General features: G+C 47.5%; 6 protein-coding genes across 6 annotated transcripts in view; 4 read left to right on the forward strand and 2 right to left on the reverse strand.

Annotated features, from left to right (window-relative positions):
* The first annotated feature begins 25,269 nt into the window (after window positions 1-25,269).
* LOC122365507 (advillin-like) lies at window positions 25,270-28,690 on the forward strand. The gene has a single exon (XM_043336772.1). The coding sequence runs from the start codon at window positions 25,674-25,676 to the stop codon at window positions 28,185-28,187; it is 2,514 nt and encodes an 837-aa protein (XP_043192707.1). The 5' UTR covers window positions 25,270-25,673; the 3' UTR covers window positions 28,188-28,690.
* A 7,372-nt stretch (window positions 28,691-36,062) lies between these two features.
* Window positions 36,063-37,798, reverse strand: LOC122365508 (ATP-dependent RNA helicase glh-2-like). Its single transcript, XM_043336773.1, has 2 exons — window positions 37,781-37,798; window positions 36,063-36,380 (listed from the first exon to the last, which is right to left on the reverse strand). Exons 1-2 carry the CDS (start codon window positions 37,796-37,798, stop codon window positions 36,063-36,065), a joined length of 336 nt encoding a protein of 111 aa, XP_043192708.1.
* Window positions 37,799-40,726: 2,928 nt separating this feature from the next.
* On the forward strand, window positions 40,727-44,227 carry LOC122365509 (acanthoscurrin-1-like). The gene is made up of 3 exons (XM_043336774.1): window positions 40,727-40,744; window positions 40,942-41,274; window positions 44,210-44,227. The coding sequence occupies exons 1-3, from the start codon at window positions 40,727-40,729 to the stop codon at window positions 44,225-44,227; spliced, it is 369 nt and encodes a 122-aa protein (XP_043192709.1).
* Window positions 44,228-51,019: 6,792 nt separating this feature from the next.
* Window positions 51,020-51,546, forward strand: LOC122365510 (ATP-dependent RNA helicase glh-2-like). Its single transcript, XM_043336776.1, has 2 exons — window positions 51,020-51,037; window positions 51,229-51,546. The coding sequence occupies exons 1-2, from the start codon at window positions 51,020-51,022 to the stop codon at window positions 51,544-51,546; spliced, it is 336 nt and encodes a 111-aa protein (XP_043192711.1).
* Window positions 51,547-53,856: 2,310 nt separating this feature from the next.
* On the reverse strand, window positions 53,857-54,364 carry LOC122365511 (abscisic acid and environmental stress-inducible protein-like). The gene is made up of 2 exons (XM_043336777.1): window positions 54,347-54,364; window positions 53,857-54,192 (listed from the first exon to the last, which is right to left on the reverse strand). Exons 1-2 carry the CDS (start codon window positions 54,362-54,364, stop codon window positions 53,857-53,859), a joined length of 354 nt encoding a protein of 117 aa, XP_043192712.1.
* A 16,139-nt stretch (window positions 54,365-70,503) lies between these two features.
* The window catches only part of LOC122365516 (abscisic acid and environmental stress-inducible protein-like), a 1,607-nt gene continuing 21 nt past the window's right edge, over window positions 70,504-72,089 (forward strand). The window contains exons 1-2 of the mRNA XM_043336783.1: window positions 70,504-70,888; window positions 71,447-72,089. The exon at window positions 71,447-72,089 is cut by the window's right edge and continues 21 nt beyond it. Coding sequence (XP_043192718.1) covers window positions 70,871-70,888; window positions 71,447-71,782 — 354 coding nt within the window. The 5' untranslated portion in view covers window positions 70,504-70,870 and the 3' untranslated portion in view covers window positions 71,783-72,089. The remainder of the gene's footprint in view (window positions 70,889-71,446) is intronic.

The following is a 72,089-nucleotide window of genomic DNA, read 5'->3' on the forward strand; positions in this document are numbered from 1 at the left end:
ACCTCCAGCTCTGCATCAGTGAGAGCGTGGCCAACATGTTTGACCGAGCGGCTACACCGCAGTAAACACTGCGCTGCCCACACATATCACAGAACGGAGCGACGTCCTACATGCTCCACGTATCATTTTAGATATTTTAGAACCCTCCAATGATTTATACTGCTATTTAAAGTGGCTTACATTGAAATCCGGACGCGGCGTTGTCTGCTTGTATTGTTTCCGACAGCTGATTTATAGGAGAGCAGTGTGTCGCCCCAAGGTCACCCCCTCTCCCCTGGTTCTCCCCCTCAGCTCGGCGAGGGTCTGCCTCTGACAGCGGCTGCCGCTGGTCCGCGCTGACCACCAGTCGGCGATAAAAAAGCAAACAAGCCTGTAAAACTCTACGTCCGCTGGGGGTCGTCGGAGAGGACAGCACGCCAGGAGCGGCGAGACGTCGGTGGTTCCAGAAGGACGACGAGAGGGAGAGGGCGGGGCGCGACCTCTCCTCAGGCCACACCCACTCTCACCCAAGAGGGGCGGTGGTGTTGAGCCTCACTGTTGTCACTGACACCGACAGCCCTGGACCGCCTTTGATGTAACGGCCCCACTTGGACTGGGCCAGGGTCTGTGGGCTGGAAAAAGTCCTTCTGTGGACTGTGGACTGGGAAGGGGCCTTTGGACTGGAGTGACCTGTCTAAGACAGTCAGCTGTGGACTAGAAGACAGTGTCCTGCTGTCGGTTAGCTGTGAGCTAGGGTGGACTTGGGACAGGATTTGTGTCAGCTGGGGACCATGGGCGGCCAGCTTTATATGTGGACTAGCCGACTAGGACAGGATTTGGCTGTATGCACCGTACCCCCATCCCAACTTTACAGCTGCGTCCTGGCTGATCCAGATGGTAACGAGATTATATAGTTGCCTGCTGCGTACTCTTGTTGCATAAACAATAAATATTAAATATGAGCAAATGACTCAACCGCATGAGCATATGGACTGTCGGACAGACCGACTTCCACGGTGATTTTAAAGCAATTCAAAACAACGGAAGTCCGTCTGTCTACTGACCGGTAGACAGACAGACACACAGATACACAGACAGACGGACAGACGGACAGACGGAAAGACCGACCAGCATCGTCTGTTCCATCCAGGCCCTTGCCCTGTTCCTCTCTCCGTTGTATGTGGGTGGGGGTGGGGGGGGGGGAGCACTACATCCTGTGATGACCCCCGGTTGGACCGACTTACCTACTTTGAGGGCCCAGCACTGAGTCATGACGGGGTATGTGGTAGTGTGCTGCGCAGAGAGTGATGCGCCCTGCGCAGTGCGCATGGCATCACTCCTCTCCTCCCCCTGACCCGTCCCCCCCCCCCCCACTCCCAGCTTAGCCACTCGCTATACGTCAGCTGGCGTTTATGGTCTGAATCATGCCGTAGGTATCGAAAAGATGATAAGTTCAGGCTTCTTCACCTATTTATATTAGATGCACCAAGAAACGACCAAAGTTTTTCACTACAAAAAAAACAATGCTCGTTATATTTCATTTACTTTTGCCGCGCATGCTACAGGACATTATCATAACCCGTGCTTTCATGGCGCTGAAGCCATAAAGGACCACTTGGTGTGACGATTAGGCGCGGCGTTAGGATAAGGAAGTCTGTTTTTAACGGGGCCATTACGGCCGGTTATGGCCGGTTAATCCTTCTCTGGGCCATTGACTGCTGGACCACGGCATTGCCGATGATAGACGCTCACATTATGCGCAGCCGGACCAGTTTTTATCGCAATCAATCGCCTCATGTTGGCTACAGGCGCAGATTTTTGCTGTGCCTTTACAAATAGATACTTTGGAACCAGATCGGGCTGGTAGAAACTAATTCATGTCTCATGAGCGAGAACGATGTACATACGTACGCGTATAAAGGTTTCGTTCGGCTAACGCAATGGGTGATACACAAGAGCAGTAATTAGCCGTAAATAGAGCTGTATTGGTTGCGAATGTTGAACCATTCCAGGGTGATTTTAAAGCAATTCAACAATGGAATGATGAAGAATATCCCATAAATTCGTTTTGCTTTTCTTTTAAGTAAAGCTGAAAAGGAATGGTTTCAATCAATGACAGAATATCAATAATAGTATGGAATAATAACCTTATGCTCATTCTTTGAAGGTTTTTTGGTTGATAATGAATTAGTTTAATCATTCATTATCAACCAAAAACCTTCAAAGAATGAGCATAAGGTTATTATTCCATACTATTTTGCTAACAATAATGCTCAAACATGCCATTGCTCGCCTTCAACAGAATATCATGGTAGAACTTTTGGGAAAAGACACAATGCTTCTTAGATGAGGGAGAGCCTTTTTAGAATATTAAAACATTAGTAAATATATATTCAATTCAATTGATAATCTTTTGCTAATTTCTCCTTGTTGGTATAGGCTTGTAAGACCTGAAGAAGATCTTTTGGTCGCATAAATGTAAAATATAAATACCGAACAAAAACGGAAGACGAAAACAACCGATATAAACTTAGGATGTCACAAATCTTATCTCAAATAGCCAGTTCGCCAAGGTCAGGACAAAAAAAAACATCTGAAGTTGGGTGATAGGTCCTTATCTCTAACCAACTCCGTAGAAAGAGTTGGTAAGTATACAAAAACATGCCAGTGATTTATACGCGACATAAAAACGCGGGAAACTGTTATCGCACGGACGAAAGCAAAACAGAGTAGTTGGATGGACAGCCAGCTTCACAGCGTGGTCAGTGACAAACAACTCCAAATGACTTCATTTCCAGCGACAAAGGCCACCGTCAGAAGCCGGAACGGGTCTGGGCCGGCCCCGCCCCGACTGCACCTTGTAAAAAGTCGCCAATCACATAATGGGCTCTAATCAGGAGCCGGATGATGACTAGTGACACCGGTCAGCTCGGTGAGCCGTGTCAGTGTAGACAGGGACGATGGAGAGAGACAGCCCTGACTTGTGACACTGCCGAGAAATGCACCATATGTGTGATGACAGCGGCTGAATTGGAGGACGAACGTTAAGTGTTAGCGAGTGGTATTCAATAGCCGTAATTGTGGGTGTGACATTTCAGGCGTTACGCAATAGTCGTCTTATCTAAATGCGGCCCAGACGTACGTACCTGATGTTCATGCTCTCACTGAACGAACTTGAACCTGCTGAATACTGACAGCCGTTTCGAAAGCGGCTTTTATCCCCGTGTGTGGCAATTGGGCCAATGGAAGCTCATTTCCTCCGAGAAGGACGGTAAAAATAAAACCGAAACACCGCTCATTATATTGTATTTGACAATTTGATTCGGGCCGTTTGGCCCAGTGGTGTTTGACTGGCCCTCGTGAAGGCCAGGCGGAGCGTTTTTACGTCGAAAAGTGCAAATTACCGCCTGCCATCTGGACTATCTCAATAGTTTTTAGGTCTGGCCGCTTTTACGCGCCGGGCAGTGAGCCAACTGGCGGCCTCGATCACAAATGAACGGTTGCCCGCTCTTTTAACGGCCTCGTTTTATGTCTTGGAATGGTGGACAATTGCCAATTAGAGTAGCTGACGTTATGGTAGGTACTAGGTAGCACGTTGGGCGCCCTTGTCGAGCAGCTTCAGTCCGCCGACGGACCCCAGACAGCAGGTCACCGGGGAACCCCAGCGCCTCTAGCGGCAGATCTGCCCTGCCACCTGGCGGAATCTATAAGCACCTATGGTTTCAGATCGCCTGGAGGTGTCGAGCAAACATAGTCACCGTGGAGCAAACTGCCGTATAAGGTGCGCGGAGAAACTGAAAACAAAACACCTATATGATTCTTTACGAAAGGCGAGATCATTGTTCTGGTCTCTTTTGCTGAATTCGTATCAGTGAATCTAAAACTGATTACAGAAAAGGAAATAAATGGCGTGCCGTCAACAGTCCACGGAGGACTTGTAGCAAGGTGCTTACTACTTATATCAAGGTTATTTTACTTCGAGCTACCAATGAACTTTTGTCTCCTGATATTCGATTGGAAAATTCGACAAAATCCTTTACATATGTTTTTAACGCTCTGCCATCAAAACCAAATATTATCAATGCAATAGAGGATTCTTTATGGCTCCGAGTGGAAGATAGGGATATCTTTTCCAAGCGGGTTACTGAGAAACCGAGCGACGAAGGAGCGATGTTTTTCTGGAACACGCGAGGAAAAGATATCCGATCTTCCACGAGTGAGCCATGAGGAATCTATATCTTTCTACGTTGAGGTTTATTCTTCATTAATCAAACATTATATTTAACCCTCGCCGGACCTATTGGTTTTCTTCATACGCGCCGGCCGAGGGGGTACGACCCCCCCCCCTTCACCGTTTCGCCCCTGGTGGAGCTAACGCGTCGCGGAAAAAAGGAGCGTGTGCGCCGTTACGAGACGCAGAGGATGGTACCCGATTTTAAGGTCCTAAGTCAACCGGTAACCTCTGAGGTCAGGTCAAGTGCCCCAAGGTACGGTTCAGTTTTTGGTGAATAACTTCGCAAAAAACGGTCGCACAGCCGCGATTTTGGCAGCATCGTGTTCGCCTTGCTTAGGCGCGTCGAATGATATACAATATGTTTGGGTCAGGTCAACCAGGTCAACTAAGGGTGTTGACCTCAGGTCACGGTCAGGTCAGCGCCCCCAGGTCACGAACTTGGTCGAAAGAGGTCATGTCGCATATCATTCGATTTGGCAGGTCTTCCTGAGTCCATTGGTGGCTTTCATGACTCGCTAGCTTAATTTGACCGGGAGTTATTGACGAAAAACTAATATGACCTTGATGACGTCATAAATGACGTCACGCAAGGTCAACATTGCAAAAGTAACGCATCTTACCTTGCAAGGAGTGCATCAAATCACGATTCTTTGTGCTTGAGATAGTTGGAGATCGTTCCCGGCGCGAGAATAGCAGTTTTCATTTTCCCCATTGACTTATAATGGTGAGGTCACGAAAATGACCTGACCTCATATGATCTTTAGGAAAAATCCGAGATATACAAGTTGTGAGACTCGTAATGGATGCTAGATCCTGCAAGTTTCATTTCCCTGTGAAAGCTCCTCTGGCAGTGAGGACGTTGCGAAGTTGCGACATCTGAAGACCGTGCAGAGGTTCACTTATGACGTCATAGGTCAGTGACCTGACCTGACTCGAACATGCGGTTGGTGTCAAAAGATTCGGCTGGAATCAAAGGTCAGGTATGCCAAGTGTCAGCTCTCTATCGCCAGCGTGTTCGGAGCTATCGCGAAAAAACCTATTGGGGGCGGCACCCGCCCCCCCCCCCCCCTCGGCCGGCGAGGGTTAAATGTCCTCATCTATGGAAAAATAGATTTAGAGTACTTTGTTTTAATATTTCATAAGTTTCATACACAAACAACCATTAAAAATGGTTCGATTATTGACCCATCATCACTTGAACTCTTGATTTTTAGCTATGAACCCTCGAGATCTTATCTTTGCATCTCAAAGGTGTGCGAGATAGAAATATCACTGCACTGTAGACTCAATGGCAAATAAGCCTCAACTAGAAAGATATACCACTTCAGTTAAATTGACTTGACATAAATATAACTTCATTCATTGTGTCATATGAGCACAGCTAAAAGAACGGACTGTGCCTTACCCATTGTCAATGTTGACCATAAGCAAACACTTCTCAGAAACGCAGACACAACGCTTTGACAACGTCATGTGTCTCGGGCCACCCGGCCTATTTGACAATATCAAAACACAGTCTCCTACTGCGCTACGCGCCCCAAGTTCAGAGTGCCACCGACCTCCCCCCCCCCCTCCGTGGGTGGTCCGGGAACCCAGTCAGTCCAACAAAGTCAGTCGGATCTGGATCAGTCCCAGCTCTCCCCTCACATTGCCCCCAACAGACGGTAAATAACTTTTGAAAATACCAATTTCCAATTTTAGTGTTTTCTGGACCAAAATTTTGCGAAGAATCCGATGGTGTGGTCCCCGAAATCTGAAAAATTTCCATTTTGGAGATAGTACCTATTTTTGGAAAAATAAATATTCGTCAGGCTTAATAGTCAAATAAATTGGAAATATAATGAGTTAATTTTTGTAACAACACTAGAATGTGTCGAACATGAATTAGAGATATATTTTAGCTGAGATGATACTATATCTGCGCATACATGTACATGAACTAGTACATTAACCCTCGCCGGCCGAGAAAGGGTGGTGCGGGTGCCGCCTAATAGGGCTTTTCGCGATAGCTTAAAACTCGCTTAGGGTAGACAGCTGAAACTTGGCATACCTAATCTTTTATTCAAGCTGGATCTTTTGACCTCAACTGCGTTTTCAGGTGAGGTCAGGTCACTGACCTATGACGTCATAAATGAGCCTCTGCGAGGTCCTCAGATGTTGCAACTTTGCAGCGCCCTCAGTGCCAGAGGAACTTTCACAGGAAGATAAAACTTTCAGGACGTAGTATCCTTCAGAGGTCTCACAACTTGTATATCTCGGATTTAACCTAAATGTCACATGAGGTCAGGTCGGTCACGTGACCTCACCATTATAAGTCAATGGGGGGGCATTCCACGTCAAATCAAACACCGAAATCCGTCATCCCCTTCGATTTTTCTGAAAATTTGTAGGCAGACTGGGCATGGTTCAAAACTGAGTTACGTATAATATTTTCGAAATTTGATAAAGTATCGCTGAGATATAGGTCATCGAATATAGGCAAAAATGCCACACATCAATTTTTTAAATGTCTATAACTCTGGTTTCTTTTCTGGTATCAAAATGATATTAACAGGGTCTTGTAGGCAATTGATAAGGCTTTGATTTTTAATTATGAAATTAAATTGAAGTGACCTTGAAATGCATTTGACCTTGAATTAAAACAGAAAAATTTAAATAGCAAAAAACACGTCACCTTCGATTCGGGTAATTTTTACATATTATGTCCGTCACAATGTTCCTAACCATCTGTGAAAAAAATTGGAGTGGGCCATTCATAACTCTCGCGGCAAACGCCGTTTTCATGCATCAACATCACGCAACCGCGCGTGACCTTGAAAGACAGAGTCAAGACATGCTTGCTTGTGTACACTTTCTGAAATGAATGATTGCTGATTAGTGATATCCAAAACTCTGCGAGAATGGAAATACATAGTCATCGTAGTCAAGCATTCAAGTTCGATAGTAAAAGTGTCTCAGGCAAACGGGTATTTTGCGGTGAATTTTGAGCCGTGTGGAAATGCATCATGAAGCCAAAAATTCAACGAAAACATTATCACGCAACGATATCTTCACGTCTTTTTATCTTCACTATACGAAAGAATATACATTTTTGAGTATGTATGGGGAATTTCTAGTTAATCCAATAATAAATATGGCAGTTAGAGACCTGCTAAGAGTAACATGTCGCCGGCTGAGGCGGGATCGGCCGACGCGAGAAACGCAGCAATCACAATTTTGTGTTTACACGTTCATATTTCAATTGTTTACCAACCGATTTTCAAAATTCTTACACCATAAGATTGCCTGTTCATTTCTTAGTCTTCTCACAAAATTTGACGCGAATCGAACGTAATCAGCGGTAAGGAGCGCGATGTAAAACGGAAACGTTCCGTTCCGTCCCGGCACAGTCTACAATTCAGGCGGCGGCTAGCGGTCGGCGCCGGCTGCCGAGTCGCCGCGTCGCCGCGGCGACAGGATGTTCACTTTACACCGCTATTACTAGACCAGTTGTGAACCGATTTTCTTCTTGCTTGCATGATGAGATGTGCAATTCAATTTTGGACAGGTAGCTATAATTAATTTCGCATTAATACTATGAGATATTGGCGAAAAACAGGAGGGGTGGGGCGAAATTCACTCTTCCCCCTCCACTGCGCGTGCTAACATACGTTTGCATATGTGCAATTTTCTTCAAAACTTATGAGTGGCCCACTCTAATTTTTTCACAGGTTGTTAAGAATATGGTAGGCAATAAAATATATGAAAATTAGCCAAATCGAAGGTGACGTGTTTTTTGCTATTTCAATTTTTGTGCTTAAGAACAGAGTTAAGCAAATTTCAAGGTCATATATTTAAGTAGGTGCAATTCTTAACAAATGCTTAAGAAATTACCTAAACAGTAAGGTTTATTTCATTCAAATCAAACAAGTACAACCAAAGTTATGGTCGTTCAAAAATATAAAGATGCAACATTTTGTAAAAATTCGATGCCCTATATTTGAAAGACCTGTGGTCAGAATGTGCAAAAAACATCAATGTAATGTTCGGGGCGACACAGGAACTCGCTTACAAATTTATAATGAAATCGCTGATGGTAAGGTGCAAAACAGCCGATTTTTGTTCGATTTGACGTGGAATGCCCCTGGGGGAAATACGAAAACTGTTATTTTGGCGCCGGAAATGATCTAAAACTGTCCCAAGCACATGAAATCGTGGTTTCATGTACTCTTTGTAAGGTCCGATCATGAAACCACGATTTCCTGTGCTTGGGATAGTTTTAGATCATTACGGCGCCAAAATAACAGTTTTCGTATTTCCCCCATTGACTTATAATGGTGAGGTCACGTGACCGACCTGACCTCATGTGACATTTAGGTTAAATCCGAGATATACATACAAGTTGTGAGACCTCTGAAGGATACTACGTCCTGAAAGTTTCATCTTCGTTCCTCTGGCACTGAGGGCGTTGCAAAGTTGCAACATCTGAGGACCTCGCAGAGGCTCATTTATGACGTCATAGGTCAGTGACCTGACCTGACCTGAAAACGCAGTTGAGGTCAAAAGATCCATCTTGAATAAAAGATTAGGTATGCCAAGTTTCAGCTCTCTACCCTAAGCGAGTTTTAAGCTATCACGAAAAGCCCTATTAGGCGGCACCCGCCCCACCCCTTCTGGGCCGACGAGGGTTAATGTACTAGTTCATGTACATGTATGCGCAGATATAGTATCATCTCAGCTAAAATATATCTCTGATTCATGTTCGACACATTCTAGTGTTGTTACAAAAATTAACTCATTATATTTCCAATTTATTTTACTATTAAGCCTGACGAATATTTATTTTTCAAAAAATAGGTGCTATCTCCAAAATGGAAATTTTTCAGATTTCGGGGACCACACCATCGGATTCCTCGCAAAATTTTGGTCCAGAAAACACTAAAATTGGAAATTGGTATTTTCAAAAGTTATTTACCGTCTGTTGGGGCAATGTGCCCTTCCAGCGACGTCGCCCTACCCTATACCACCGGACGTCCGCCACAGGATGGCCCTAGCTTTACAACAATAGCGCCGACGCCGCCGCCACCGCGTGTCGCGTGTCGCGCTCCGCCGCCGTCGCCGTCGACGGGCGTCGGCAGCGACGGGAGACCCTCGTGACGGTCCCGTTACCCGATGAGCGATCGGTCGCTGTCAGCGGCGCCCCTGCAGCTCTGCGGAATGTGATATCTGACGGTGGTGGTGGGGAGACGCGGGGAGAACGCCGGGCGAACACGGGACACTGAAAACAAGTTGAAAGAACGTAATGCAAAAGCATCTTAAAATATTCCACACTTAGATTTTTTGGGTATTAGGGTAAACTGGCTTAGAGGCGAAGCAGAACGTCTGGTTCATAAAGAACGCACACAGTGTTTCACATAGACCGAAGACACATGCTGCTTCTTCGCGTGCAGTCTTAGCGGCCCCAGGGGACTTCAACTCGACCAACACCGGTTCTTCTTCGTTCTCCCTAGCCACGTGATATTACGTCACACAAAGCGCGCGAAAGATAAACCCTTTGAAGGTTTTGCACGAACTAGCATCGGGTTTAAGAAGAAGGGGTTGTGGTTTGATCATGGTAATGGCTTTCATTAAGACCACGCCCGCGGTACCACGTTCTAGCGTCCACCGGAAGAGATCGCCATTTTTCGATCGCGTTGGATCACGCTTTGTGCAGTGACGAGCGGCTGGTGCAAGATTGGGTGGGTGAATGGCAAGTAATCGAATATTGAAGAACTGAAATAAGGTAAATTTTTGGCTTGTCAAGTGTTGTGTATTATCTATATTACTTGTGATTGACAATGATAAGCAATATCACAACGCTCTTCAAATGCATGGATGAATGCATTGGATGAAGAAAATTCATATGCAAGACCAATCAATGCAGTAAGTATTTATATGTAGTATAAATGTTCCATAGCTTAAATTATGCATTTAGACAAATCTTCCAAATGAAGATAAATCAGGAATAGAATCAGCTTGCCATTTTGGGGTCAACTGATTTAGGTATAAATTTGGCTGATTTTAATAAACATATGTTCTTGCTGATTAGTGCAATATTTTATCTAGCTGCACTTTATATGTTAAGTGCATTATTTTATTTTTGGAGTAGGCTCATGGTCTCTGAAGTCAATCTAAGTTTCTTTCTCCCTGCCTGTTGAATAACGCATCCGCCCGACTCTTCATTCTAGGGGACGAGGCCACCTCCGCTCTGATTGAGGCCCTGGAGTCTGAGGAGAGCGTCCTGGCGCGCGGAGACGTCGACATCGTCGAAAACGCTGGCTTGAAGGTGGTGGTGGAAGGAGAAACTGTATGTGATTTGGGAGAATGCGATATCGCCACCCTGCTGCCATGACATGGGCGATAGCGCATACTTTGTTTGGGAAAACATCCACTTGCTAAAGCTAAAAATTTGTTCATATTTGTACAGAAAGCAACCCTGAGCGTGAAGGAATCAACCTGAATATTTAAACATGCCCGAAAGGCTCTGGAGTTCTTTGGCTTGGATGTGTAAGGCAAGTGACACGGCCGAGTGGAAAGCGTTCCTGCAGGCTGATTGCGGGCTGATCGCAGGCTGAATGCGGGCTGGTTGCGGGCTGATCGCATGGGCTGGTTGCGGGCTGGTTGTTCCTGACTGGAGACTTGCAGGCTGATTGCTCAGAGTAAAGAGGAAGGTAATACATTTTAAGGTGTATCAAATACTGTGTTTGCGCAGCAGATGTGACGTCGCAGGTCGATAGCCATGCATGGGAGGTTCAATAGACGAATGAACGGGGATTTTGCGGTATTGCAATAGAACTGAAAGGGTTCTACAACCGATATTCAGAACACAGGGTGGTTTCCCTATAAACCTCTGGGACCTCTTCACAGACCCTTTGGGGTTCTTATCTAGGTGCTAAGAACGCACTTATTATAAACCCTAAACCTCATAAGAGTCTTTGGAAGAATCGTGTGGATTCTTTTGATGAGAATGCAAAGCCGTCTACGTGAAGAACCATGGGGGTTCTGAAAAACGGTGGCATAACATTTTACCCCACAGGGGTCTAAATACCCCTGTACGTTCTTAACGTTCTTCCAAAGTGTTTTCAGTGGACGAACGGAGGGCGAACTCGAGGCGAACGCGGGCTCTCGGCAGCTGTGCGTGGTGGTGTCGGTGGCTGGGACCGTCCATGGTACGCGCTAACTGTCAGGGTGGGTAGTGGGTACGACTGACACCGGGCCCTAACCGACCCTGAATGAATCCGAGCGACCCCGAGGGACTCCAAGCGGAGCCGAGCGGACCCGAACGACCCTGAACGACCCCGAACGACCCAAGCGGACCCAAGCGACCCCAAGCGGACCCAAACGACCCCGAGCGTCCCCACAAACGACCCGGAGTGGCTCTATCGGTCGGATCGGGATGCTGTGCACGTTCACACCGGGGGATCGGCGTCCGTTCACGGCCAGTCGCCAGCCAATCAGAGAGCGCCGTTGTTGTTCGAGCTCGCTGAGTGTTGTTTACGAGACGGATAAAACGGTTTGTCAGTGACAACAGAGGTAAGTGGCTGTGGCCAATAGCCTTGAGGGCTACCTCAGCTCAGCAAATGTCGAAACTAACTACGTAGACTGGCCCGAAGTATATTGGAAGATAAAGGTAAATAAATTTGGATGGAATGAATGAGATATTCCACAGTGATATGCACGGTGAAAATTCCTCTTTGGCTTCAACAAAAGCAGACATTACCATATCATGTCATGCATCATGTCACCTCAAATCAGTTGAATGAACAACAGGTGTAGCTTGTAAGGTAGCTTATTGTTTTTCAGCGCCATGCATATTACCTACTAGTCATCGGAGTCACTTTTCTATAGAAGTTTAGGATGTATGAGTGACTCTGGCTGCATCGCATTGACTTGGTTTGTACAAATTTACGTTGTTCTTATTCCAAACAATGGCAAAAACGCACGACAAATGTGAGCGCGAATCTCACATTGACCGTCACGAACGGAAAGCGTGAGGCAGCATCAGTAGCGGCGGAACACCTTCAATTAAGGGGGGGGGGGGCACTGCCGACTTTTGGTCCCATTCTTTTCATACAACGCCCATAGGGCTTATGTTAAAATGCCAAAATCAAAGGGGGGCACGGTGCCCCGGTGCCCTCCCCGTTCCGCCGCCTATGGGCAGCATATCATGATCAACCGATGCCTATATTAGGTTCGATATCAGTGCCGTGCCATTTCTCTCCTCTGCCTCCCATCCCCAGTAGCTCTCGTGAGATTGAGAACGCCCTTGACGGAGGCAGTTATAGGGTAGATGGTGCTTCAACTAAAGGCCGCCGTCCACTGCGACGGAATTCCGTCCGGAGTCCGTCCGGAATGTCGCCGCACGCCGGCCGCATCCGGTCCGGATGCGGTCCGGATGCGGAGAGCTAATAAGTGTTTCCTATCACTTATTACCAAATAAAATATTGCAAGTAACCAGCAGCGAATACTCTTGCCATTCTAAGGAAATAATTTTTACTTACTTCATGATGATCGAGCTCCAATTCTTCGTACAATTCACAATGTTTGCCTCCGATACGGCCCCAAACCACGTCTGTTCCGGACGTTCCGGATGCGTTTTCCGCAGAAAAGTTCAACGCGTCGGACATCACTCTTCCGTCTCCGTAGCAACCGCTTCCGAAACGCATGCGGAGAGCTGACGGAAAATCAACAGCTGATTGCCGTTCGGATGCGGTCCGGACGGAGCGCACACGATTTCCGTACGGACCGGATGCGCCCATAGGGTTCTGTGTTAAATTCCGTACGGACCGCACGCGTTCCGCACAGTGGACGGCGGCCTTTAACCCTCGCCGGCCGAGGGGGGGGGGGGGGCGGGTGCCGCCCCCCCCATAGGGTTTTTTCGCGATAGCTCCGAACACGCTGGCGATAGAGAGCTGAAACTTGGCATACCTGACCTTTGATCCAAGCCGGATCTTTTGACACCAACCGCATTTTCGGGTCAGGTCAGGTCACTGACCTATGACGTCATAAGTGAACCTCTGCACGGTCTTCAGATGTCGCAACTTCGCAACGCCCTCACTGCCAGAGGAGATGTCACAGGGAAATGAAACTTGCAGGATCTAGTATCCATTATGAGTCCCACAACTTGTATATCTCGGATTTTTCCTAAAGGTCATATGAGGTCAGGTCATTTTCGTGACCTCACCATTATAAGTCAACGGGGAAAAATGAAAACTGCTATTCTGGCACCGGGAACGATCTCCAACTATCTCAAGCACACAGAATCGTGATTTGATGCACTCCTTGCAAGGTTAGATGCGTCACTTTTGCAATGCTGACCTTTCGTGACGTCATTTATGACGTCATCAAGGTCATATTAGTTTTTCGTCAATAACTCTTGATCAAATTGAGCTAGCGAGTCGGGAAAGCCACCAATGGACTCAGAAAGGCCTGCCGAATCGAATGATATGCGACATGACCTCTTTCGACCAACTTCGTGACCTGGGGGTGCTGACCTGACCTTGACCTGAGGTCAACACCCCAAGTTGACCTGACCCGGACAAAAAGTATATCATTCGATGCGCCTGAGCGAGGCGAACACGATGCTGCCAAAATCGGCGCTCTGCGGCCGTTTTTTGCGAAGTTATTCACCAAAAACTGAACCGTACCTTGGGGCACTTGACCTGACCTCAGAGGTCACCGGTTGACCTAGGACCTTAAAATCGGGTACCAATCTCTGCGTCTCGTAACGGCGCACACGCTCGTTTTTTTCGCGACGCGCTAGCTCCACCAGGGGCGAAACGGCGAGGGGGGGTCGTACCCGCCCCCCCCCCCCTCGGCCGGCGCGTATGTAGAAAACCAATGGGTCCGGCGAGGGTTAACAGCCTTTCTTTAAGCCGTTGCTCAACCTTTGGTCAACTTTATCCTATGGCCTGTGGTCACGAGGCCCGGTTCGCGATTCGAGCTCATTGAAGAGAGTCTGCAGTTGCACTCAGAAGAAAAGGGAAGAGACCTTTGAGTAGACTCACCTGTATAGACGCGATAAATCGTCAATCAAAGCACGGTAAGGGGTATGAGATCCTTTGCCGACACACAATACAATACCTGAGTTTTATTTCCCTCCCCTTACTTAAGTCCACCGTCAAATGACCCGGATGCTATCCCCCCTGTCCCCAATTTCACTGACCTAAGCCGTGCTGGTATGCGGAACCGGAAACTACGTATAGCCGCTCAGCTAGGGGATAGGGTCGTGACTGAGCGCCTCATAACAGGATAAGGTGCAATGGCTTAACTCTGACTTAACTAGATGTGTCGATATTTACTTTGTTTTCCCTCGATTTCTTTTGGAACGTTGCAATTAAAACAAACCAAAAACTGTAACAAATATATTTGACAGTGGACACAGGTACGAGTTTTGAATGTGATCAAACAAAATCAATATATAGAGGTCAGAAACGGAAAAGGGTCCGAACAGGCAGCTTCACACTCGACCGGAGTTACCATGCAGTGGTGTGGTGATTTGGTGGGGTCCGTGGGGGGGAGGGGATCTGCTCGTTACCCGACAAGTGGAGCAGGCTCCATGACAGTGTGGCCATTGGGAAACACAGCATGTCAAGGGCATACTTTCAAGTGGCCGCCAATCGTATCATACAATTATATCATATTATATCATACCCAATTATATCAAACCCTACCCCCTACGGGTGGTAGGGTCCAAGATTCCTTTACTACTCAGGTTGGTTCACTAGGGAAATAAAGGCGCCGTGGTGACGTCATAAGAGGAAATCCTTCACGTTCAATTGGAGGGGTCATTTGAATTGCTGATTTTTGCGTGATATGTAGCCCTACTTTTTTAGTTTCAGCCCCATTTATCGTAATGAGGCGAATTCATTGTTACATTGGTACATCTTTTGATGACACATAAGCCTTGTTTTTTCTCCAGCTCGCCCGAAAGACGATGAAATTTGCATGCATGCCAATGGGTGAAGGGAGCTTTTACCGCCGTGGGGACGTCACGGTAAAGGGATTCTGGAGCTCGTGAACGGGGGCTGGTATGGGTCCGCCGATAGCCCTACGGGGCGCGGGTTAACCCTCGCACGACCAGGCCATTTCTCATAACACGAACGACCAGGGGGGGGGGGGTTGTTACGACCCCCCCCTGGCGTTTCGAAACGGAAGGTCGTAGAGCTTAGCGGAAAAAACCAACGGATTGCTCTCAACGAGATCTCGCGATTGGTGGTATATTTTTTGGTCCTAGGTCAACATTTGACCTACTTATGACCGGTCAAAGGTCAAATTTTCGGAAAAATCTAACTTTTTCAGATTTCCGCGCCGATTGCGGCAAAACGGTAAGAGATATCGACTTGAAACCTTCACTATCGTGATCCTTGATCAATTCTCTATCGTTTGGTGCGTATTTCGATGTCATAACTCTAAAAATGATGCGTTGGGAGCATCGGAAGTCTGCAAGGTCATTTGTGCATTGGGTCACGTCAGGCGTGTGACGTCACTGACCTGACCCTGACCCAAAATGAACTACAAGAAACAACCGACGATGCCTGAAATGGATAGCAAATTCGAATTCAGGGCATCAAAATACCCCGAAAAGGCATACAAGTGCAAGAAGTCATTACAGGTCAACCGAGGTCACTGACCTGACCTTGACCTTTAGTAACCTTGAAAAGGTCAACGGACATTGTGCCAATGTCAAATCAGCCAGTTATGGTTCTAAAACAATCCATCAGTGTGTCAGGTCAGTCGCCATTTATACCAATGTGAAGCAATCTCCAATTTAGCGTAAATCTGGCCGGAGGTTGTTCCCTTTATGACGTCATAACTCCGTGACCTGACATGACCCGATCAATTTTTTTCGGCAAAAGATGCGCAAAGGTTGCCCCAGAGGGTATGGAAAATTTCAGCCCGCTACGACAAGCCGTTTAGCGTGCACTTCGAAAAAACCTCAGGGGGGGGGGTTGATACAACCCCCCCCCCTAGGCGTTCTAGGGTTAAGTAATGCATAAAAACATACTTTTTTCATAAATCTCGTGCTTGTGCTCCGAAATCCAGCCTGACGAAACAACATGTCGTTGCTGTTTTTTTTTCTTACAAACAAAATAAACCACCACACTAAAGCCTGGCCCGTAACAGCTTCAAAATAACACCTAGCTAATTGGTCGTAAAAGCTCGACCAGACCATTTGTTTCATCTACAGACAGTCTCTCCTCCTCTAAATCCCTGTTATTAAAGGGACCGACGAGACTAGAAAATGTTATCAAAGGAGGCGTCCAGTCACGTACCTCTAACTTCACTATCTTCTCAGACCTGCCTCGGAGCCGATAGGTCGTTACTGGCCGGCTCCCCGCGTCAGCACGCCAAAGTTCAGCGTTTGATACGGTCAATACTGGCGTGTGATGTCTTCCATCAGAGTCACTGCCCCCTCCCCTCCCATATCACGGAGATGTCCCCGGTTTCGTGACCCTCCCGTCCTCTCCCCGCCCCGTCCTGCCCTGTCTGTCGGCAGAGCTGAGCGACGACCGACCATTGCCTTGGGACGGAGCCGTCCGTAAGTTGGGCACTGAGACCACAGTGCGCAGCGGTAGACGCCAAAGTTGCCTCCCTGGAGAGGTGTGGAGACCGTAACACAGAGGCTACCTGTCTGTCGTCTGGTCCACCGGATGTCTAGGGGCTCAGTCGACCCGCCACTGTCGCCCATGGGATGCAGCCAGACCAACTTTGGTACGGTAACGGCCGACCACGACAGCGTCGGAGTCTGAGACCAGACGATAGGGGGTCCACGGGGAAATATGGGATTGGTCGGTCGGTGCTACCCTCGACTTGAGTTTCAACAGGAGAAGAACGAAGAAAATACATGGCGGTATGATTAAAATATGAGGAAAAATTACTATAACTTAGATGACTAACCTATCTTACTATTATATCTCAATTACTATAACTTAGATGGAGATGGCAACTCAGTGGAATGTGCATGCCGAATTAGTTTTGATATAATATGGTAAGTCTGGTCAGGAAGACACAGAGAAGCTTTGGTTTCATGTGCTGCTGCCATAGATAGCTTACCGTTGGACAAGGTATCCAATTATTATTTGCACACAAAACCCTGCAACATTTCCTTGAGTAACTGTATAGCAACTTGCACAGTAGCCTCAGCATTCACAATCTATCCTTCTTAATTTTATACAGCTGAATTTTCCCGGATAATTGCACAACTATTCACTTACCTCAACTTCCGGAAATGACTAACTTGAGCCACGACTCGTGACCGCTACGACGCAAAAACACCGTAACACCTGAAAACATCGTCCTAGTGATTCTTGCAAACCGCATGGTACAGCATATAACTTCCATGCGTGGGAGGCGGTGAGCTACGGTGATCAGATTTCCGCATCAGATGGAGCTTGACGGAAAACAGAAGCCGGTACCCGCTCCCGGGGCCATGCCAGATAGCGTCGCACCATCCCCCTGCCCTCGGCTCGCGCCGTCAGCGAAGACGGATGACGGGATCCCGCGGGGAGCTGCGAGCCCTCCGGCGAGGGGACCCCTCTCGGACCCCTCGCTGTCACCTGATCCCTCCGATCAGGGGACAGTCGGGTCGCCAACGACCCATGACCGGTGAGTCAGTTCCCCGGGGACAGAGGTGAGGGTGAGGGAGGCACAGACATGATGTCACGGAGTAGTGACTTCAGCTATAGATATGGCCCGGAGAGCCTTTCCTGGTCGACCTAATGGGCCCCGTGACTGAAGCGACTGAGACGGTAGTCTACGTCACTCGTTTGACGTCAATAGCATGGCTGCAGTTGGTCAAACGAGTTGATAGTAAAGCTACATGTGTCGATTCATCAAAATTCAGACGGCTCGTTAACCATCGCCGGTGCTGCCGGCCATTTTGTGTCCATCGATGCCACAGAAAGGAAAAGAATCCCTAGAGTTTTGACTCCTAATTGAGATGGGGCTTTGCAAAGACGATCGAAATCAGAAGAGTGCGGGTAACAAGTAGCTACCTCGCTTCGCCGATAGAATAACAGGCTATGACATTGTAAAACACCTGAGCAATATTTTGCTCTCTTAAAACGGTTGCGAGTATCGATTCTGTGCAGTCAAAAGCGGTGTTTTCGTCGGAGCCACCTCAGTGAAACGCACTTTATCGACAGAGCTTAAACTTCAAACAATCGGCGGTGAGTGTCGCACACAAACGGTCTGCTTTGTTTGTTCCCGAGGCGACGATTTTGTTTGCCGCCCGGCACGTCTGAAGCTCCCACGAGAGCGTGCCGTTGAAAGAATTGCAGGGAGGCATCTGGAACAGTTTCCTGCTCTTTCTCACATACAGTAATGCAGTACACGTAAGTAATGCAGTACACGTAAGTATGCAGTAATGCAGTACAGTGTAATGCAGTACACAGGAGAGGATTATCAGGAGAGGAGAGGAGAGAGAGAGAGAGAGAGAGAGAGAGAGAGAGAGAGAGAGAGAGAGAGAGAGAAAGAAAGAGAGAGAGAGAGGGAGAGAGAGAGAGAGAAAAAGAGAAAGAGAAAGAGAAAGAGAAAGAGAAAGAGAAAGAGAAAGAGAAAGAGAAAAAGAAAGAAAGAAAGAAAGAAAGAAAGAAAGAAGGAAAGAAAGACGTTTGGTGGATTATAAACGGTGGCTAGGCGGCCTCAATGATTTCATGCCGCAGTATCACTGTGCACTCACCGCGGCGCTTTATTCAACTGCCTGTCGATAGCCTGCGGTCGCGGTCCCATGACTCTCACCGAAACTTCCCACGGCTCCAGAGTCCCAGACCGCTCCCCCGGGCCGCGGTTGGTCCATGAAGTATCCACTAGACTAAAAGACACGACTGTCGGGATAGGTCAAGGCTGACTGTCACAACTCACAGCCACAAAACTGCCACTGCTGCAACGTCAGGGAGCTCCGCACTCCGTAACATTCCAACACTAACCCTCGCCGGCACAGGCCATTTTGAGTCCTTCGACGGCACAAGGAACTTTGCCGTCGGTAAAGTCCCGTAAAGTTGCCGTCGGTAAAGTTGGTACGACCCCCCCCCCCCCCCTCGCGTTTGGCCCCTAATGGAGCTAGAGCTTCGCGGAAAAAAACGAGCGTGTTGCCCGTCACGAGAGGAAGCCAATGATACCCAATTTTAAGGTCCTAGGTCATCGGGTCATCGGTTGACCTTCCAGGTCAGGTCAATGACCCAAAAATCGGGAATATCGGGACCTGTTAGAAAGTCATAAAGCGTGGCTGCTATAGGGTTTTCCGGGGTGCTGATCACGAATATCGTGTTAGTTTTGATCACAGATGATGTCGTTAAGCGTTTAGACCAGGTCGGGTCAGGTCAGGTCAGGTCAGGTCAACCGGTAGGGGTCGTGACGGGTATTCGTAGTACCTGTCATCCGCCTCTGACAGCTTCGTAACAAGTTACGAAGGCACCAAAACTACTTCGTAAATGTTCAAATGGTTGCTAAATTCGAATTCAGCTCCAAAAACTAGCCTAGAAACATGTAGAACTCGAAAAAGTGAACGGAGGTCACCAAAGGTCAATGACCTGACCTGACCTTCAGGTGTCCTTGACACCCACCCTAATGCATGGGAGCAACATCAAATCACATGTTTGAACGTTTGAAACCACGGAAAGCTTGCATACTCGCGGTTAATGCGAGCCGACATACGCCGAATCACGATTTCGGCCAAACATGGTCACGGAAAAGAGGTCACAGGTCAAAGGTCATTGGGGTCAGGGTCATGAAATTTTCAGGGTAGGTGTAAAATTGATCAATGCGAGGGTACTGAAAGTTTCGTCGCGATCAGCCGCTTTTTACGCGAGTTATTTGCGAAAAACCTTAGGGGGGGGGGTTGCATCAACCCCCCTGTGCCGGCGAGGGCTGAGGGTGGCTCGGAGTAGTGGTTCGGCACTGGTGCTGGATCACCAGCTTTACTACACTACGAGTGACAGTTATTGTGGTGTTATGTGCCCTCCATGTATTGAAATATGCTTACCTTCCATAATATATCAGCAATCAGATTCAATCAAGCACTTGACATCAAAGAATAAAAAGTGATGGTTAGCTTGATCCATGGGACTCTTTCCAGACCTGTTTCAAATGAAATATACCTTATCCAGCTCCCTTCATTTACTACCGTGATTAAGCCGATTCAAGGCTCGGCCGTGCACCCTCCCCACATCTGATGACGTCACGATCATACCTCTGTAAGTACAGCACGTGGCTGACTGGCCGATAAGATAGGGTTCGTTCTACCCTCCCCTCCCCCCGTCACTGCCAGAAGATTGGTGACAAATGACAATGGACCGCAATGGGGAGGGGGTGTACTCAGTTTTCTGTTCGTATGCTTTGCACCGGCCTATAGGTCAATGATAGGTCACGGGAAGGGATGAGAGAGAGAGAGAGAGAGAGAGAGAGAGAGAGAGAGAGAGAGAGAGAGAGAGAGAGAGAGAGAGAGAGAGAGAGAAAGAGAGAGAGACAGAGAGAAAGAGACAGAGAGACAGAGAGACAGAGACAGAGACAGAGACAGAGACAGAGACAGAGACAGAGACAGAGACAGAGACAGAGACAGAGACAGAGACAGAGACAGAGACAGAGACAGAGACAGACAGACAGAGAGACAGAGAGACAGAGAGACAGAGAGACAGAGACAGAGACAGAGACAGAGACAGAGACGGACAGACAGACAGACAGACAGACAGACAGATTGGGAGGCTGGCTGCCTCGTTTAGATAGCTGTCACGTTAGGCAGTGATATCAAATGGATCGTCAGCTGATGCAAGGACATCATGTTCAAGGGTGCTTCATGCAAGCAAGGATTGGCCCGATATAAAGGGTTAGAGTTCACTTAGCTACTTTTGGCTCTTTAGGCACTTATACTATGCCTGTCCAGTGTCCACTCAATGTAAAACACACTTCATCGATTTTCAAGATAGGTGTAATGAATAGCTACAAGCTTGTTCTGCACTGCTTGAAATAACCACAAGTGAAACAAAATATCAAAACGAAAATGTGTTTCCTCTTTCGTTAATGTCAATCTGACTCGAGGAATGTCCACACACCTCTACGGCTCACCAATTAGCGGAGGGGTGTGTCCACTTTCGCCGAGACTGTCAAGTCACGACTGCACTCTCAGAAGCCGACTGCGGTGCGGGCTTCCACACAATGCTTGGCACGCGCGCTAATCCTATTTCAGAGATCGTTGTTCGGTGAAAGTCACCCTCGCATGGCTGCGATGTCTCCACTGTGACTCCCAGCCTGGTCAAACTAGCAGCGATCTACGCTATCCGTCAGTGCTGCCTAATTATATTGCCGGTATATATGTAGTTTGACGAACAATAGCAATACTTTTATGATAACTTTCCTACTACCAACGATGCAATATTTATTTTTCCGGTATCAGGTAGGGTAAAAACAGGTTTGAGGAAATCGAGCTTCCTTGGAATGCATAGGCAAATGGCGATGCTCTACTTATGATAGAAATATGATTTAGTTTACGTTACCTAAAAACTGAAAGGGTATGCACTGCAGTCAACGCCCATTACTGAATGCTCGTTCCGCTGCAGACAAGGCGACTGGATGACTGCAACGCACGACAATCGGCTACCACCAATAGCTCCCCGTTGAAAACGAGGCCAACTCACAGACCTGGCAGACGGATGGATCAAGACTCCGTGTGGATTGGTAAAGCCTATATCAGACGAAAACCTGAACTGGACCGGGTCAGAGCAGAAGCAACCTCGTGCTGGGCTGGGCAAGACCGGACGGAGTCCACCCCGGAAACGTCTCTGTCCTAACTTCCCTCTGTTGCCAGTGACCGTGACGGACCGCGTGCGCCTCTGCCCTCGTGCCATCACCCTCCCTCGGCGGCGGACGGCGGCATCCGCCCGTCCACCTGTCCGGAACACGAGGGCTCCTCCACCGGCGGAGCTTGTGGCTCGGCTGGGTCCACCTGTATGTATACCGTGTCCGGCCGCCCCGGAAATCACCACCTACCGGCGTCGTGACACGCCATGACGTGTCGCGGCGGCAGTCACGACAGCGTGACGTGTCACACGACCCGGCTCAGCAGGGGAATGGCGCGTCACTTTGGTGTCACGCCGGGCAGGAGAAACCCCGAGATACCTTCACAGAGGGACGGATGGGCGTGGTCGGTGGGCGGTAGAGGTCTGCACCGGCCGGCTGCAGCCGCGGCTGGCTGCAGCCCCACGGCTGTGGGCCGGGGCGGCTGCAAATATCTCCAAGAACACGGCTACGGCTGTGGCCACGGCTGTGAGATTTCAAGCTCAATCTTAAGTACTCAAATATAAAATTTTAAATCCTTAATCTTACATTCTGATAAGCAGTCTAGCCTGTAAAAATCATGCAAAGGATGCCCAGCAACATTGAAAGTGGTGAAGCCTTTGAAAACCTGTAATGGTTTTACCATTTGCTGCAGGGGAGTTTGACCTCTGGTACAGAATACTAATTATAGGTTAAGGTACCAATTGTTCCTTCATCATCAAGAGCTTGACAGTTTCAGAAAATGCAACATGTTGCATTGTCACATCCCTCTCAAATCAATCTCACCTGGTCATTAGGAGAGCACCTTACAGCTATTGAGGACGAGCGTTCAATAATTCTTTCAGGTAATAAAAAAAGAAATCACATCTAGGTAAAGGCAGGTAAAGGCTTCATAAAATATTATCTAAAATACCTCTTAGACGTATTTCTGGATTTTCGGCAAGTCCAATTACATAATATAAAACTGGCGCTTTATGTTCTAACTGGTGTGTGAGTGACCGCTAACAGAAAATGCTGATGAACGAAGCCAATGGAATTAGATTGTAAGGGAGCATGAACCTTACTTACGGTTAATTCACATGATGGTGAAAACCCTGAACACGTAATTCACATGACGGTGAAAACCCTGAACACAATATTTCTTACGCGAGCTGTTGACTTTACTAATAAAATGACGTCTTCTTCTGAAAATATAAGAATTTGATAACCAATCTTTGTTTGAGAGGAAGCTTTTAACTGTATAGCATTTTTATTTAATAATTCTAATTTTTATGGCTGTTTATAGTGACACAAAACAATTTTTTGCCACTTCTTTGGTATTTACGTCATTACAAACTCAAGTAAAATTTTTGATTGAAAGAGGCAATTGTGGCTCACACGTCCTTGGGGATTTGAGCGAAGATCATTATTTGGAAAAATCAAAATAGATGAATGTTTTTCTTTCTTGGATGCTCACTAGTGTTTTGACTTTTGATGCCTTGCACATCAAATTAGTTTGAGACTTGCTCAGAAGGCTGCTTCAAGCCTGGCATATCACACCCCAGAAAATATGCAAGGTAAGAAAGAAGCAAGAGTTTTGACTAGACAATCACTGTTTGACAGTCCATAAACTTCAGTTTCATTTTCCATACCTAACATTGATAATGAAAAGCATCAGGGTCTGTTGTTCTGTCCCACAACCATGCTTCAGGATTTGGCATTAGATGTCTACACTGCTAGTGCTTCTATTCTGGTTCGTTGTTTATGTTTTCTGTTGATGTAGGTACCTACCTAGGTACCCATCTTTCTTAACCCCTTGCAAGGGCTTGTGTAGGCATGCGATGCGCATCAGGCTTCAGGCCTTCGGCCTAAAGCCAGATACACAACCACTTAATCTATGATGCTTCATGAGCTTGAGAATCTATATCCCATTGCAATGTGCTTTTGGCTATATGTTTCAACTAAAAACAACTTATTATATACTATTTGGTTGCATTTCATTGAAAGTATCCACGGCCGGCTGACGGCTGGCTGCCCACAGTTTGCCACGGCTGTGGGCGGCTGTGGCTGTGGAGCCACGGCTGCGGGGCGGCTAGGCTGTGGAAAAGTGCAGCCGTGCAGAACTCTAGTGGGCGGTGCCGGCGTGGATGGGAAAATACAGCACCGTAACGGCGGCTCGGGGTCGAGGCCAGCGCGGTGGTGAGCGGCGGCCGGTGGTGCATTGGAGGTAACTCTTGTTCAGCTCTTGTCTATTCCATTCCAGCCCACTACTCAGCCAAGTGTGGAGCCCTTACACGCCCCTTGTCCCCTGATTTTGTTGAATCTCTTCTCCAAGGCCAGACCAGACCACTGTACTGCTCAGAAATTAGTCGCTGCCTTCAACCCACTGCCGCTCCCAGTTCAGTCCCTGTTCAGTTTTCCAGTCACCCCCTCCCCAGTGTTCAGTTTACACACCCCTCAGTTCCATGGTCCTCCGATCCTGCCCAGCCCACTCCACTCGCCCTGCTAACCACGTGTCTGGCCCCGCTCACCCCGCCGCCAGACCAATGCACCGTGATTTGTCCGACGCCCTTTGCAGACCCGGCACGATCCGCTGACGTGCGGTCATGGAGGGCGCCAGGGGCTCGGCACCATGCGGCGGTCGGGTCGGCACATCCTGAACGGGGCGTGCTGCTCGCGTCACGCGCTAGTGGCGCCATCTCTATCAGCTGACAATGACTGATCACGACTTATCTGATAGTTCCTGATAGTGCTTTAGTCTGTGGGTCGATGTGAGATCCCTAAAATTGGCGTTCGAAAAGTGTACCGTCATCACAAGCAAACAGCTAGCGCAAATTCAGAGTGATTTCATTGTCTGTTACGACTGACGCCTGGTCTATCTCTAGGGTGTGTATCGGTGACACTTATCTAAATATTGACTAGGAGACCCTCTACTGGCCTGACGTCTGTGTCGGTCGTATGAACATTGCTCCAGGGCAGGTCTGTGGGCTCGTAAATCACGCGCCGTGGTGAGGCCGACGGCGCGGCCCTCGGCGGCCGGTGCGGAGAGGTCCGAGCGGCGCCACCGAAAGGTCCATTAACCCTGGCCGCGGGAGTTTCTCGGTGGCAGTGGCGGCCGCCCACCGGCCGACCTTGGCCGGCCGTACGGCGTGCCGCCCTCCACAGCCGTGCATGCGTACCGCTGCCGTCAGCGCCCCCTGGGACCGCCTGCATGGCGGCGTCCAGGCACGGGTAACGGGCCGGGCCGGGCCGGCGGCACGTCCTGCACGCCCGGCCGGCCCCAGTCGAGTCCCGACACCGGCGCGGCGCTCACCGGCCGGCCGGTGGGTCTGTGAACGCCGGACGAGAGCCGCCGCAGTGAGAGGAGACGGCCGGCGAGCCGCTCCAGTGCCCCGCTGGTGCTGCGTCAGTGCCCCGCGTTCGGCGTCGTCGAGCGCGCTCAGTGTGATAGTCAGTGTCGGCCGCGGAGCGCCGGGCCGGCCGGGCAGAGAGTGACCCCGAGCGGCGCCGAGCTGCTATCTGCCGCCGTGTCGAGTATCTTTATCGGCGGGTCGGCCCATCGCTGCGGGCCGACGGGCGCCGCGCGCCACTCCGCCGCCGTCGAGCCGCCGGCCAGCGTGTGACCTGTGACCCGCCGCGCCGCCGCTCGCCGCCGCTCGTCAGCCAGCTGTCGCCGCCACCTGCTGCAGCCATGGCCTCCACCGACCCGGCATTCCGCACCATCCCGAAACGCTCCACGTGCTTCCTGATATGGCGTGTGGAAAAGATGGCTCTGGTGCCGCTGCCTCGCGACCAGTACGGCAAGTTTTACCGCGGCGACTCCTACGTCATCCTCAACGTGTCCGAGGGTCGCAAGCCGGGCGGCGTCGGCACCAAGGTGCACGAGACCTCCGGGCCGACCACGTCCAGCATTCACTTCTGGCTGGGCTCTCAGACCTCGCAGGATGAGGCGGGTGTGGCCGCCTACAAGACGGTGGAGCTGGACGACCTTCTGGGCGGCACGCCGGTCCAGTATCGTGAGGTGGAAGGTCATGAGAGCCAGCGGTTCCGCTCCTACTTCCCCTCCGGCATCCGTCACCTGGACGGAGGCGTGGCCACCGGTTTTACGCACGTCACGGACGAGTTCACGCCGACCCTGTTCCTGGTGAAGGGCCGCCGCCACCCGGTCATCCGACAGCTGCCCTCAGTCGAGTGGAAACACTTCAACGACGGTGATGTGTTCGTACTGGACGCGCGTGAGGCCGTCTACGTGTGGACCGGAAAGGAGGCTAACCACATGGAGAAGATCCAGGCTGCCAAGACGGCCCAGTCAATTAAGGACGACCACGGCGGAGCCGACATCATCGTCGTGGAAAGCGGCAAAGAGGCCGAAATGTCGAAGAACGAGAAGGCGCTCTTCAACAAGCTGTTGCCACTGTCGGACCGCTCGGTGCGCCCCGCCTCCGCTGCGCCGTCGGACGACAAGCAGGAGAGGCGTGTGGCGGAGGACATCCGTCTCTACCGCTGCAGCGACGAAGACGGCGCCCTCAAGGTCACGGAGGTCAAGGGCGGCCCGCTGCTGCAGTCTGACCTGGACAAGAATGACACGTTCATCATCGACAACGGCGAACAGGGCATCTGGGTGTGGGTGGGACGACGCGCTACCCACAAGGAGCGTGCAGAGGCCATGCGCAACGCTCAGGGATTCATCAAAAAGAAGAACTACAGCCAAGCGACACCGGTGACGCGCGTCATTGACGGCGGCGAGCCCACCGACTTCAAGAGCCTGTTCCAGTCGTGGCGTGATAAGGATGCCACCACCGGGCTGGGTAAGAAGGCCACTATTGGGCAGGTAGCCAAGACCATCCAGACAAGCTTTGACGCCTCCACACTGCACGAGCATCCCGACCTTGCGGCGCACACGCAGATGGTGGACGACGGCACCGGCAAGAAGGAGATCTGGCGCGTGGAGGACTTTGACCTGAAGCCTGTGCCCACCGACAAGTACGGCAAGTTCTTCTCAGGAGACTGCTATGTGATCCTGTACACCTATCATGCTCGCGGCCGAGAGGAGCAGATCATCTACTACTGGCTGGGTTCGCACTCGGCGCAGGACGAGCAGGGCACCGCAGCTCTGAAGACCGTGGAGCTGGACGACAGCCTCGGCGGCCGGCCGGTCCAGGTGCGCGTCGTCCAGGGCAAGGAGCCGCCGCACTTCCTGGCGATGTTCGGCGGTCGAATGGTGGTCTACTCGGGTGGCGTCTCGTCCGCCTTTGAAAGCGCCGAAGGCGTCAACGGCGGCCACAACGCCACTGTAGGCGACACCTACCTGCTGCAGGTGCGTGGCACCACCAACTACAACACGCACGCCGTCCAGGTGGACTGCCGCGCCGGCTCGCTCAACTCCAACGACTGCTTCGTGCTGCGCCACGGCGGCGAGGTGTTCGTCTGGTGCGGCAAGGGCGCCACCGGCGACGAGCGCGAGATGGCCAAGACCATCGCTGCTGAGATGCACAGCGAGCCGCAGATCATCTACGAGGGCCAGGAGCGCGACGACTTCTGGGCCAAGCTGGGCGGCCTGGAGCCGTACGCGAGCAGCCCGCGCCTGGCCGAGGCCGACCAGATGCAGCCGGCACGTCTCTTCCAGTGCTCCAACGCCTCCGGGCGGTTCCTGGTCGAGGAGATTCCCGACTTCATCCAGGATGACCTGGTGCCCTCGGACGTGATGCTGCTGGATGCCTGGAACACCATCTTCATCTGGATCGGCTCCGGCTCGAACAAGACAGAGCGGGAGCGTGCCGAGAAGACGGCGATCGAGTACCTGCGCACGGACCCGGCAGGACGCGGCGTCGGCACTCCCATCGTGCGGGTCAAGCAAGGCTGTGAGCCACCCACCTTCACTGGCTTCTTCGGCGTCTGGGACGACGGTCTCTGGGAGTCGCAGCCCGACTGGGAGGCGGTGCGCCGCGACGTCTCTGCCGGCAACAAGGGCATCAGCGAGGTGACGGTGGCCGCCGCCAAGGCCGTGGAGCTGCCCGTCTACGAGCTGGAGAAGCTGCGGCAGCACGACCCGGAGCTGCTGCCCGAGGACGTCGACCCGTCCATCAAGGAGCGCTACCTGGCGCCTGAGGTGTTCGAGGAGCTTTTCGGCATGAGCCACGACGCGTTCAGCGCTCTGCCCACGTGGAAGCAGCAGCAGCTGAAGAAGAAGGTGGACTTGTTCTAGGTGTTGATTCCGGTGCGTCGTGTTCAGCCAGTGAGAAAGTTGTCACGCCTGCGGGCTGAGATAATGTGTTCGTGTGTGCGCTCTTGTTAGTTAGTGGTGGAGATATGAACGAAAATGGGCGATAGCTGATCGATCACTGATAGCTGCCTATTTATCCAGTGAGGGCTGGCCGGGAAAACCAGATCCGATGCCGGCACGGGGTGCTTGTTGTTGGTATGCCACTTGACGAGCAGATGTCTCGATCAGAGTCCTATTCCGTGTTAAAGTTTATTGACATGTTATCTACACCAACGGGTGATGAGTGAAGAAAGCTGTTGAGTCCCCAATGCCTGCAGAGCTGTTGCCATGTATAAGCCAGATATGTCAGGAGCATAAGCTACGATTACCGAAATAATATATAGTGAGGTTTACAGTAAAAAGCGGCTCTCAATGCTGCTCATGTGCCCGACATTGAACCATGTTTGCTTTCTGTGTACGTCACGATATATATGATCCAGATGATAGTGAGGTTTGTTTGACAGCACGATATTGCTGGCAGATTTGGCTGGTTACAGTTGACCGATTAAATGCTTTGCAGTATCTTCCTCCTTCTGCACCTTCATATCTACATCCTCCGTGCATAAATCTGATAATCAGCTCGGAATTCGGATGTTCCATCTATAGGCTCTTTGCAGATGGCTCGCTGAAATCAGTTCTTCGAACAAACAGTACCATTTCGTCTACGTCTCAGGTACCGGGGGAATCGGAACCAGAACGGCGAACAATGCGGCCTCCCTCGTATTTCATACCCGGTCCCGGGAGCCGCCAGAGCTCGGCTGGGGAAAGCAGACCACGCCATAAACAAGCGCGTAAATCTCTCTCTTTCTGCCCAGCTTCCTCGGTCCAGTCGCGCTGCTATTGTGATGTGAATTTTTCCCAGGAATCGTTTTACCCATCTTCCGACTGAGCTGCGCCATTGCGAGAGCTGTGGTGCGCGACCGATGGAGACGGAGTGCGGCGCGAGCCTTGCTGATCGCCCGAGCTCCGAGTGTGTGACGAGTCACGTGCCGCTGGGTCACGCTACGGCGCGTCACAGCGCGTCACGGCGGGCGAGTCACACCAGCGGTGGCCGCCGTGACGGCGAGCCAGAAGCCGTGACGCGTCCATCACGGTGTGACGGTCGGACGTTACCTCGCGTCCTCCCGCTCCCCGGGTCCAGAGGGATGTGTCCGTCAGAATTTCGAGTCCCCGGCTAGCCAACACCTACATAGATGACGGAGCACGCACTTCACAAAGGAGCCGTAATTGGACAAGACGTATTCCACACCACATAGTTGACGCATGACATATCACGAAGGCCATCTCAGGATTGGAAATGCAAACAGGCACGAGGTCATTGTGTGTGGAGGCGAGTAGTTTTTGTACTTATGATAGCGATCTTCAAAGGTCGCCGTCTGCTGCTCTGACGTTCCGATTATGATAGCGCCAGGGACGCCGTTTACAAATCAGTAAAATGGCCTGCATAAGTATACTCGCATAATGAATGAACTGAGCTTATGCGAATGTTGTGCTACAGTCAACGCAAATGTGCAAGACTGTTGGTAATTGTACTTTTAATTCACTAAAGGTATAACGTGCTTATGGAGGCATATAGAGACCAGTAGCTTGATGAATTTATGGAAGCCTGTGTTTAACTCATAGTTACATGCAAATCCTTTGCCTGGAATTTCACCTGAAATTGTTGTGTCCACACATATTGTATATTGACATTGTCAATGGGACTCTCAAGAGCTGATAGGCATAGACATCCATATTGCATATGTCATGTTGATGCTTCATTGCAGTACACCAATAACCTGTTGTAATGCAGAACAAGAACAAACGGCATGCTGATGCAATATAGATTGTTTACCCCGATAGGCAATTCGAATGCTGAAAGGATGGCGTATCCTTAAAGTTATTGCTCTGATACCGTAATGCACGATGGATTAATAAGATGTTCCTATCGCATTAAGGCCGTATCATGCTGCCGTAAAACCGGTTGTTTTGTTTGATTTATAAACGACACTATCAGAATAGCGATATGTCCCATATCTGACACAGGTGTTATAACACAGGTGTTATATAGTTACAACTCGTTCTGTTTCTAGTTTAGGTAAGTTCTGCGATGCAATTTCAAAATATCATGTTTTGCGATTTGACATAGGTACTATACATAGCGCATCAACTAACCTTCGATTCGAATATGTGTAGACAAAAGATGGTTCAGCTTTTTACTGTTCCAATGCATTTATTGCAGTTGTCTCCTTCGTTTCAGCCGTCCAGTTCCGCCAGCGATGCGTGTTCGATTCACAAATTGTCCCGTACCCATGAATATTCCCGTTCCAGTCCAGCTTACGAAATGTTGTCCTACTACTGGAAATTTGACGTTACATCCTCTGTTTCAACCTATAGCATCAGACGGGAAGCCCATGGATTCCCCCGTCGCCTTTCTATTCGCTCGTAGTACAGACTTCCCTTACACGGACCTTCCCGGCCCCCAACACAACACTTTGCGGTTTAGACAGCCTGGAAATGGCTGGAACCGGTTCCCCAGCACCGGTCGGGGTGGGGGACGCGCTCGTCGACCTTCTGTAGCCTCCTGCCTAATTGTCAGGCGTTGTATAGTGCATGTAGCACTACTCAGGTGCCTTCCGCTGTGTAGTTCATGAACAAAACAAAGCTGGGAAGTGGGAACGAAACAAAGTGACAGTGGCTTGCCTACACTGCTAACAATAGGCACAGGCGTATGGGTAGGAATTTAATGCTCTAAGTACCTGATCATTTGACGATTTTATTCACCTGTTTGATAATTAATTGCTAAATCTTCAATGAGATGTACCAAAACAAGGAAGTCGAAAAAATGAAAAGGCCATTGGTAAAAGAAAAAGTGTTAATATTTTACACCTCTTAACCCTTGCTGGACCTATCGGTTTTTTGCATACCGTGGAGAGTAACCTCCTCGCCGTTTTACCCCTCCCCCCCGCTAGAGACTTGCGGCAAAAACGAGCGTTTGCACCGTTACAAGACGCAGTGACTGGTGTATCCAATTTTAAGGTCTCGGGTGATCCAGTGACCTCTGAAGTCAGGTCAAGTGCCCCAATGTGCGGGCTCGGTTTCTGGTAAACAACTTCGCCAAAAATGGCCGCATAGTCGTGGTTTCGCCACCATCGCATACTCAGGCGCGTCGATTGATGCAATTCTTGCTTGAATGAGGCCAACCTACGGTGTTCACCTCGGGTCAAGGTCAGGACAAGGCCACTCAGGTCATGAAGCTAGTCGAAGGAGGTCACATTGCATGGCAGGTAGGGGAGAGAGGTCATATTGCGCCACCTTAAGGATATCGGCCTATTGCGGCTAAAGTTGACCAGCTGTCATGTTTGATGATATCTCAAATTGTACCTTAGTTATTTTGGCATTAAATAACAACTCCCAATTTGTATCACACCCAGAAAAATTAACAAGAGAAAAGCTTTCCGGCACATCTGCAAAGGGCGCATTTACGGACTCCCCCATCAAAAAGCGCCCATGCCTCTCATGTAAAAGCGCCCTATTAAAAACAACGGTTTGCCACCTAACTAAGTAGCCTATTTGAACGTGTCAGCCCATTAACCATTTATGCTGTGAAGGCTAAGGTAATGGTAAGGTGAGCGCTCTAATAATCAAAGTGTTCAATGAAATGTGTCCCAACCACCAGATGCTGTTTCTCTGGGTTGAAGAATGGGGCGCAAATAGGGTGGGCGCAATTACGAATGGAACACATTTTTCATGAGCTTCAAATATGGCGACGACAGCGAAGCCACGGTGGTGATAAACTTTCAAAACTACCATTAAACGAGCAATTAACAATGATTATTAGTTGAATCACTATCTCTAAGATAAACCATGACACTAGCAAAGGTCGAAATAGACTGTTTCGCGTAAGAAAATAGAGGAAATCACAAAAAATGGTCTGCGAGAAAGCTGAGACACTTCACCTGCCCTCGTGGACCGGAATAAGAGCGAGTTATTGGTGGTGAAGTAAATGCACACATTCGAGTATTCGTTCGAATCGAATTTTGGGCAGGAGGAAGGTGTGGCGCATTTAAGAACATGGCGCAATATGGCCTCTCTCCCCTATCATTCGATTTGACAGTCTCCTGATTTCATCGGTGGCGTTCCCGAGACACTAGCTCAATTTGAATTGGAGTTATTGACGGAAAACTGTTGTGTCCTTTAGTGACTTCATAAGTGACGTCACGAAAAATCAACGATGCAAAAGTTTTGCATCGGACCATGCGCTCCTTGTGCATGGAATAACTGTTCCATGTGCTTGAGGCAGTTTTAGATCATACCCGACGACAAAATAACGGTACATACCTACCCATATTTCTCCCAACTTATACTGGTGAGGTCATGTAAGCGACCTGACCTCAGTGATCCTTAGAAGAAGAAAAATCCGTACAAGTTGTGAGACTTAGGAAGGTTACGTCCTGGAGGTTTCATCTCTCTCTCTCTCTCTCTCTCTCTCTCTCTCTCTCTCTCTCTCTCTCTCTCTCTCTCTCTCTCTCTCTCTCTCTCTCTCTCTCTCTCTCTCTCTCTCTCTCTCTCTCTCTTTCTCTAACAGCTCCTCTGGCACTGAGCGTGTAGCAAAATTTTCGACATTTCAGGACCGTGCAGATGTTCACATATGACACCATAGCTGGTCAGGAATCTGATCTGACCTGGGAAATACGATTAGCATCACACAATTTGGTTTCATTCAAAGGTCAGGTGTACCAACTTTCAGCCCTCTATGTCCAGCACGTTTTAAGCGTTCACGAAAAAAAAAGAACACTCAGGGCCTTTCCCCTCGTCTGGCGAGGTTAGCATCTCATTTGCAGGACATCTATCTTTTATTCCAGTACCAATACTGACTGACCAAATGAAGTTACGTCGTACGTGTAAAATGAAGCTGCTCTACGGCGTTTTACCTCCGTGCCGCACCCGTCTCCGCCACGCCCAAATACGGTCAGCGCGCGTATGTGTCAGTCGAAGACGAGCTGACGTCCGCCAGTGACGTGACGGTCGTCCTGACAGCGTCCTACGTAGGCGTGGTATAAACAAACAGCTCTGCACGGCCAACGGCCGGCCACTTCAAACAGCGTGGGGTACCTCCGACCGGTCAGAGACAGACCGAGTGAGTATGGGGTGGAGAGGTGTAGTGTATTGCACTCACACATACATCACTCGCACTCAAGACTGAACAGTGAACATTCAACTCGACTAATGTGCCCCGCGCCCTTGCCGACGGCTCGCCGGCGGGCACCCGACTCCGTCTCCCGGCCGGCCCGGGCGCGGCGCCGCGGCGCGGCCGTCCCGGTTACCTGACCCGGCCGGCTAAAGGTCGGACCGGCTCCGGCCGCCACTGCCAGCGCGCGGCGGGCCCGGGGAGGGGTACTACACTACAAGAGGAGTGACTGATTTGTTACTTACGGGTTCTGCGGTAGTGTATCAGTCACAGAGTCTGTGGTGAACTCAGTCACAGGAGACGTGTCAGTCACAGGGTCTGTGTTGATTTCAGTCACATGTCTGTGATGACGTGATAGTCACAGGATCTGTGGTGAAATCAGTCACCTACTGGTTGCAAACGACCAAAGAAGTTTTCTCTGACATTGTGCCTCACTATGTAGTTTGTCGATATGGAACGGAAAGTTTGAGGTGGTCCGAGCTTTGTTTGTGCACTGCGCCCGCTGGCCTCGATGGAAATATCGATATCGATGAGGAACGGCGTAATACCAGCACTCAATTTTTGAACAGTGGCACCAAACCAAACTTCATCATGACTAACTGTACAGTATATTTTTGTCGTTTGTGCATTGTGATTCGCATTTTTCACTGTTGAAGCGGCGGTAGACGGTGAGCTATTTTCCTGCTAAACAACCCCGTCGGCTGAGCGCAGGCTTTTTCGTGGCTAATCATGCGCCCTGGCGGTGTTCGGTCGTGGTTTAATCAGCGTCCTTGTGAATCAGCACTGATAGGGCGCTATTTGGTGAAGCGATGATATGCCATGGCACGTGGCCCTACTGGACTTTTAAACAGGTTGAACTCAACAATCAATATATGATGACGAGACTTACCTCGTGAATTCACTCTGATAAGGCTTAGCTTATTTATTTAATCAAGTCAGCTAGGACATTCATTTTATTTGAATCAGTCGAAATCATTTGGAGATCGGTCATGACGGAGCTGGAAAGTTGGAAACTCAGGGTCAGCTCTAATCTGCTGAGGCAGGTCTGCCAAGGTCAGAACTATATAATTCATCGAATTCAACTACGCGGAGAGCAGGTCAATAGGTATTAGGTTCACTGATGGAAGGTCAAGTACGTCAATATCAGGTCAGATCGGTGGAGGTCATATCTGCCCATAACCAGTCAGGTCAGGTCGAACGAGGCTAGTCCTGCATCTGTCAGGTCGTGTCAGGTCAGTTGATATCAGATCCACTCGTCAGGTCGAATCAGTGTAGGGGTCAGGTCCGCCATGTCAGGTCAGCTTAGGTCAGGTTAGTCTCTAGGTCCACTATTAAGTCAGGTCACTCTGACTAAATCATGACCATTTAGTTCAATTACAATTACATATTTGTATATTAGGCTAAGTCTACCAAGGTCAGGTCACGTTCTTCGAGGTCAGGTCAACCAGAGTCAGGTCATGTCTGTGTGCTGACGCCAGGTTGTTCGAGGTTAGTTCCGCCAAAGCCAGGTCTGATCCGATCATCCCTCATCCTGCCACCTGTACCGGTCTGGTCGATGGTGCTGTACTGATAAACCTCTATCTGCGACCGGCCTGAGTACACTGTCGGCCCACTATCTGTGTCGGCTGACCTGGGACCGCGGCCGGCGGCGCGGGTGTCGCTGATAGACGCGACATATCGGACGAGGTGGGGTAGGGAGGCGGGTCGCGCAGGCCATAGTCGACATCGGTTCAGTGCTCAGGTATCAGTATAGGTACTTCAGTCATTATCAGCGGTCAGTTACGGATGGGAGAAATCAGCTGATGAGCTGACTCTCAGCGGCCCATGCCACGTCAGTTGACTCTCAAAGACTCAAGACAGGTGGGTAAGTGGGCGTCAGATGACTCTCAAAAGTCAAGATATTGGCACGAAGCAAAGATCACATGAAAATGATTCAACGCTGAAGTCACTGATAAACACACCTACTTATAGGTATCTGAAATGTGTGGATGACAATATCTAATGTGGATGAAAACTTAGTGTCATTGCGATGGAGACTGGAGAGTCAATCTCAACAATACAGCGCCACCTCGAGCTATCCCGTCTGAAGCGCGCGCCACCTGGCGTAGATTGCCTCTGGCTTGATGTCGTGGAGAAATTATCCCCTCGTAGTTGGTAGTTTGTAGGTAAGTACTAGGTGTAGGTACTAAGTACATACCTTGCCTTCTTCTTTCACGCTAATTCCCGAGTTGATTATAAGCGCTGACAATTAACAATAAATAAATAAAAAAACGTAAAGGGACATTATTACGTTTACTTAGAAGATGTATTGGTTGATTCGTTGTTTTTAAATGGCATATGAATACAGCATATAGGGGTATGATACGATACCTATACACTAAAACAGAGTCGGTGCGACTTTTACATATGCTGCTGACGTACTTGCATTTAACATTTACAGACGCACCTGAATGACATCGACGATTCAGGTCGATTACATAGTTCGGGTTGATAATAAATAAGGTACACGATCTCATGTAAGTAATTGGTTTGTTGCAATTGACATAAACAATATGAATAAAGAAGACGCTCTTGGTCAATAAGTGAGTCACCCGATGCCTAGCAGAGCCTCAGACGGATCAAAGTGTCTTCACAGCCTCCGTCCCCGTCTAGAAGTAGCCGCCGCCACTGCGGAACCGGTTGAAGGAGCCGCCGCCAAAGCCAGAGCCGTGCAGACGACCTCCGCCGTAGCCAGAGTTGAAGCCAGAGTTGAAGCCAGAGTTGAACTTGTTGAAGCCGCTGTTGAACCGCTGTCCGCCGCCGATGAACCTGTTGCCACCCTTGCCGTAGCCGCTACCGAAGCCGCTGTTGAAGCGTCCGAAGTTGTTGAAGCGTCCGCCCTTGTTGAACTGTCGGCCTCTGAACTGGCTGCCCCTGAACCCGCCGTCAGCTGAGGCGATGGCCACGATGGCGGCGACGAGGACAACCTGAAGCAGAAAGTTACATGGTGAGACAGGTGGGAAGGGTGAATATTTCCCATTGAATTTCACAAGCGTCTGTATAGGAATGGTATCCAAGAATCGTATAGTCGTCAAAGTCTCTGCGTTACGGAATGGTATAGTCACGTATTATTGTTAAGAACAATTTGTTTAACCCGCGCCCCAGTGGCGGTCTCAGCCAACTTCGCCCTAGTGGGGGGGGGGGGGGGGGCATATGTTACCACCCACATCTAACTCAAAAACTAAGAGGGCTAGAAAGACGCGGTAAAAAGTAGTCAATAGCTCTCAATGCGTACGTTTGAAAGTATTTCGGTCATTTTTCATCTTGGAGCAATATTGGGGTCACTGGAGGTCATCAAAGGTCAAAATTTGCCAAATGTCATTATATTTTTCAGAAAACATGCTTTTATCTCAGGAACTATGATAGCTAGAAAAACGCATGGAAAAGCCATCGATAGCTTTTGAACTCTTCTTTCGATAAGAACATCATCAAAATTGACCTCAGGTCAACGGTTTAGCCTCCAGAGAGCAAAATCTCCAAAAATAGCTGTTTTTTCGAAAAGTGTTTTTCGACAATAACTTTTGACTAGAAAAAGCCACGACATTTCTATTGCCAGAATCGTGTTCCTCTCGACAAGACGCGTCGGATGAACTATAATTTGACCTTGAAAGGTCAACTTGAAAATTTGACCTCAGGTCAAGGTCATGACCTGACCGGAAAAGGTCATGTTGCATATCATTCGATGCGTCTCAACAAGACAAACACAATGAAGCCATCCCCAGCGTCCTATCTCTTTCCAATCGAGAGTTATTGGCAAAAATCTGTTTGTAGCCTCAAATGACCTCGGATGACCTTTCTAGAGGCTATCAGCAAAAAAGACGCCTTGGTCGTCACGGGTGGTCCAAATCATTGTGATTCTGAAATATTTGGACTGTTCCTATGCGTACACACGGATCTAGAGGCATTTTCATTTTTCTCCATTGACTTATAATGGTAAGGTCACGCCACTGACCTGACCTCAGGTCACGGATATAAAAAAAATCCGAGATATACAAATTGTAGGCGTCTATAACATCATGCAATCCACCAAGTTTTGAACCTTTCTGACAAACACTGCAGGCTGGACATGATTGCAAACTTTTTTTAGGCCTGGTCAGTTAACTTGACCTGGTGACCTGACCTGACATGACCTTGGGTCAAAAATTTCACACCTTGTCCAAAATTGATGTACAAAAAGCTATGCCAAACGGCGCGGCGCTACGCGCCGCGGTTTTTTATTTATACGCAAAAAACGCGACAGGGTGGTAACATATGCCCCCCCCCCCACTGGGGTGAAGGTTAATAAAAATGCCCCATGAGAGTTTTTTCATATTTTTGTAGCACTTACCACAAATCTGAAGTTCATGTTGAGCTGAGGTAGTTGCTCCTTCAACCAAGCTGGAATGCCGACTGACTGACTTCTGCCACCCGATGTGTGTCTTTATACTTCAAGGCCCAGGTTTGCAGGCCATTTCACGGTGTCGTAACTGATCCCGACTGAGACAAGTGCGTGGAGGTGTAGGTCATACTGGCCGCTGGCAACGGACAATGGAAACATCATCTGACCCTTTTGGCTAATGCAGATTGAGTTATATAAGATATTACGAGGTACCCAATAAAATGTGAAGTACACAATTTTGTGAAAAGCAAAACCTCCCGTTTTTCATTTAGTTGCATTTTTGTTGTCCATAGGTATTATTCATACGTAGATGTGAATACCAATAACGATAAGAGGCATTTTCTTGTTTCCCTCTAGGTGCATAGTTTGGCTCCTTTTCCAAGATAAAATGAATAACAAAAGACGCTCTATTTTGACTATCGAAGATAGCAATGAATGTGAGATGGTCAGTTTAACAGTGATAATGTTTTAACACATGCAAACGAAAGTCAAACTTTCGATCAGACATGTGACCTTCCAAAAAATCTAAAATTCTTATACCCAGGCTCATCAAGCCTCAAGGTCAGATGACCGGGTCACGTCAATTGACCTTACAAAGGTCAGATCACTTCCAGCGATTGAAAAGGATGACATGATTTACGAAACATACATCTCGAAATCTCCATATCTGAGACCTAAGGTCAAACCAAGTTCACGGCCTATATGTATATTCCAATTCAATGTGAGAAGTTCATCGCCTTTTTAAAAGAAACGTAGGTTAATAATCTAATGCGGGTTAAAGTTAAATATATCATAAGTTGAATCGCTAAATTGCACCAAGGAACCCACGTTATACCCAGGATGTCATCTTACTCATAAAAGATAACCAGCCTTTTTACCAGCGCAATTCCATTTGATAGGTATGCTAAAGGCGATGAAAATACGTTATACATATGTTAGCTCGTGGAAACGTATCGATTTAACCCGCGCCCCGTAGGGCTACCGGCGGACCCTACCACCCGTAGGGGGGGGGGGGCCGTTTCGGCCCCCCCCCCTAAGATCTCGGAAAGTTACCGGCCGATTTTCAAAATTCAAACGGCGTTCGATAGCCCCACCCAGGAACTACTTTGTGACCAAATTTCATTGACCTAGGTCAAACCGATGACGTCACAGGTCAGGTCAAAGGTCAGATTTTCACCGTTCACAGGCAATTCAAGAAATGTGCTGTGAAAGCGAGTAAATTGGTAATTTATTGAAAACCATCGATGGTACATTGTTCGTCAAACACATACTTTGCTATCTGAGGTCACTGATACCAGATCAGGTCACAGCGAGGTCAGGTCACCGGGGGTCACAATATGAATGTGTCGTGTGATACATGTTTTATGGTCCATTTTACATGACAAATGCGATTATGTGGGTTAGGCAGCCTTTGGGGCCAGCCTAGGTCACGTTTTGGTGAAGGTCAGGTCAAGGTCAGGTCAAATTAGGTCAAATTTCAAAATTGATATTTTTGCATAAAATGGGCATCGATTCGATGCAGCTCGTCACGGGGAGTCTAATGGTGGTCTTCGTTTTGCTCTACGAGTTCTAGAATTGCCAAAAATTGAGTTTAAAAATTTGACGTCATCATTTTTGAACAGTTTTTTCGCTATAACTTGGCCAAAAAACGAGGTATCGATCTGAAATTTGGTATGTAGATAGAAGACGGTAGGCACTATCACATATATTCCGGTTTTTTCGAAACTCAAAAAACTTTTTGGATTTTTTTGGCGAATATATCCAAAAAAATGCTTTTTTGATTTTTGGGGCCAAAACTCAAAAATTTCAAAAATTCGAGATGGCAGTTTTGTAGCCCTGTCAATTTTACACCTTTTATATCTTGATCATTTTTCTGTATCTTCAAAGCTGTAGTCCTGACAGGTCTTCTCGCGAAGGTCTTTTTTCGGTCGAAAATGACAGAACATGACGTCACTCTGACGTCATTTGTGGCCAACCTATCATAGCCTCTGGAAAAATTTTTAGTCATAATGTGTAAAATTGATGCCCAGAGGGGTCCTGAAAGTTTGGTGGCGATATCTCCAGCCGTTTAGGAGATATCGACCGAAAAGGACAGGGGGGGGCCGTTTCGGCCCCCCCTACGGGGCGCGGGTTAAGTGAAGCATGAACTTTTACGGACCCGTTATAACCTAGCTAAAATAAATCAGATGAAGACTAGACGTTCACTTTACAAAGGCAAGTCAAATTATAGAATTTGTATAGGTACAGCCCTCTGCAAACTGCGTGGTAGGTATTCTTTTTTCGACAAAAACGAGAATAACGCGAATACTATGCTATCGGTCACTCCGAAATCGTAACAACAAGACGCGTGAGATTCCGCACCTTAGGTTGGCATCATCACCGTATTCATTTTCCATCTAGTTCGGCAACAAAACCCAAAAGTTTATATTTGCCCCCAAAACAAACTTTTGCATTTTGTTGCCACACAAGGCATATAGTTTGTTTAGTGATAGACCTAATCGAAGGAGTGGAGCATGGCGCATCTATTTGCAGTAAGTTCCGACCGACTGACAGCATAGCCTTTGAGTTATTATCGGTTTTGTCGAAAAAAGAATACCTACCACGCAGTCTGCTGAGGGCTGTACATTATGGTCGGAGAGCCACACTCGCCTAAGGGGACCTCACAGCCACGTCACCTTCAAATGGTCCCACACCGTTCCTTAGTGGCCCTACACTTCAGACGCATTCATCGGAGCGAGGACGGAGCGTTCTTATCTGACCTAGGGTCAGATAAGAATTACAACACAGAATTTTTGCTGCAAAGCTCCCGTGCCGTGAAGTATAAAGGCCCACATCGGCTGATTGCAAGCAGTCAGCATTCAAACTCGCTTGAAGGAGCAACTACCATACCTCAACATGAACTTCAGCATTATGGTAAAGGCTATACAACAAAGAAGCAGTGAATAAGATACATGCATACCCGCTCCTGTACCTTGATATGTATAAACCTTCTGAAACGATTACATTTGGCTATGGCATTCTCTTTCTTGGAGCAGTTTTGTGTGAAAAGTCTTCGGAAGAGATAACTCAGATAGACATATTTACCGGTCTCACCATGTGTTCTGTTTCAGGTTGTCCTCGTCGCCGCCCTCGTGGCCATCGCCTCGGCTGACGGCGGGTTCAGGGGCAGCCACTCCAGTGGCGGACGGTTCAACAAGGGTGGACGCTTCAACGACTTCGGACGCTTCAACAGCGGCATCAGCAGCGGCTACGGCAAGGGCGGCAACAGGTTCGTCGGCGGCGGACAGCGGTTCAACAGCGGCTTCAACAAGTTCAACTCTGGCTTCAAGTCTGGCTTCAACTCCGGCTACGGCGGAGGTCGTCTGCACGGCTCTGGCATTGGCGGCGGCTCCTTCAACCGGTTCCGCAGTGGCGGCGGCTACTTCTTGAAGGGGACGGAGACTGTGAAGACACTTCGATCCGTCTGGGGCTCAATTAGAAAGCCGGGTTGTACGCAACGCCACATGATATGCTCGTGTTACTTCTGTCTTTGCAGCAAGTCAATAAACAAAGAACTGTTGTACTTACCTAATGTGTCATATACGCTGTCATCGAAAAAAGTAGTCTTATCATGTCGCCCATGAAGGTGTGCCAGGAAAATAAGCGAACACGTCATGCTAGCAAGAATAGAATATAGCGAACTGCTTCAACTCGACTGCTTCACAGCAACTGACTAGCCTGTCAAAATTACATAGTTAAACCCGCGCCCCGCTGGGGGTCCTGGATTTCCACGCCCTGCTGGGGGGGGGGGTGTTTGAGCACCCACCCACCCTTCTAACTCGGCTCCTGGGCCATGTAGCGATACGGGAAAGGCTGCGTTCGAAACAGCGTCAAAAATAAGGAAGAAATCACTTCTGTCACTTTTTTGTCAGGTCTAAGGTCAGGTCACCAGGGGTCATTTAAGGCCAAAATTCGTCGATTTGTAGGTCAGATGTAGAGGTGTCAATTTCAGAAAACGTGTGTCCAATGTCCGTCCAATGTCCAATACTTATGTCGACTGTCCGTCCAAAAATGTCCAAGCCAGCCATTTGTCCAAAGATGTCCGACACCTAAGTAATAGTTTACACTCAACACTGTTATTTAATTTGCTTTTAATGTACCGTTACCAGCTCAAAAGTGTTAATCATATCGAACGCTGAGCTTTCTAATAACCAATCAATGTTAAACATGATTAATTTATAAAAATGCTGAAGTGTAGCAAGCGATTATCCAAAGTTGTCCAAAGCCTCCTGTCATTGTCCAACCGAATTCCGAATTGGACATTGGACAAAATCGGAATTCCGAAGATTCAAGTTCCGATTGACACCACTATAGTCAGATGTCGACAATTTTAAACAAATCGACGCACAGATCGAAAAGTAATAAAGCTACAGCGCCGTGGAAAAGCGCATTTGATAGCCCAATTAAAGGTCTTTCTGAGTAATTCTCTCAGATTTGACCCACCGTCAACGGTTTTGCCTGCACGGGGCAAAAACAGCCAAAATGGCCGATTTTATTTCGGAAACCGTTTATCTGCAATAACTTTTGACACAAACCTTGCACGAACTTTCTTAACACGCGCACCGACGGGGGGAGGCGGATATCCGCCCCCCCCCTGAGGTTTTTCGCAAATAGCGGGAAAACCGCGGCGCGTAGCGCCACGAAATTTGGTACGACTATTTTTTCATCAATTTTACACATGGTGTGCATGTTTGAACCTCCTATCTTTTAAGGTCAGGTCACCAGGTCACTTTGAATGACCCAACCTCAAGTCACTTTTTTGCAACTTTGTCACCGTGCCAGAGCTACAGTAGATGTCGGAGGCCTTTGAAAGTCGCAGGATGTTATAAGGTCATTAGTAGCTACAATTTTTTTATCTCGGAATTTTGATATCGATGACCTAAGGTCAGGTCAATTTCTCGACCTCCCCATTATAAGTCAATGGGGGAAAAATCAACTCCCTGTTTTTACCACTAAAACGGGTCGGAATGGCCCCATAAACCATACATGACCTCATATACGATCAACCTTCACTATCTTGAGGTCTGTTTTTCTGTTGGGCAGCTGTAAGGTCAAGTGACGTCATCAAAGGTCACCAGCGGTTTTTGACAATAACTCCGTACAGGAACAAGATACAGCCGCGCGGATGGTCTCATTGTGTTCAGCTCGTCAAGGCGCATCGAATGATATACATGATGACCTCGAGGTCACGTGACCTGAGGTCAACCTTTGACCTTGACCTTTCGAGGTCAAAATATATATCATTCGATGCGGATTGACGAGAGGATCACGATGCTGGCCTTAGTTTGTTCCTATATTGTTTAGTTCGAAAGTTATTCGAGAAAAACTCTCTCCATACCTAGCGCCGCCATTTTGACTTTTTTGACCCCTGTGACGTCATATTTGACCTGACCTGAAAATGACCTTTGTAAAAATTGTAGACCTTGTCCGTGCGTATCCTTTGCCGTTTACCTCTTGTCGCTATCTTGCTTCGTTCTCGAGATCTCAGGGGGGCGGTCATCCGCACCCCCCCCCCCCCCGTCGGTACGAAGTTGGCGCAGACCCCCGTCGGTGCGCGGGTTAAACCAGCATCGTGGTCCTCTCGTCAAGACGCGTCGAATGAACTATCACTTGACCTTAAAAGGTAAGTTTGAAAATTTGACCTCAGGTCAAGGTCATGACCTCACCGGTAAGGGTCAAGTTGCATATCAATCGATCCGTATCGTCGAGCTAAGCACAACAAATGTGTTTTCATCGCTCTAACATGCCTCTATCAAAAGTTATTCGCCAAAAACAGTCCGATACCATTAAAATGTGGAGGTCGCAAAATTGACCTGACTTTAGGTCATTGATATCACAATTGTAAGACAAAGGGTTTATAAATATAACTGCTCTTATCAATCTCTGAAAGTTTCAAAGCGATCGGTCACTCGGTGTAGCTTTGGCAGACATTGAAACTTTTTATGTAGTAAGGTCACTTGACCTGACCTGGTGACCTGACCTTAGGAGACCTGGGTCTGAAATTTTCACAACATATGTAGAAAAGATGTAAGATAAGGTGTATTAAAAAAGGTGGCGCGAAACGCCGCCTTTTTGAGATATTTGCGAAAAACCGCAAGAAGAGAGGGGTGTTCAAACACCCCCCCCCCCAGCAGGGCGCGGGTTAAATCGGGGATCAAGCTCCTACAAAGCTTCAGACATGTTTTCCGTTGTTCTTCTATTAATTGCAATAGAACAAAGAGCAGACTGATCACAATCTTTCCTCGAGTGTTTTTACCGAGAGATAACTACTCTTTCTTCGGCGTGGACCCGTTGTCGGTGCTTCCGCCACCGGATGCTTTCCTGATTCTCTATTGACAGTCCTCAAAGTTTAATTAGCGCTGTAATAATATGCGACATACAACGCTAAGGTGAGCTTAACCCTCGCCGGCACAGGGGGCACAGTTGATGCAATTCCCCTAAGGTTTTTCGCAGATAACTCGCGTAACAAGCGGCTGATAACGACGAAAAGTACCCTCGCGTTGATAAATTTGACACCTCCCGTAAAATTGCATGACCTTGACCCAAATGACCTTTGACCTGTGACCTTCTTTTCGAGACCATGTTTTGGCCGTAATCGCGATTCGACGCATGTCGGCTCGCATTAGCCCGCACGTTTGTAGTCTTTCCTTGGTTTCAAGCATTCAAACATGTGAGGACTATCAATAGAAACTGCTTGTAAGATGATGCTAATTGCTAACGGTAAGAATCAGGAAAGCATCTGGTGGCGGAAGCACCGACAACAGATGGGGTCGGGTCCACACCGAATAAAGAGAAGTTATCTCTCGGTAAAAACACTCGAGGAAAGATTGTAATCAGTCTGCTCTTTGTTCTATTGCAAATAATAGAAGAACAACTGAAAAAATGTCTGAAGCTTTTTACGGGCTTGAACCCCGATTTGAACTATGTAATTTTGACACGCTAGTCAGTTGCTGTGAAGCAGTCGAGTTGAAGCAGTTCGTTATATTCTATTCCTGCTAGCATGACGTGCTCGCTCATTTTCTTGGCACACTTTCATGGGCGACAGGATAGGACTACTTTTATCGATGACAGCGTATATGACACATTAGGTAAGTACAACAGTTCTTTGTTTATTGATTTGCTACAAAGACAGAAGTAACATGAGCATATCATGTGGCGTTGCGTATAACCCGGCTTTCTAATTGAGCCCCAGACGGATCGAAGTGTCTTCACAGCCTCCGTCCCCGTCTAGAAGTAGCCGCCGCCACTGCGGAACCGGTTGAAGGAGCCGCCGCCAATGCCAGAGCCGTGCAGACGAGCTCCGCCGTAGCCGGAGTTGAAGCCAGACCTGAAGCCAGAGTTGAACTTGTTGAAGCCGCTGTTGAACCGCGGTCCACCGCCGATGAACCTGTTGCCGCCCTTGCCATAGCCGCTGTTGAAGCCGCTGTTGAAGCGTCCGAAGTTGTTGAAACGTCCGCCCTTGTTGAACTGTCCGCCACTGAACTGGCTGCCCCTGAACCCGCCGTCAGCCGAGGCGATGGCCACGAGGGCGGCGACGAGGACAACCTGAAGCAGAGCGTCACATGGGGAGACCGATGGTAGAGGTGAATGTCTCTCTTCAAATAATACAGCATATTTATGTATCAGCAAAAAAAAAATAGCGACTATAGCTTAGAGTTGATGTTTCAAAAATGATCCCGACACACATGAACAAATATCTATAAGAGGCTTCATACAATTGATTGGCTCCTTGTTGTAGCACTTACCACAAAGCTGAAGTTCATGTTGAGTTCAGTTTGTTGCTTCTTCAGAAGAGTTTGAATGCTGACTGGATGCCGATTGTAAATCAGTCCGTGTCTTTATACGCCACTTCACGCTACAGCTGCGTAGGGAGGCTTGCAGTTGCATTATCGGTGCTGTAACTTGTAACTGACCCTGACCTAAACTCCGTGCCGATGACAGCGTCCAATTTGCAGAAACGAACAATGGATACACCATATGACCCTTTCCGGCATGTGCACATATGAATGCTAAATTGGTTACATAAGGTACGCAGAGTCTGACACGCACACTGTACATATAGGTAGATACAAGTTATTCCCCTCCCCCCCCCAAAAAAAAAAATCTCCAAATAGGCAAATTCATGGTGTCGTAACTGCCTTAGTTAGACTGAGACAAGAGCGTGGAAGTGTAGGTCGTATACTTGCCGCTGGTAACGTACAGCCCTCTGCACACTGCGTGGTAGGGTAGGTATTCTTTTTTCGACAAAACCGAGAATAATTCGAATACTATCCTATCTGTCACTCGGAAATCGTAAACATCAAGACGCGCGAGACACCGCACCTTAGACTGGGTTTATCATGGTATACATTTTCCATCCAGTTTGGCAACAAAACATAAAAGTTTATATTTGTCCCCAAAACACACTTTTGCATTTTGATGCCACACGGCGTATACTTTGTTCAGTGATGCACCCAATTGAAGGAGTGGAGCATGGCGCATCTATGTGCAATGAGTTTCGACCGACTGATAACATAGTCTTTGGGCTATTATCGGTTTTGTCGAAGAAAGAATACCTACCACGCATTATGCAGAGGGCTGTACAATCGATGCATTATTTGACCCTTTTAGGCATATGCAAAATGCAGACATGGAGCTACTTGTGGGTTTACGAAGTACTCTACACATTCTTGCGAAAAAAAACAACAACTAAGAACTGTATGTGTTTCGAAACAGATGCAAATTTGTTTGTGTATGTCTGGACGATAGTTGAATATGAATAATGCTAAGGGGCATTTTTATGTTTTTCCTCGAATTTGACTCATGATCCAAGTCCTGAGAAGCAACAAAAGTGCTCATTTTTAATTATCGAAGATAATAATAAATGTGTGCTTGCTATTTGATTGCGTGAACTTAAATCTTAATGGTGATTTCAACACATCTAAATGAAAGTCAAACTTTCGAGTTAGCATATGAAATTTACTTGATCTCTGGAAATTCCAAACCCAGGCTCCTCGAGCCTCAAGGTCAGATCACAATGTCACATCAAGTGACCTTAATTTAAAAGGGTTCTATCACTATCAGCGATGAATAAGCGTGATATGATTAAAAACGTGTATCTAGAGTCTTCAATATTGGTGACCTAATGTGAGAAGGCGCTTCTTTGAGGCTTCGGTTTTCATAAATATACTAATCGTTGACCTTAGGAAAAGTGAATTTTGTAGCCTTACAGTCAAGTCAATGGGATTGATTGTCCTTTTTCGGAAGAAATGTCCGCTTTTTAAAGTAAATGTTGTCTAACAGACAAATAAAAAGCATGTTGAATCACCAAATTGCAAAATTAACCCCAACTTGAAACCATAAAGTGACCATCCCACTTAACCCTCGCCGGCCGAGGGGGGGGGGGGCGGGTGCCGCCCCCTCCCCCCCCCCCCCCATAGGGCTTCTTCGCGATAGCTCCGAACACGCTGGCGATAGAGAGCTGACACTTGGCATACCTGAACTTTGATTCAAGTCGGATCTTCTGACACCAGCCGCATTTTCGGGATAGGTCAGGTCACTGACGCATGACGTCATAAGTGAACCTCTGCACGATCTTCAGATTTCGCAACTTCGCAACGCCCTCACTGCCAGAGGAGCTTTCAGAGGGAAATGAAACTTACAGGACCTCGTATCTATTAGGAGTCTCACAATTTGCATATCTCGGATTTTTTCCTAAAGTTTATATGAGGTCAAGTCATTCTCGTGACCTCACCATTACAGGGGAAAGGGGAAAAAAATGAAAACTGCTATTCTGGCGCCGGGAACGATATCCAAATATCTCAAGCACACAGAATCATGGTTTCATGCACTCCTTGCAAGGTTCGAAGCGTCATTTTTGCATTGTTGACCTTTCGTGACGTCATTATGACGTCATTAGGATCACCGTAGTTTTTCGACAATAACTCCCGATCAAATAGAGCTAGCGAGTCGGAAAAGCCACTAATAACTCGAATAATAGCAATACTTTTAATAACACGAATAACTCGCGTAAAAAGCGGACGATCGCGATACAACTTTCAGTACCCTCGCATTTATCAATTTTACACCTACCCTGAAAGTTTCATGACCCTGACCCAAATGACCTTTGACTTGTGACCTCTTTTCCAAGACCATGTTTGGCCGGAATTGCGATTCGGCGTATGTCGGCTCGCATTAGCCGCGCGTTTGCAAGCTTTTCGTGGTTTCAAACGTTCAAACATGTGATATGATGTTGCTCCCATGCATTAGAGTGGGTGTCAAGGTGACCTAAAGGTCAGGTCAGGTCATTGACCTTCGGTGACCTCGGCTCACTTTTTCGAGTTTTACATGTTTCTAGGCTAGTTTTTGGAGCTGAATTCGAATTTAGCAACCATTTGAACATCTAACCCTATTCCTGGCGGGGGGGCCTTTACCCCTCGCCGGCCGAGGGGGGGGGGTGCCGCCCCCCCATAGGGTTTTTTCGCGATAGCTCCGAACACGCTGGCGATAGAGAGCTGAAACTTGGCATACCTGACCTTTGATTCAAGCCGGATCTTTTGACACCAACCGCATTTTTGGGTCAGGTCAGGTCACTGACCTATGACGTCATAAGTGAACCTCTGCACGGTCTTCAGATGTCGCAACTTCGCAACGCCCTCACTGCCAGAGGAGATGTCACAGGGAAATGAAACTTGCAGGATCTAGTATCCATTATGAGTCTCACAATTTGTATATCTCGGATTTTTCCTAAAGGTCATATTAGGTCAGGTCATTTTCGTGACATCACCATTATAAGTCAATGGGGAAAAAATGAAAACTGCTATTCTGGCGCCGGGAAGGATCTCCAACTATCTCAAGCACACAGAATCGTGATTTTATGCACTTCTTGCAAGGTTAGATGCGTCACTTTTGCAATGTTGACCTTGCGTGATGATATTAGTTTTTCGTCAATAACTCTTGATCAAATTGAGCTAGCGAGTCGGGAAAGCCACCAATGGACTCAGGAAGGCCTGCCGAATCGAATGATATGTGACATGACCTCTTTCGACCAACTTCGTGACCTAGGGGTGCTGACCTGACCTTGACCTGAGGTCAACACCCCAAGTTGACCTGACCCGGACAAAAAGTATATCATTCGACGCGCCTGAGCGAGGCGAACACGATGCTGCCAAAATCGTCGCTCTGCGGCCGTTTTTTGCGAAGTTATTCACCAAAAACTGAACCGTACCTTGGGGCACTTGACCTGACCTCAGAGGTCACCGGTTGACCTAGGACCTTAAAATCGGGTACCAATCTCTGCGTCTCGTAACGGCGCACACGCTCGTTTTTTTCCGCGACACGCTAGCTCCACCAGGGGCGAAACGGCGAGGGGGGGGGTCGTACCCGCCCCCCCCCCCTCGGCCGGCGCGTATGTAGAAAACCAATAGGTCCGGCGAGGGTTAAGGCCCCCCTTCAGGTTTTTGTTGTGCCATTGCCAAACGCCGCAAGACTGAAAGCTCATTCTCGGTGACTTTTTCTAAACATTCATTGCGCACATTTTGACAAAAAAAAGTTGCCGGGTCAGGTCAGGTCAGGTCACCAGAGGCGGTTTGGTGACCCCACCTCAGAAAAGTTTGCAATCACGCCAGAGCTAGAGTTTTCGACCGATCAATTTCTTCTCTTCAGGTTTTAGTTAGGGTACCAGTATGTGCAATTTGTATATCTCAGAATTTTCACATCTGTGACCTAAGGTCAGGCCAGACTCGTGACCCTTACATTACAAGCCTATGGGAAAATATTGAAACGCCTCCTGCTTCGTGTAAAACGAGTCAAAACCACCCAATTCTTTCAGTATTATGGAAGATTATCTCATCGGTGATGATCCTGGTGCCGCTAATTGACAGGGGCACCGGCAAAGGTCATCTGAGGTCATGTGACGTCATAAATCGTTTTTCTGTCTATAAATCACGACATGATGGTGCTAAAGTCTTTTAAGTGGTACCAAACTACTCGCCTGGTCAAGGCGCGTCGTTTGGTATGCAGCATAACCATACCCCACAACCTCATTGATGAATGACCTGACCTTGACCTCAGGTCAAATTTAAAATTGACCTGTGAAGGTCATCACATGCTTATTTCGCATCGCCTCGGCGAGAGCAACAAAAAAACATATTGGTTTTATGTCTCTATGTTTCTTAGTTTTAAAGTTATATAGGTAACTAATTCCAAAACATTTTATCGTTGATGACCTCTGGTGACCTCAATATTGACCTGACATGAAAATATTTTTTTGTAAAAGTTGTAGATCTTTAAACGACCTATCAAACGCCGTTTGCCGTTTGTCGCTGCGATGTGTAGTTTTTGAGATCTGAAGGGGGGGGCCGAATCGGCCCCTCCCCGCCAGTTTCTTGTCCCGGCGGAGCCCGCCAGGAATAGGGTTAAGAAGTAGTTTTAGTGCCTTCGCAACATGTTACGAAGCCTGTCAGAGGCGGATGACAGGTACTACGAATACCCGTCACGACCCCTACTGGTTGACCTGACCTGACCTGACCCGACCTGGTCTAAACGCTTAACGACATCATCTGTGATCAAAACTAACACGATATTCGTGATCAGAACCCCGGAAAACCCCTTAGCAGCCACACTTTACGACTTTCTAACAGGTCCCGATATTCCCGATTTTTGGGTCATTGACCTGACTTGGAAGGTCAACCGATGACCTAGGACCTTAAAATTGGGTGTCATTCGCTTCCTCTCGTGACGGGCAACACGCTCGTTTTTTTTCCGCGAAGCTCTAGCCCATCAGGGGCCAAACGCGAGGGGGGTCGTACCAACCCCCCCCCCTTGTGCCGTCGAAGGACTCAAAATGGCCTGTGCCGGCGTGGGTTAAAATTGACTTATTAAGTTCAAATTATATAATGTTACCACACTTTTTCGCAGAGCCACGCACACCTCAGATGACTACTGTCAGGAAACAAAAGTCACCTTTAGATAACATCACACCGGCGTAGTGGACCTTCACTAGCAGTTAGCACACATTCGAGTGCAGTAAAGGTCAGGGCCAAGTACGAATTACAACACGGTTAGTTTTGCTGCACAGATCCCGTGCCTTGGAGTATAAAGACCCACATCGGCTGATAGCCAGCAGTCAGCATTCAAACTCGCTTGAAGGAGTAACTACCAAAGCTCAACATGAACTTCAGCATTGTGGTGAGGGCTACAAAAAAGAAGCAGTGAATAAGATACATGCATACCCGCTCCTGTACCTTGATATGTATAAACCTTCTGAAACGATTACATTTGGCTATGGCATTCTCTTTATTGGAGCAGTTGCTTGTGAAAAAAGTTTTCGGAAGAGATTGATATATCACTCAGTCTCACCATGTGACCCTCTGCTTCAGGCTGTCCTCATCACCGCCCTCGTGGCCATCGCCTCGGCTGACGGCGGGTTCAGGGGCAGCCACTCCAGTGGCGGACAGTTCAACAAGGGCGGACGCTTCAACAACTTCGGACGCTTCAACAGCGGCATCAGCAGCGGCTTCGGCAAGGGCGGCAACAGGTTCATCGGCGGCGGACAGCGGTTCAACAACGGCTTCAACAAGTTCAACTCTGGCTTCAACTCTGGCTTCAACTCCGGCTACGGCGGAGGTCGTCTGCACGGCTCTGCCATTGGCGGCGGCTCCTTCAACCGGTTCCGCAGTGGCGGCGGCTACTTCTAGACTGGGACGGAGGCTGTGAAGGCACCTGATCCTTCTGAGGCACGGCTAGAAAGCCGGGTTATACGTTACCCTACTTTGCCTGATCATGTTAACTCTGCCTTCGAAAGTCATTCGATGATCGAAACATATTTGTATGTCATATTAAGTGGTACAGAATTATGATTATGACAAGTATGTTGCAGAGTTAACCACATTAGCTGCCAGAGCAGCAACTGTTAGAACTGCTACAAGCGCTGAATGCCGGTACTGGACACTGTAGTACACTCAGTACCTACAGTCACAACCAACTCATATTTGTGGTCGGAGAATGTCAATGATGTGATATTTTTAAATAAACAAAGAGTTTATAGGTACATTGTTACTTTACACAATGCACATTGTTACATATTACACTGATATAAAAGTGACCCTCTCACCCTAAAAAAGGAAATGAATTGGCATAAAAGTGATGTCCCGTGATTCAGAAAGATAAATTCATATCTACCAAATTTCACCGAAAAATATTCACTAGTTTTCAAAATATTAGCCTTTGGTTTTGTTTACTTTTTGGGCCTCTGTTGCTCCTATGACGTCATTTGGAAGCAATAATTGCGCATCCTAAAAGTGCGACAGATGTTGGGCGAAAATAGTAACTATAGTAATAGTTACGGAGCGAGCGAAGCGAGCGGAGTCTTCCTTAGATTAACGGAAATTTCTGAGTATGAGCGGCCGGCCGGCCGTGCGGACGCTTTTGCGAGGCTTATATCTCAGCAACCACTTGACCGATTTACATGCAGTAAATTTTGTAGGGTAGCTTCATTCCTTCTACCAAGTATTGGACTATTCCCGATGCATGTGGGTGACCCCTTATGCACGTGCCACGTGCAAAACGAAGAGGTGTCAGTTTTGTAATTGTTGCAATATCTCGGTAACTACTTGGCCGATTGCGCTGAAAGTTGGCATGTAGATAGGCACCCACTAGGCACTGCATATCCATGTGCCAGAGTTGGGGTGCTGCTGCACGTGCGCACGTGCAGGGGTCGTTTCCAGATCTCGAGAACGGCTGGACCGATGGCGCTCAAATTTGGTACACGATTAGGGACCAGTTAGTAGGGTGCCGTGCACAAGTCAGTTGGGACCCATTTTGGGGTGCTGCTGCACGTGCGCACGTGCAGGGGTCGTTTCCAGATCTCGAGAACGGCTGGGCCGATTGTGCTCAAATTTGGCACATCGCTAGAAACCGGTCAGTAGGGTGCCGTACACAAGTCAGTTGGAGAAACCCCTCGAAATTTCGCACGTGCAAGACTCACCCCCTCGCTCGCTCCGTTAGTCGCCCCAAAAGGCGCTATACTGGTAGTTACGGAGCGAGCGAAGCGAGCGGAGTCTTTCCTTAGATTAACGGAAATTTCTGAGTATGAGCGGCCGGCCGGCCGGCCGGCCGGCCGTGCGGACGCTTTTGCGAGGCTTATATCTCAGCAACCACTTGACCGATTTACATGCGGTAATTTTTGTAGGGTAGCTTCATTCCTTCTACCAAGTATTGGACTATTCCCGATGCATGTGGGTGACCCCTTATGCACGTGCCACGTGCAAAACGAAGAGGTGTCAGTTTTGTAATTGTTGCAATATATCGGTAACTACTTGGCCGATTGCGCTGAAAGTTGGCATGTAGGTAGGCACCCACTAGGCATTGCATATCCATGTGCCAGAGTTGGGGTGCTGCAGCTGCACGTGCGCACGTGCAGGGGTCGTTTCCAGATCTCGAGAACGACTGGGCCGATTGTGCTCAAATTTGGCACATCGCTAGAGACCGGTTAATAGGGTGCCGTGCACAAGTCAGTTGGGGGTACCCCTCGAAATTTCGCACGTGCAAGGCTCACCCTCTCGCTCGCTCCGTTACTCGCCCCAAAAGGCGTTATACTGGTGGGTAATAGTTGTAGTAGTTGAAAGAACATGCATATACTTCATCAATGACGGCGCGTTCGACACAATGCGTCAGTGTATTGTTTATTTATAAAAAGCACACTGTCCACATACTTTGATAACAAATATGAGCTGGTTGTGACTATCTGCAATTACATCCACATTTACATAGCACTTGTAGCAGTTCCGACAACAAGCGTGCCCCATTAGTCAGTCTATGCCACTTTACATAGAATAACTTATTCGATGTAATTCTATTTAAGGAATGCTTAAGGTGTATGTTTATAAAGCTGGTTTGTTTCCAATGGTAATCACGATCAGATCACGTAGAGTTGCATTCAATCCGTCTGTCTAGCCAAGACCCAGACCAGTAAAAATCAAATTTGTCCCCACGGCCCTCGTCCCCGTCTAGAAGTAGCTGCCGCCACTGCGGAACTGGTTGAAGGAGCCGCCGCCAATGCCAGAGCCGAGCAGACGACCTCCGCCGTAGCCGGAGTTGAAGCCAGAGTTGAAGCCCGAGTTGAACTTGTTGAAGCCGCTGTTGAACCGCTGTCCGCCGCCGATGAACCTGTTGCCGCCCCTGCCGTAGCCGCTGCCGAAGTTGCTGACGCCGCCGCCGAAGCCGCTGTTCAGGCGTCCAACGTTGCTGAATCCACCCCTGTTGAACTGTCCACCACCGTAGCTGATTGGCCTGAACCCTCCGGCAGCCGAGACAACGGCCACCAGGGCGGCGACGAGGACAACCTGAAGCAGATAAAGTGGGATCAGTATGAGTGGTAACTTTTGTTTGGTTAGTTGGTACTCGATTCTCATTTCTGTGAATAAAACGTTTGTATCGTGAAACTAAAATATCTTTAAAGCATAGCACATTTCACTATTCGTTCGTGATCACCCTTACCACAAGCTGGAAGTTCATAATGAGCTGAGGTGGTAACTCCGGACGAGTTTGAATGCTGAATGACTGGTAACCGCCGGCCGCGGTGCGCCTTTATACTTCTCGGCGCGGCGCGGCTGCAGAGATTTCTGCAGGAAAATCCTAGTGTGTCGTAACTGGTCTGGGCCCGACTGATACGGCGCTGTAGAGGCGACAGCAGGTTACGGTGGGACAAAGATAGGACATTGCACACAGTCATAACCGGCCATTTAGAATGTGCTAAGATCCTTTTTGGCATATTAACACGCGCACCGACGGGGGGGCGGATATCCGCCCCCCCCCCCCCGGAGGTTTTTCGCAAATAGCGGAAAAACCGCGGCGCGTAGCGCCGCGAAATTTGGAATGACTATTTTCTCATCAATTTTACACATGGTGTGCAAGTTTAAACCTCCTAACTTTCAAGGTCAGGGCACCAGGTCACTTTGAATGACCCAACCTCAAGTCACTTTTTTGCAACTTTGTCACCGTGCCAGAGCTACAGTAGATGTCGGAGGCCTTTGAAAGTCGCAGGATGCTATTAGGTCATTAGTAGCTACAATTTGTATATCTCGGAATTTTGATATCCATGACCTAAGGTCAGGTCAATTCCTCGACCTCCCCATTATAAGTCAATGGGGGGAAAATCAACTCCCTGTTTTTACCACTAAAACGGGTCAGAATGGCCCCATATACCATACATGACTTCATATACGATCAAACTTCACTACCTTGAGGTCTGTTTGCTGTTGGGCAGCTGTAAGGTCATGTGACGTTACCAAAGGTCACCAAAGGTTTTTTTTGCCAATAACTCCGTACAGGAACAAGATACAGCCACGCGGATGGTCTCATTGCGTTCAGCTCGTCAAGACGCATCGAATGATATACATGATGACCTCGAGGTCACGTGACCTGAGGTCAACCTTTGACCTTGACCTTTCGAGGTCAACATATATGTCATTCGATGCGGATTGACGAGAGGATCACGATGATGCCCTTAGTTTGTTCCTATCTTGACTAATTCGAAAGTTATTCGAGAAAAACTCTCTCCATATATAGGGCCACCATTTTGACTTTTTTGACCCCTGTGACGTCATCTTTGACCTGACCCGAAAATGACCTTTGTAAAAATTGTAGACCTTGTCCGTGCGTATCCGATGCCGTTTACCGCTTGTCGCTACCTTGCTTCGTTCTCGAGATATCAGGGGGGGCGGTCATCCGCCCCCCCCCCCCGTCGGTACGAAGTTGGCGCAGACCCCCGTCGATGCGCGTGTTAACCCGCGCCCGGCTGGGGGTCCTGGATTTCCACGCCCTGCTGGGGGGGGGGGTGTTTGAACACCCCCCCTTCTAACTCGGCTCCTGGGCCACGTAGCGATACGCAGAAGGCGGCGTTCGAAAGAGCGTTAAAAATAATGAGGAAATCACTTCGGTCAATTTTTTGGTCAGGTGAAAGGTCAGGTCACCAGAGGTCATTGAAGGCAAAATTTCGCCGATTTCCAGGTCGAATGTCGACAATTTCCAAGAAGCCAACGCCTAACTCGGGAACCAATAGAGCTACAGCGCCGCGGAAAAGCGCATTCGATAGCCCTATTAGCGCCCTTTCTGAGTAATTTTCTCAGAGTTGACCTAACGTCAACGGTTTTGCCTGCAGGGGGCAAAAACTGAAAAAATAGCCGATTTTTTCGGAAACAGTTTTTCTGCAATAACTTTTGACCCAAGCCTTGTACGAGCTTACTTTTACCGGCATCGTGTTCCTCTCGTCAAGACGCATCGATTGAACTATAACTTGACCTTGAAAGGTCAACTTGAAAATTTGACCTCAGGTCAAGGTCATGACCTGACCGGAAAGGGTCATGTTGCATATCAGTCGATCCGTATCGTCGAGCTGAACACATCTAAGGCGTTTTCATCGCTCTAGCATGCCTCTATCAAAAGTTATTTGCGAAAAACTGTTAGATACCATTCGTGACCTAAGATGACCTCAGGGCATAAACAGGGGTCACAGACACCATTTTCATGTTCAGTGTGTCTAAACCACTTGTAATTCAGTGTTTGGGAGTGTTTATAATGTCTTTCGTCCAAAAGAGGCGCATTTCAATTTTCTCCCATTGACTTATAATGGGGAGGTCGCAAAATTGACCTGACCTTAGGTCATCGATATCAAAATTCTTAGATATACATTTTGTACATACTATTGCTCTTAGCAATCGCTGAAAGTTTCAAAGCGATCGGTCACTCGGTGTAGCTATGACAGACATTGAAACTTTTTATGAGGTGAGGTCACTTCAAGTGACCTGGTGACCTGACCTTGAATGACCTTGGTCTGAAATTTTCACAACGTGTGTAGAATTGATGTATGATAAGGTGTACCAAAAACGGCGGCGCTCCGCGCCGCCGTTTTTGAGATATTCGCGAAAAACCACAAGGGGGGGTGTTCAAACACCCCCGGGGGGGTGTTCAAACACCCCCCCCCCCCAGCAGGGCGCGGGTTAACCCTCGCCCTGGCAGGGGGGTCGATGCGACCCCCCCTAAGGTTTTTCGAAGATAGCGTAAAAATGGCGGCGCGCAGCGCCGCCAAATTTGGCACAGCCTATGGGGCAACCTTTTTACATATGACCTGAAAATTTCAGGTCCGGGTGACCTTGGGTCAGGTCACCAGGTCAGAAAAACCGGTACAAGGTCATGGTCAAATTTCATTTTTCTTTTTGCACCTGTCCAACTCACAGTTTTGCACTGATTTCCTTCAAACTTTCAGGATGTGCTAAGGTCACCGCGTTGTATAACATATAGTTCGGGTTTTTTGAGGTCATTGACCTGAGGTCAGTTAGAGGTCATTACGTCGTAATGTTAAGCCTATGGGAAAATACTAAATTCGGAAAATACTGGAGATATCCGCTTCGTTCTATCACTTTTGTGCTTTGAAACCACAGTACTTAACAGCAGGTCACTTGGTGCTTCTTTGTTTGGTGTACTTATCCATGGGTCAGGTCAAATGAGGTCAACTGAGGTCAAATGACGTTTTTGCCGATAACTTGGCACATAATGACGCTAGAGCTTAAAAATGGTATCATTGTGTTCCTGGTGATCAGCCGAATCGAATGATATGCGATATGATGCAATTTGGTTAACTTTAACTTAATTTATTAGTTTAAGTTTACTTAAAATTTAAGAAAAACTTTAAGTACACTTAAGCAAACTAAAAAGTATATCATTCGACGCGCTTTGACGTGCTGAGTTCACTGGTGCTTTTTTTTTTGCTCTATCTTAATTAGATCAAAAGTTATAAGCGAAAAACATTTGACCTGTTTTTAGCGAAATTTTTACATTTATACCCCCCAAACCCCCCCTAAATAATGACCTAGAGCAACCAAATTTGCACAGGGGCGAGAACTCCAGGGGGCCCACCTACCTACCAAATTTGGTGTTTCTAGGTGCCATAGGAGCCAATCGCGAGGGGGGGGTCGCATCGACCCCCCCCCCCTGCCAGGCCGTGTTATGAAAAATGCCCTGCCAGGGCGAGGGTTAATATGCCTTATGTAGTTAGATAGGGATATACATACACTATACACTGTACAGGTGCAGAAAGATCGGTGCCTCTTCCCTTCTTAGCATGGCAGTTTTGACGAGCGCCTGACTGGAGTATTCTCCATAATAATATTGACTGATAGTCATCTTGAGCCTATATTGCATCCGTGACGACTAGTGATGTCAGTTACAGAAAATGAGGATACCGATACCAAAACAAATACCAACCAAAACCATGGGGAAATACCGAAACCAAACCAACTTAGGAATACCAGTCAGCTGCCAACTTTTAACCAAATTCACAGACAGACAGACAGACAGACAGACAGATTATTGATTGGTGCTTCAACTTCGAAAATCAGCGGGTAACAGTTGATCTCGAGATCTAGGAAACCCGCGGCGTATACTGCCCCCCCCCCTCCCCAGCTGGCATTGATGGGTTATCCAGGAGCCCGCCACTAATAGGCTAATCCTCCCAGTGCCGCGTGTCCGACCGTGGTCCGTGGACCTCGCCAGATTAGGGGTAAGTTCCGTGCGACGGTCCCTCTGTTCAACTACATTGTCCAATGACCCTGACATCATTCTGCGAAATTTCACCCTGGGAATTTTTCCTGGTGCGTCCGATCGGCGCTGGGAGTCACGCACCGTTTCCGTTCATTCCCACGTTCTCTGTGCCATTTCTGATCGCTCGGAATAATTGCACAGAACATTGGGAGGAAGCCTCTGGTCTGCAACCGAGAGCGCATTGCAACAGAGGCCGAACTGCAGCCGTTCGAACCAGGTTCGAACACCAGTGGTCAGCCGGAAAAGATTGTATCGGAGGTTGGCGGCCAGAACAGATGCTGGGGCAGCGCCCTATCCAGTGACCTGGCATTCCGAGTGTTAGGAAACGACCGGGGGCACAGTTTCATTTATTTGCTTCCGCATAGTTGATTTATCCACGCATGGGATTATTGCAACATTCGTTTAGAAAATTTCTTTTTTTTAAGGTCGTTAAAAGATTACATCATGGTGACGAATGTTGACGATATTGATGCGGAACATTTGCAGGGAATATTGCCTCAGCTAGGCATACACATGTATCTGCTTTTGAATTAAATGCTCAGACAATCTTTAACCCGCGCCCCGCAGGGCTATCGGCAGACCCTACCACCCGTAGGTGGGCCGTTTCGCCCTCCCCCCCCCCTAAGATCTCGGAATGTTACCGGCCGATTTTCAAAATTCAAATGACGTTCGATAGCCCCTCCGGGGAACTACCTTGTGACCGAATCTCATTGACCCCGGTCCAACTGATGTCATCACAGTTCAGGTCAAATGTCGCATTTTCACCGTTTACAGGCATTTCAAGAAATGTGTTGTAAAAGTCGAGCAAAAGGCATGTTATTGAAAACCGTCGATGGAGTATTGTTCTCAAACACATATTTTGGTATCTGAGGTAACTGATACTAGGTCAGGTCACAGAGGTCAGGTCACTGAGGGTCACAACATTGAGGTGTCGTGTGATACATGTTTCATAGTCCATCTATGACAAATGCAATGATGTGGGTCAGGCGACCTTTGGGGCCAGTTAAGGTTATGTTCTGGTGAAGGTCAGGTCAAGGTCAGGTCAAATTAGGTCAAATTTCAAAATTGATATTTTTGCTCAAAACGGGTATGGATTCGATGCAGCTCGTCATAGGGAGTCTAATTGTAGTCTTTGTTTTGCGCTACATGCTCTAGAATTGCCAAAAATTGAGTTGGAAAATTTGACGTCTTCAATTTTGAACAGTTTTTTTTTTTGCTAAAACTTTGCAAAAAGGGTATCAGTATCCAATCTGATATGTAGATAGAAAGCGCCAAGCGGTTGGGACTTTCTTACATATTTCTTTTTAAATTCGAAAACTTTTGGGATTGTTTGGCTATCATATTCAATAAAAACTATTGTTTATTTTTGGGGGTTGAAAACCAAAAATTTCGACAATCTGAGATAGTATTTCTATAGCCCTGTAAATTCTGCACCTTTTATGTCTGAACATTTTTTCTGCATCTTCAAAGCTATAGGCCTGTCAGTTCTTCCCGCGAAACCTTTTTTGTCGAAAATGTCAGAACATGACGTCATTCTGAAGTCATCTGTGGCCAACCTATCATAGGCTCTTGAAAAATGTTATGGTCAGAATGTGTAAACATGACGTTTGAAGGGGTCCTGAAAGTTTGGTGACGATATTTGCAGTCGTTTAAGAGATATCTACGGAAAAGGACAGGGGGGCCGTTTCGCCCTCCCCCCCCCCCCCGGGGCGCGGGTTAAACGTGTTCAAAGTCCCGTGCTTCGCAGGCTTCGATGTTGCGTGCCGTAGAAACTGGGAAGTGGGACGCATTTTTGAACGACATGCTTTACGCTGAATGCGTTCAGTGTAGCAAGCTCTCCGTAAGTCACTGATAATGTCTACTCCTGTGCCCTTGCCATTGTCCACCAGGATTTGTAATGGGTCACTGCAGGGTCCCGCCGTAAGCACAAGGACGGTCTCCCTCCCTCTCGCATGAGCACCTCACACCTAGTTGAGCACTCAACTGAGTGGAGCCTGAGGGCGCAACGAGATATATCGGTCTGATCATCTCCCGTGCAGCTGGAGTTGAGACATATCCTGTATGGGTTCCGGACAAAAGGTCAAATGATATAATGTAAAAGGATGATTAGTCAACAGACATTACGTCAAAAGCAAGAAGTCAAAAATCTTAAAAGTCAAAAGGTAATAGGTCAACAAAGAGGAAAGTCAAAAGGCAAAAAGTCAAAAAGGATAAAACGTCAAAAGATAAAAAGTGAAATTGCCAAAAAGTCAATGAACGAAAAGTCAACTAGCATAGAAATCAAAAGACAAAAAGTCAAATGGACATAAGGTCAAAAGACAAAAAGTAAAAACGGCAAAAAGTCAAATAGCCAAAAAGTAAAAAGGACAAAAGTCGAAAGACAAAAAGCGAACAGGACATAAAGTCAAAATCCAAAAAACCAAAAGGATAGAAAGTCAAAAGGACAAAAAGTCAAAAAACAACAAGTCAACCGGGCATGAAGTCAAAATAAAAAGTCAAAAGGTCAAAAAGTCAAAAAGACATATAGTCAAAGTCCAAAAAGTCAAAAGGACAAAAAATCAAAGGGACAAAAAGTCAAAAGGACGAAAGGTGAAGAGGACATAGGTCAAAAGACGAAAAGTCAACAGGACATAAAGTCAAATTACGAAAAATCCCAAGGAAAAAAGCCAAAATCCAAAAACTTAAAAGGACAAGTCAAAGAGACAAAGTCAATGACACCTGGATCATCAGTCATTACATACATGAGATAACATTTACAAACAGCTGTACACAATTAAGCAGGATGCTGCACAATATAACCTGCATCATTGGACATTGAAGCGAGACTGCCTCTATTGCGCGACTGATGGGGATTCCCATGGCCCGCAACGGCGACTCAGCTGGTCGCACGGGCATGCTTGGCTGAAATCTGACACACATCCGTTGACACTTACGTGCTAGGTGGGAGCTCGCTCGCATCGTAAGGTTGTCATGAGGCAGCGTTACAAGATCCTTCGAGACAACTGGCTGTCCCAGGCGCAGTTTACTGGAATTATTTCAACAAATATAGTAACCCGGAATGTTATCGATACGAAAGGTTCGCTTGTTCAAATTTCCTATATTGTGTAGGGAGACGTTTCTCATCAATTGATTCCGTCACGGGTTCTATAAGCGATTTCACACTTTTATTATAGTTCAAGCGTATTGTATGGTACAATTGGTACAATAGTAAAGCGCGTCGTTTCTTTTAGATAGGTGGAAGTTGGAACGAGAGGCAATTGTGTGATTGTCGGATTGTCCTGCCTTGAAAGGAACGCTCATATCAGCATCAACAGACAACAACCTGTTAACCCGCGCCCAAGTGTGGGGGGTGTTTGAACACCCCCTCCCCCCTGCGGTTTTTCGCAGATATCTCAAAAACGGCGGCACGGAGCGCCGCCGTTTTTGACACACCTGTTTGTAAATCTTTTCCGCACATGTTGTGAAAATTTCAGACCCAGGTCACCTTAGGTCAGCTCACCAGGTCACGCCAAGTGACCTCACCTCAGAAAAAATAAGAATGTTCGTCATAGCTACACCGATTCATCGATTGCCTTGAAACTTTCAGCGATTGATTAGAGCAACATTATCTATAAAATGTATATCTCGGAAATTTGATATCGGTGACCTAAGGTCAGGTCAATTTTGCGGCTTCTCCATTATAAGTCAATGGGAGAAAATTGAAAAGCGTCTGTTTTGCACGAACGCCATTCTAGACACTCTCAAACATCGATATGTAAGTAAAATTGACACACTGAACCGGAAAATGGCAACTGTGACCCCTCGTTATGTCCCCAAGGTCATCTCAGGTCACGAACAGAATCTAACAGTTTTTCGCTAATAACTTCTGATAAAGGCGTGCTAGAGCGCTGAAAACGCCTTAGATGTGTTCGGCTCGACATTGCGGATCGACTGATATGCAACATGACCTTTTCCGGTCAGGTCATGACCTTGATCTGAGGTCAAATTTTCAAGTTGACCTTTCAAGGTCAACTTATAGTTAATTCTACGCGTCTCGACGAGAGGAACACGATGCTGGCAAAAGTAATGCCATGGCTCTTTTGAGTCAAAAGTTATCGCCGAAAAACTGATTTTCGCAAAAACGGCTATTTTTGGAGTTTTTGCCCTCTGGAGGTTAAACCGTTGACCTGATGTCAAATCTGAGAACATTACTCAGAAAGGTCTGTAAAGGGCTATCGAATGCGCTTTTCCGCGGCGCTGTAGCTCTATCGGTTCCTGAGATAGCCGTTGGCAGTTTCCAAAATGTTGAAATAGTCAACATTTTACCTTTGGTGACCTCTGGTGACCTGACCTCTGACCTGACCCAAAAAATGACCGAAGTGTTTTCGTCCTTATTTTGGACGTTCTTTCGATTGCCGCTTACCGCGTGTCGCTACGTGGCCCAGGAGCCGAGTTAGTGGGGGGGGGGGGTGTTCAACCCCCACACACACACACATACCAGGTCGTGGAAAATCCAGACTGACACTGGGGCGAGGGTTAATATTCACGGACTGCATACAATTAAGGTGACCAATTTTCATCGAAAGGTACGGACTGCATACAATTAAGGTGACCAATTTTCATCGAAATGTATAGGCCAATTAAGTTATCGAGATGCGATTGCTAAAAACACAATTTTTTAGGACCTCGGAGCTGTGACGTCCAAAGAGAGGTGACAAGTATAGCGCATTGTGGCCACCAGTTACTGTCCCTCTCCTTCATCTTCGCCTCCGCCCTACGTCTCCTTATCGGAACTGCCCCCCCCCCCCCCCCGCCACCAGCAGGCACAGTACGCCAACTTTATATAGATAAGTTCACATTCCCAATATACTTTTTAAAGCAAAGTAAAAATAGGTAGGAGCGTTCTTATCGGTAGTGTCGGGTCGGGGCACGCACGGGGACGCGCCGAGACACGCTATGCGGTGAGCCGGCGCCCAGCGGGCGGCGGCCGGGGATCAGGTGGCCCGGCGCGGGTCAGTCGCCGACCGGAGACGCGGGCTGCGGCGTACATACTTGTACCGACTTAGTTAACGACTGCTGTTAAAGACTACTTTTTGCTGTTGACTACATTTTGCGCATCAACTTTTCGCGCACCTATTAACTATTTGCTTGTTGACTTTTTGTGTGTTGACTTTTAGCGTGTTGACTTTTAAGCATGTTTACTTTTAGCGTGTTGACTTTTAGCATGTTGACCTTTCGCGTGTTGACTTTTAGCGTGTTGACTTTTAGGCGTGTTGACTTTTAGCGTCTTGACTTTTTGCGTGTTGACTTTTTGCGCGTTGACATTTTGCGTGTTGACTTTATGCGTGTTGACTTTTAGCGTGTTGACTTTTAGCGCGTTGACTTTTTGACTATTCGGCTTTTTGTCTCTTTGACATTATGTTTTTTGACTTCTTGCGTGTTGACTTTTAGCTTGTTGACTTCTGGCGTGTTGTCTTTTTGGCAGGTTGACTTTTTGTTCATTTGACATTTTGTCCTTTGTTTTCTTGCGATGTTGACTATCTGTCTGTTGACTTAATGTCCTTTGACTTTTTATCCGTTTACTTTTAACGTTTTGACTTTTCATCCGGGAATCATCCTGTATGAGAGACCACGGTACCGCGGAAACTCTGTGTTGTAACTCGCACATGCCGGAGATCAGTTCCCATGCTCCACCACTGGACCGGATCTGATCCGGTAGACAGTCTGCTAGCTCTGGTATGAACATGGAGTCAGAGTATTGGACTCAGACTCTCTTTTTAGACGGCGTCGAAAGTGATGGCGTCACCGGCGAACACCTGGCGGGTGCGGAGAGGAAGGTCGGTACAGTCATGCGTTTCCTATATTCCTGTACCACTCCCAGACCCCAAAAACCATCCGGTTTTAGACAAGCTGAGATGAGCGATGCTGCCATATGTTGCAAAGGTGCGTCACATCACGACAAAACGTTGTGACCCAGTTTATTTGGTATCTTGATTATCTTTACATGACAGTGCTTATATTTTTTTTTACTTAAATGGATTTAGAGTGTACTTCATTTCATGACATTGATTTTTTATTCATCACCGTTTTAAATTCAGCTAAGCAATAATCTCCAAATGATGAACAGCACGACATAGGAACATGCTTCAAACAATGCACACATTAGCAATGAAGTAGTACTTAGCAAACGTTGACCTTACATACATATTTGTGTAACTGCATGGTTAATTTTAAAAATGAAAAGATCTATTAGGAGTTATTTTCCTGTCTCTTTCCACCGAATATGTCAAAACAAAGATCGATAACGTTTTGTGCATTTGATTTCAAACAAAATTGCTCGTGTTCATTCAACCAATACGCATGTGATCTAAGTCTACATATATCATGCACATTTATGCAATATACATTACCCACCATACATACAGTATACCATTCACCCATACAGCTGTATTTAAGGTCAAGTGTGTGAGATATTAGCATCACCTGATAACACAGGCGACTACCGTCAGTAACTTCTTACACACACTTCAAAGCCACTTGGCCGCGCTATACTCTATTCATGTTTTTCCTATGTTTGTTGATCAGTTTTACGTCATTAAACACTTTCCATAAAACTAGTCAGCTAAGCAACTCTATTCAAAACCGTTTCACTTATTGTGTTAACCCTCGCCCATGTAGGGGGGGGGGTTGGTGCAACCCCCCCCCCCCCCTGAGGTTTTTCTTAGCTACACTCCAAACCGTTTCAGATAGCCTGCTCAAATTTTCAGTACCCTATGGGGCATCCTTTGCGCAACTTTTGGTATTTTTTTTTGTCGAGGTCATGTCAGGTCACGGAGTTATGACGTCATAAAGGGAACAACCTCCGGCCAGATTTACGCTAAATTGGAGATTGCTTCACATTGGTATAAATGCCGACTGACCTGACACACTGATGGATTGTTTTAGAATCATAACTGACGAACTCGTTGGTATCCCATTGGGGGGAATTCAAGAACTATATGTTAAATAAAAAACCGTTACTAGCCGCCATCCAAGAGACCCATTTTAAAGATTCAGATACATATAATTACAATTTCAACATTCGTGATTTCTCTTTATATACAAATAACGTAAATGAAACCCACCGCCGGGGCGGCTCGGCTCTTTACGTTTCAAATAAACTTTTGCATCATGAAATTTTCCTCCGAACTACGCTTAACGCAGTCGGAGTAAAAGTTAAAATTGCACAACTAGACCTCACTGTCCTTTCGATCTACCTTTCACCTAGCCTCCCACTTTCCTGTCCTCTACTCCTAGACCTTTTCTCCCAACTTTCTCCGCCTTTTATAATCATGGGGGACTTCAATGCACACCACCGCACATGGGGGTGCACAGAAACAAACTCGCGCGGAACACAACTTCTTAACGTAATTAACTCACTCGATTTAATACTCATTAACAATCTCACGCCCACATTCACACGCACACGCAATGGAGAGGTCGTACACTCCGTCCTAGATCTCGCCATTACAGACACAAACACCGCGACACTTGTTACACAACACGTTGAAGATGACTCTCTTTTCAGTGACCACTACCCCATACATTATTTACTCAACGTCCCTTCAGGACAGACAAACTTTAATTTTTTGCCAAGGTGGAACTTTAAGAAGGCCGACTGGGCGTCTTTCCAAAAGTATATTGACGAATCATTGTCTACACCTCCACCAGATATAAACACATTTCTTAACGTCATTCTTGCCGCTGCGCATCAAAACATCCCCCATACTGGCCCCCCAAAAGAACATAGAAGAGCTCCCTGGTGGAATGCAGACTGCCAACGCGCCGTAGCCCTTCGGAAACGCGCACTCCGCCAGTTCCACCGCCGCGTGTGCGAAGCAAATGCGGAAGCCTATCGCAAAGCAAAACATGAAGCCTCTTTGATAATTAACCATGCTAAAACCACCGGCTGGCAAAACTTTTCAAATAACTTTAATCGTTTTACTCCTTTGTCCAAAATTTGGTCACTAATAAAATGTTTCTCGGCAAGACGCAGCAACCCTTACAAAATCCCTCATCTTCACATTAACAACACCCACTACACTATCCCTTCAGACGTTGCAACACTCTTCGCACAGCATTACGCGAACATCTCCTCAGCACAACAATACACACCGCAGCTCACCGAAACACTCGCACACGAACTGTCTACACTGAACTTTCACTCAAGCAACCGTGAACTGTACAACACACCATTTACGAACCACGAACTTACACATGCCATCTCGCGGTGTGGCAACACATCAGTAGGACCGGATCAGATTTCTTACTCCTTTTTCAAAAATCTGACTGAATCCGGTCTCAATACCTTTTTGTCTTGCCTAAACTCTCTATGGGAGAACAACAGCTACCCAGAACCCTGGCGCACCAGCACCCTTATACCTATCCTAAAGCCTAGGAAACCACCTTCTAACCCATCTAGCTATCGTCCTATCTCTCTAATTAGTTGTGCCTCTAAAATAATGGAACGTATGGTCAATGGGCGAATTAGGGCTTACCTAGAAACGAACTCCCTTCTCTCTCCGTTTCAAAATGGCTTTCGTCACGGCCGATCAACTGCAGACAATATAACATACATTGTAGATGATATCCAACGTGGTTTTCAAACAAGAAAATATACCCTTGCTGTCTTTATTGATCTCCAAAACGCATTCGATAAAGTAAATAAAATTGCCCTCCAAATAAAACTTCATAAAAAAGGATTGCGGGGCAGAATGGCCTCATACATTACGAACTTTCTGAGCAACCGAACTTTTAACGTAAGATGCGGCAACACATATTCACCTCCTTTCCGACAGGAGCACGGGCTACCACAAGGCAGTGTGTTGTCCCCGACCCTTTTCCTTGTAATGATTGATGACATAATAGAAACACATAATGCTAAACTTAAATTTTCAATATATGCCGATGACATAGCCGTCTGGGTTACTGATTCATCTGTACAAACGGCGTATGCTTGCATGAACACAGCACTTGATGATATTAGAAAGTGGTGCGACAAATGGGGACTTACCGTGTCCCCAATTAAAACAGTGGCAATGATATTCGCTCCCCCTAGAAGCCGTTTTACTAACCCCCCTAGACTACAGATAAACAACATACCTATTGAATATGTAAACCAATTTAAATATTTGGGAGTCACCCTAGACAATAAACTCACATTCAATAAACACTTCGAAGATATAGCCCAACGCTGCGAAAGACGTATAAACATACTTAAATGTATAGCTGGTAAGAAGTGGGGCGCAGATAGAAGCACACTTCTCAGACTATACATTTCCCTAATTCGCCCTATCTTGGACTTTAATGCTTTTCTATTTGATGATATAGCTTCTAAGAAAATTGAGTCATTGCAAATAATCCAGAACAAAGCACTCCGCATAGTTGCGGGCGCGATGTCCACGACAAACATAATATGTCTCCATATTGAACTAAATCTGCCTCTACTTGTACAGCGTCGGAAATACCAGCTCCTTCGGTTCTTCGCTCGGTCGTGCTCCTTCCCCTCTCACCACACATATAAAATACTAAATAACCGTTACACTGAAGATCTGCAGCCGACTGCTCCTCAAAGACGCTTCCTGGTTATCGCCTCTCGAATTCAAATGGTACTCAACGTCTTTCGAATATCCCATCCGAACATCATGCCCTCACCTTCACTTTCCTCTTTCTTCTTACAACAAATCAAGCATATCGATTTCCTATTTACCGATAAAAAGACAAAAATTACAAAAGAGGAAGCACAACAGCTGTTCTTTGAATACAAAGAAGAACATCAGGCAGACGCATATATTTATACCGATGGTTCACGGAAAGACGGACACTCTGCCGCAGCTATAACTTCGCAAAATTTTGAAAAAACAAACAGACTTCACGACAGCCACAGCATATTCAGCGCTGAATTGATAGCGATTAGTTCAGCTCTTAAATATATTGCAAGCAAACATTTTCAGAAAGCAGTGATATGCACAGACTCGGCTTCCTCTGTTAGGACTTTGACGACAAGAAAAACGGAAACACATCCTTTGGTATACAAAATAAAAAAGCAGCTGATTGCTCTACAGAAAGAAAAGAAAGAAGTAAGAATCCTCTGGATCCCCGCACATATGGGGATCCAAGGTAACGAACGGGCAGATAACCTTGCCAAAACTGGACTCCTCTTCTCGTCTCGAAATCATCTTCCTCTTCCAGTTATAGATTTCATCAACCATATTTACGTCTCTTTTATGCAACTTCGACAAAGAGACTGGGACACAATCAAACATCCACATCTCTATCCGATTAAACCATCAATTTCCCATTTCTCTTCTTCAAATCAACCTACAAGACAAAAAGAAACCGTGCTGGCCAGACTGAGGCTAGGACACACGTATCTTACACACTCGCATATATACGACCGTGTACCACCTCCAATATGTCACTATTGCCCCACACATCCAAGATACACAATACAGCACTTCATACTCCACTGCCCACGCCTACAGCACCACAGAAGACACATTATAAGACACATTACCACACATGGCCTCAGTCTGGATTTGCCAACTATCCTTGGCGACCATCATCCAGAGCTTCATGATTTGCTTTTTATCTTTCTCCAGGAGGCACGTCTTATTAACAGCATATAGAAACCACCTCACTGAGACAAAAGGAACCCCGAGCACGGGCATGAGTGGGCGCCGTGGGGACGATAGTAACGCGGCGCCCAGTTCCTTACTCGTACAACCTAAATCCCGGTCGTTTATTTACATTCTCCTTTTGATTGCATCGTGTGCTCGCGCTCTAGCCATTGATGTTTCTTGCACTGTGTAACTGGCATGTGTAACTGGCGGCCCCCTATTGCGCTCTCCGACCCGCTAAGGCGGAGTCGTTGAGAGCCAACGCCGACTGGCAGCCAAGGTGTTTACGCCTGTGGTCGCCGGGCGCCCCTCCCCAGCACGGGGCCGTCATTATCCCTTCCCTTTTACCTCCTACACATTAGATTAAACAACTGTAGGGGTTTTTTCCCCGCGCTCTTTGGCTTCAGCGCGGGGTTTTCCCCTTTGCAATAGGCGTCAGGTTTTTTGTTATTTAGGACTTTTTCCCTGACCAATACACCCCACACCAGTACACTGACACCTTACACAAGTGTATGAATATGTGATGTAAATAAATGTTACCGTTTCTTCATCTGTGTTTTGTTCCGGCTTTTTCGGCACTTCGGCAAAAGTAAGTTCCCCCATTAGATTTGCTCACACACACTAAGGATAGGCTCCCACGTTGCTATTGCTTCCGGGTTCACATAAACCGGCTTAACGTAAAACTTTGTTCCTGGCCAAAATTGCCAGATGTAATGACCCCCGGCTCCAGACTGGCTTTAGGCTGGCGGAGCAAAAAAAAAAAAAAAAAAAAAGTCAGGTCAGTGACGTCACACGCCTGACGTGACCCAATGCACAAATGACCTTGCAGACTTCCGATGCTCCCAACGCATCATTTTTAGAGTTATGACATCGAAATACACACCAAACGATAGAGGATTGATCAAGGATCACGATAGTGAAGGTTTCAAGTCGATATCTCTTACCGTTTTGCCGCAATCGGCGCGGAAATCTGAAAAAAAGTTAGATTTTTCCGAAAATTTGACCTTTGACCGGTCATAAGTAGGTCAAATGTTGACCTAGGACCAAAAAATATACCACCAATCGCGAGATCTCGTTGAGAGCAATCCCTTGGTCTTTTCCGCTAAGCTCTACGACGCTCCGTTTTCAAACGCCAGGGGGGGGGTCGCACCAACCCCCCCCCCCCTGCATGGGCGAAGGTGGCAAAACACCGTTTACGGGCGAGGGTTAAGTCAATACCTATACATAAGTGCATAATAATTACAAAGTGTATTTGGTCAAATACACGCAATGATCGATGACTGGAAATTGACACTTAACGACACGAGTTTGTGCTTGAATCCTGTCACTACTCAGCTGAACGTTCCTTTGTTCATTACGCTGTTTCACTCAGCCTCGGGAAATGCAACTGCAGACAATGCGAAAACCCCGTGACCTATTTCTACGGCTTAGGGATGAGTTTAGACAAATATGGTGACCTTGATACCACTTGCTCTTTCAAACGTGAGAGAATAGCAGATGTTGCGTGAGTACCTGATTCACTATATTTCTGCTATATTTTATGTCTTCTACACAAGACAATGCACACTCTGATGACTCAGTGGACGCTTGCCAATGATCACTAGCGTACTCCACAAGATAAGATCAGTTTCGTAACCGAAGCGCCGCCTGCAGTTTGCAGGCTTTGCCGTGTGTATTTTCCAAGGCTAGCATCTCACGGCTGTATAAAAGCAAGCTGCAATGGAGCTCAGGTATCCACTCGATCAAAGTCCTGCAGTGAGATACAAACTCCTAACCAAAACCCACAATGAACTCCTATTTTGTGGTAAGTGACAATTGCCTAGCTTTTTGTACTTTGCAGAAAATCCATGCAATATAAATTTCATTCGAACTATATTCCATACAATCCATGCAATATTAACATTTTAACTTGCCAATTAGCGTGTTTGTAGTCAGTCATGAATTTGGTAAAATTAAGTGCATGGACCGAAGTTTATAAGAAGAAAATTAAAATTATCTAACTATATAATGGTCGCAAAGCGATCTATCCTTCGATCAGTCTGCATAGGTTTCAATTTCGAACCCTACGGGGCCCGACTTAATTCACTCAAATTCCACAGCAATCGTAACCAAATAGTATCACATTGGTATTAGCATAATGAAAATATAGTACCCTTTTGATATGTAACGGTTTTTGTTTGTTTTTGTCTTTGTTTTTGTTCTGTTTTTTTTTTTTGTTCTTTTCACATTTTTTTCTTTCCTATCGAGGTTGGTATGTGTTGTTTGAGGATTTTTGGTATAACATCCAGCACTTGTCACTTCTCGGATGATGATGAGCCTCATAACGGGCTGTTTCTGATCAATCTATGACTTTCCGCTTCAGGTTGTCCTCGTCGCTGCCCTGGTGGCCGTTGTCTCGGCTGCCGGAGGGTTCAGGCCAATCAGCTACGGTGGTGGACAGTTCAACAGGGGTGGATTCAGCAACGTTGGACGCCTGAACAGCGGCTTCGGCGGCGGCGTCAGCAACTTCGGCAGCGGCTACGGCAGGGGCGGCAACAGGTTCATCGGCGGCGGACAGCGGCTCAACAGCGGCTTCAACAAGTTCAACTCTGGCTTCAACTCTGGCTTCAACTCCGGCTACGGCGGAGGTCGTCTGCACGGCTCTGGCATTGGCGGCGGCTCCTTCAACCGGTTCCGCAGCGGCGGCGGCTACTTCTAGAAGGGGACGGAGTCGAATTAGTACCTGATGGAGACACTTTCATCCGTCTCGCCAAGATCTTAAACAACCGTGTCACACACGATGCCTGATGATTGTCGTCTGTATCTCAGTGAGTGACCAATAAGTGACCAATCACACACAGACTTACCATCATGAATGTTTGAGTGTGGTAATGTGTGTAGCTATTGCTTTGAACCATGCAAGTACATTGTGTGGCATGTCCATGTCTTAAGTACAGTATCCAATGAAGCTTACTGTCAATGCACAGTACACACTGATGCTGATTTGTCTGTGAATGTCATCTTAT

This window comes from Amphibalanus amphitrite, unplaced genomic scaffold (assembly GCF_019059575.1).
Source record: "Amphibalanus amphitrite isolate SeventyFive unplaced genomic scaffold, NRLGWU_Aamphi_draft 000745F_arrow, whole genome shotgun sequence".
Taxonomy (NCBI): domain Eukaryota; kingdom Metazoa; phylum Arthropoda; class Thecostraca; order Balanomorpha; family Balanidae; genus Amphibalanus; species Amphibalanus amphitrite.

Excerpts from the sequence above, each read along its gene's own strand:
- LOC122365507 (XM_043336772.1), top strand. The coding sequence starts at position 25,674 with ATGGCCTCCACCGACCCGGCATTCCGCACCATCCCGAAACGCTCCACG.